Source organism: Budorcas taxicolor, chromosome 23 (assembly GCF_023091745.1).
Source record: "Budorcas taxicolor isolate Tak-1 chromosome 23, Takin1.1, whole genome shotgun sequence".
In the NCBI taxonomy this organism is placed as follows: domain Eukaryota; kingdom Metazoa; phylum Chordata; class Mammalia; order Artiodactyla; family Bovidae; genus Budorcas; species Budorcas taxicolor.
The window spans coordinates 34,627,575-34,699,663 of record NC_068932.1 but is presented as its reverse complement, the minus strand read 5'-3'; the positions used below and the strand labels follow the sequence as shown (position 1 = coordinate 34,699,663).

Below are 72,089 nucleotides of genomic sequence, written 5' to 3'. Positions count from 1 at the left end.
TAATTGGAACAATATCAGGCACATAGTAAGCATCATAAAATTGTAAGGTGCCTATTATTAATGGAATTATAATGTAAAAATGAAAAATATTGCAATTATTGGTCTTGTTATCTATGGTTGCAGCTGTGCTCCATCTTGGAAAGGAGCTGCTTTTTGAGTATTGTGGTGCCTGTGGATGTTTTGGTCAATATTCGTACAATATGACAATCATGGCAAGTGTGCACACATATAAAAGTATCTACTTCATCTGGTAAATACACCTCAAAAGAACAGAAAATGACTCTGTGGTTTCCATCTGTGGTAGAAAGCTGGCAGCTATAGGAAATGCATGGAATTATGGCCTTCAGGTCAAACAGATTTACGAAGATTCAAATCCCCTCTTTCCACTTACTAACCGTACAGTCTTAAGACAATTCTTTACTTCTCTCATCCTTGGAGTCCCCATGTGTAAAAACAGAGAAAACAGCATCTGCTTCATAGGGTTATTTGAAAAGTAAATGAGGTAAAGCATATGCTAACACCTAATGCTTTGTTTGGACTACTGTAGACAATTCAATAAATATTTCTTTTCTTTCTTTTTTTTTTTTTTAAAGAGAACACTTAAAAGGACACTTTAGAAATAAAAACAAAATTAAAAAGCAGCTAGTAAGTGTTTGCTGAGCGTTTACTATCACCAACTCTGAAGCATCTGGCTGATCTTGGCGAATCAGGACCACCCCAGTAATAGTTGGCTGACCATCAGCAAGTTACTTAAACTCTTGGTGTTCAGTTTCCTTGTCTGTAAAATGAGACCAATAATGGTAACCATCCCTTGGAGTAGTTTTGAAAATTATATAACTGAGAACAAAATTAATTAATTAATTAATAATTAATTAAAATTAAATACTTGAGACATTATTCTACACATCTGCTTAGAATAATGTCTTGTACCTGCAAGCACTTACTAAGTGTTGGCTGTTCCTCCTATTATGGTTGTTATTAATATTTGATCACTGGAAGAGATGCTATGATGCTTTATACAATGCCACTGCCATCAAGAAGACTGTCATCTTCAATCCAAGAAGCCTCTTTTATGGAACCACATCCATGCTGTCCTTTTATGTTGCTGGGAAGGTTTTCTTCAAAACCCATAAGGATAGATGAAGCCCCAGGGTGCCTAATGTAGCAGGATAGTAAAACCTGGTGCTTCCGCTATACTCTTTGCTGCAGGTTGTATTCGGTTCCCAGCTGAGGGAGAGACTGGTCTTGCTGGGGCTTCCCAGGTGGCGTGAGTGGTAAAGAACCCACCTGCCAATGCAGGAGACACAAGAGACGTGGTTCGATCTCTGGGTCAGGACGATCCCCTGAAGGAGGGCATGGCAACCCACTCCAGTACTCTTGCCTTTAGAATGCTATGGACAGAGGTAGGCTACAGTCCCAGGAATTGGGAAGAGTCAGACATGACTGAAGCAACTTAGTATGCACGCAAGCTGGTCTTGTTACTACAAGACACAGATACAGAAGAAAAAAAAGGCAGGGGAAGGTTTATCCCTGAAGGGACTTGAGGCTACATCAATGTAATCAGTAAAGGCAACGAAACTGGCCTAACTGAGTGGCTTAAACAGCGTGGGGAGTATGAACAAAGCAAATGGTGATTACATCTGAGAAAAGCTTACAGCACAGCTGCTTAATTCTACCTTGCTTTGTTGGCACAAAAATTCTTCGTGTCAAAGAGCTGGCACACCAAACACCAACATCATGAATTAATATGGACTAAGTGTCCAAAGTCTGTTGGGTACGGCAGAGCAAGAACAATTCCCATCATTAAGATAAAAAGAACATAGAGAAACAAGTCACCATCTTTTCATGCTTGTTTCCCCAGGAAAGTAGGCAGGATGGGAAACCATTCATTTAAGGATATTCTTACAGTGAAATGGAAACCATCATCCAAATGATGATAATTGCAGCTACATTTACTGAGTTCTTGCTATGCATCAGGTACTGTCCTTGTACTTTACAGATGCTGAGTCATTTAATGCAGGTGTTTAATCCTTTTTCCCTAATGAATGAAGAGAGAATAGGCTAACATCTAAGGGCTTAATAAGTGTTTGGCACTGTACTGTTCTTTTATACACATTCTCATTAAATGCTTAAATGGTCATTTTTTCAGCTGAAGAAAAACAGGTTCAGAGTTATGCTCTTTGCTAAGGTCTTAGCACTAATCAGTTGCAGATTAGTGGTTTAAATTAGTTTTTCCTGACCCTCAAAAGCCATAGTCTTCTTCTTTTTTTTTTTTTATCATAATAACTGTATTCTTATGACATTATTGAACAAGTTTCAGAGTTTAAACAGTAGGTGTCTACCATTAACATTTTGTCCAGGGGATATCTCCTTTCTCTTGGGACGGGACCATCCTAACCGAGCGGAAGGCACCATCTTTACTCAAGTTCTACTCCCTGGCCCCCCTCATCATTTCATGAACCTTCGCATCAATCAGTCATTTTCTTAAGCTAATTCAAGTTGAGTTTCTGACAGTTGCAACCTCATGTATCCAATTCAATCCCCACTGCAACCTCAAGGATGTGGCAGGACATTAATTCATTTTTCGAAGATCACATTGTGAGATAGATGTATTACGCTGTACATAATGGAACCAAAACCAAATGGATCTTTGTGTGTGAAGGATGGAGAACTGGACTCTTGCTGTCTAATCATACGTTTTCTGAGGGAAGTATGATTTAATCTGTGATATAAGAAAATCTATTGTGTATCATTTTAAACTGGAATGGAATATTGCATTTCTATTCCTTCAGTATAAACCAATCGGATGCCCTATCTTTTTTACTCTCAAATAAAGGCATAAGCAAAAGTTGTTTCTTCTAATAGCAAATAATTAGGGCCATAAAGGTATGTGTTGGGGAGAGTGTTCTAAAATGCATGATATCTTTGAAATCAGGAATTTATGATGTAGATGAGAAGATACAAAGCTATAAAAAAAATGAGGCTTAAAACAATGGGTCAGTCAGTCAGTCAGTTCAGTCGCTCAGTCGTGTCCAACTCTTTGTGACCCCATGAATCACAGCACGCCAGGCCTCCCTGTCCATCACCATCTCCCGGAATTCACTCAAACTCATGTCCATTGAGTCAGTGATGCCATCCAGCCATCTCATCCTCTGTCGTCCCCTTCTTCTCCTGCCCCCAATCCCTCCCAGCTTCAGAGTCTTTTCCAATGAGTCAGCTCTTCGCATGAGGTGGCCAAAGTATTGGAGTTTCAGCTTTAGCATCATTCCTTCCAAAGAACACCCGGGACTGATCTCCTTCAGAATGGACTGGTTGGATCTCCTTACAGTCCATGGGACTCCCAGGAGTCTTCTCCAACAATTGGTAAAGCCCCACATATCTTATCAGTTAGTTGGTTGTATTCCAGAAGTCCCTTAGAAAATTGATTTGTGCAACTTGGAATATTTCCCATAGGAAGAATGTGATAGAATGTCCTGCAGTTCTAGGTGTCATCTATAGAAATGATCGAACTCTGTCATGTCCCAAAATGACCCCAAATCCTTAGCCTCCAAGCCCTTCCCCAGTCTGGCTCCTGCTTTCCCTCCCAATCTCTCAACCCTCCTCCTTACTTTGTCCCCAGTCATGTGTCCCTGACCTTTTTAAGTGACTCCAATGCTCCACTCTGTTGAAATACTTTCACACTTCCTGGTCCTTCTCTTGGACCGCACTTTTCTCCCCATCCCTGACTTTCACCTTCACTATCCCTGTGTCTCTGTATCTTTCTGGCTCTGGCTTCAACATGACTTACTCAGGAAGTGTCTCCTGACCTGCAGACCAAATATTCCTTCTAAACACTAACACCACCACAGCTCCTTCTGCCATGTCTTCTGTGATCCTCACTTGCTCCTTAGAAGAAGCTATGACACACCTAGATAGCATATTAAAAAGCAGACACATCCCTTTGCCAACAAGGTCCATCTAGTCAAAACTATGGTTTTTCCGGCAGTCATGTTCAGATGTGAGAGTTGGACCATTAGTTCTGAGTGCCGAAAAATTGTTGCTTTCGAACTGTGGTGCTGGGGAAGACTCTTAAGAGTCCCTCGGACTGCAAGATCAAACCAGTCAATCTTAAAGAAAATCAACCCTGAATATTCATTACAAGGACTGGATGGAAGATGAAGCTTCAATACTTTGGCTACCGGATGCAAAGAGCTGACTCACTGGAAAAGATCCAGATGCTGGGAAAGAGTGAGGGCAAGAGGAGAAGGGGGTGACAGAGGATGAGATGGTTGGATGGCATCACTGACTCAACGGACATGAATTATTTGAGCAAGCTCCAGGAGACGGTGAAAGACAGGGAAGCTTGGTGTGGTGCAGTTCATGGGTCACAGAGTCAGATACAGACTTGTGACTGAACAACCACAACTGTTTTGTAAGAGTTCATTTAGTATCTGTCTCCTCTGAGCCTGTGTCCCCATCTGCATGATGGAATGTGCACCGTGTGGGGTTGTAGGAGGATGGAGGTAATGCCAGCAAACCCTGTGGCGCAGACTAGATTCGTCAACCAGGAGACCTCCTCTTGTCCTGTGAAAGGACCTAAAATGCCTGCTCCTTCACTAAAAGGTGCCTCCCTGAGGTTCCTGCTGGAGGTTTTCAGACTCCTGGGAGGTGGTGAGTAGAGACCGCCCGGCCAAGGCTGCTCAGAGAAAGCCTGTGAGCATCTGTTCAGCTCCCTGGTGAGCTGACGTGTGCACATGGCCACACACGGTGCTGATTCGGGTCAGCAAGCCTGAGCTCTCTGCTCATGTCAGGCCAAACAGGAAGGACCGCATGTGGCCTCATTAAAGCAAAGAGATGACAAGCAAGCAAATTACATACACACACACACACACACACACACATGCCCAAGCACATGCTCACAAGTATGATTTAATAACTAGGTCTTGACTGTCTTTGAAATAGATTGGCCACCTGGGCTAAGTAAACCTACAAATAAACCAGGTCGTGTTTGGCATCCCCAGGAGGGAGGGAGAGGAAGAGAGAACTCTGTGTGTGTGTGTGTGTGTGTGTGTGTGTGTGTGTGTGTGTCTAGCAGAGCTCTGAGATGCCCTAGAATGGGCATTTAGGGAGAACCACCAGGCTAGCCATCCTTGAAACGTGTAGCTCTTCCTCATTTTTGAGGCTCGGCAGACAATGAGGACCTACCTGTCAGGCTGAATTAGTGGCTCTGTAAACTCAGCCTCTGTGGCTAAACAGTAGGGACAAAAGTCTCTGAATTCTCTTACATCCTGGCAGGCGTCTCTAAAATATTTATTGAGGGAGGCAACGTGGTAAGCCCAGGAGCTTGGAGATCTAGGGCAAAGGCCCAGAACAAAGCCTGCAGGGTAATCTTGGGCAAATCTCTCAACTTCTGTGAATCTCCTCTCTTTACCTGCAAAAAGAAACTTAAAAATCCCTGTGTACCTTACAGGGTGATGGTGAGGAGACGCATACTAAACAGCATCTCAGCTCGTGGGCAAACGGTAGACAAGCAACAAAGATTCTTTTTGTTTTCCAAATTTTTTTTTATGTGGACCATTTTTACTCTTTATTGAAGTTGTTATAATATTGCTTCTGTATTATGTTTTGTTGTTGTTGGTTTTTTTTGGCTTCTTAGTTGGGAAACATGGAATCTTAGTTCCCTGACCAAGGATTAAACTTGCATCCCCTGCATTTGAAGGGGAGATCTTAACCACTAGACCACCAAGGAAGTCCCAACAGAAATTTCTTTCCTAATTGTTGTTCCAGTTTCTCTGCCTTACCTTGGAAGGCTTTTGGAAAGCTCTCCAGAGGCTGTGACCTTGTAATCAACCTGTATTTATTTGCAGGCAAGCTTCTGTAAATCAAGGTTTTAAAAAGGGACTGGGCTACGGAAGTATTTCTGCTCACTGGGAAAATGAGCTTCAGGCCCAGAAAGGAGAGCTGGGAGGCTGAGGAGAGCTTGCAGGCGTGTTTGCCTCACTAAACACCCACATCAGTTAGGGCACCGTGATTGTCTGAAGTCCCTGAGCCATTCTCCTCCAGATCAGCGATGTCCGGCCTCTCAGCAGTTTGAAATTGTTTCCGGGCATTTCTGTTATTTTTACACTTGAAAGTTTCTCCCTGTCTCTGGAAGAATGGAATTTCCCTATAATAATGGAGCTGGCCTTGTGCAGAAGCCAAGCCCCTGTTGCAGCTTTGGCAAAGAATGGAAGAAGAGGAGGCTTTTATCTTGTCTCTGAAGCAGAGCCTTATTCTAGCGCTGCCTGAATGCTTGTCTCGCTCTTCACTCAGAATCACCAGAGTGCTTTCTTAAATTACAGATACCTGGTGTGCGTGCACGCTAAATCATTTCAGCCATGTCCAACTTTTTGCGACTCTATGGACCGTAGCCTGCCAGGCTCCTCAGTCCATGGGATTCTCCAGGCAAGAAAACTGGAGTGGGTCGCCATGCCCTATTCCAAGGGATCTTCCCAACCCAGGGATCAAACCTGTGTCTCTTATGTCTCCTGCATCGGCAGACGGGTTCTTTACCACTAGTGCCACCTGGATAGCCCCTACAGATACCTGAATCCCAGAGAAAGGACCTGGGATTCTGTGTTTTAAACAAACCCTTCAGGTATTCAGTTTCCCAGCTGGGCCCAGGAAAGTGGGCGGGAGCTTTCCCTCCATGTTCAGTGCATAGAGGGCCCTGGTGACTACTTGTGATCCAGGGCTGCACCTACAGGGGTCCTGGGAAGACTGACATTTGACTTCGTTCAAGCAAATGTTCCTTAAATACATACTCAACACCTATTGATGCTTTTGAACTATGGTGCTGGAGAAGACTCTTGCGAGTCCCTTGGACTGCAAGGAGATCCAACCAGTCCATCTTAAAGGAGACCAATCCTGGGTGTTCATTGGAAGGACTGATGTTGAAGCTGAAACTCCAATACTTTGGCCACCTCATGCAAAGAGTTGGCTCATTGGAAAAGACCTTGATGCTGGGAGGGATTGTGGGCAGGAGGAGAAGGGGATGACAGAGGATGAGATGGCTGGATGGCATCACCGACTCGATGCACGTGAGTCTGGGTGAACTCCAGGAGTTGGTGATGGACAGGGAGGCCTGGCGTGCTGCGATTCATGGGGTCGCAAAGGGTCAGACTTGACTGAGCGACTGAACTGAACTGAACTGAACTGATGGCTCAGCAGTAAACAATCCACCTGCAATGCAGGAGACACGTGTTCAGCCACTGAGCCAGGAAGATCCCTTGGAGTGGGAAATGGCAACCCGCTCCAGTATTCTTGCTTGGATAACCCCATGGACAGAGGAGCCTGGTGGACTACAGTCCAGATGGGTTGCAAAGAGTCAGACATGACCGAACGACTGCGCACAAGCACAGCACCTATTCAGAGGAGAGACACACGTATTGAGTGGGGAAGACTCCTCTGCTGCCCGCAGCAAACCTGCTCTGGCCCCAAACCTGCCAGTGTTATCCAGTTACCACGTGCTGTGTGATTCCACTTACACCAAACGTCCAGAGTAGACAAATCCATAGAGCCAGAAAGCAGATTTGTGGTTGTCTAAGGCTGGGAGTAGGGGTGGGGCAGTTGGGATGCTGGCTATGGGAAGGAGGGTTTCTTTGAGAGTTAACAAAAATGTTCTAACACTGATTAGGGAGATGAAAGCACAGCTCAGATGAAAGCCACTGAACTGTACACTTTAAATGGGTAAATTGTATGGTATGTGAATTGCATCTTAAGAAAATTGTTTTCAGTAAACAGACTAAAGTTTACTAGGAAAAACCAAAATCTTGCAGTGAACCATGCCCACTTCTCCTTGTAAGGTAGCTGAGTAGCCATCTGTTGCTACTGGGGGAAGGGGAAAGGTCCATTTTCAGAGATTCAGTAAATCTTGTGCAGGGCTCAAATACTTGTATTTTAAACAAGTACTTCTGGTGATTCTGATATAGTGAGAATACACACAGGTCTTTGGGAACTGCTATAGAATGCTCTGTTCCAGAGATCATTTTTCTTGTATCACTGCCTTTTTTGAGAAAAAAAAAGTGCCCAGTGTGTGTATGTCTGTCTGTCTGTTAGCATTCCATATGGATTTACTCATACATGCTTTAGTCTGGCTGGTATAACCAGACTAACTCTACATTTTATATATGAGATCAGTTCCTTTCTCTATTCCAGTTTTGGGGCTTGCCAAGGAAAGGAGGTAAAATGGGGATTAAGGGGTTTGCTGGAGAGCTTTTTGAGACTTCTTAAGACAATATCCAACTTTATAAGAGTTCTACAGTAGTCTGATCCTACATTAAGGTCAGGTCACTACATAATTATGGGCTGCCCAAGATTGCTTGGCATTTTAGCAATAGTGAGGGCTTTGGCTGCCTGAGTTCAAATTCTGGTCTGCCTTTAATAACCAGTATCTTATCCCTTCCAGCCTGTTCCCCCCGCCCCCCCCCACCCCACTCAGTCTTGCTATCCCGTGGATTGTAGCCCGTCAGCCAGCTCTGTCCATGGGACGGGCAAGAATACTGGACTGGATCACCATTTCCTTCTCCAGGGGATCTTTCTGACCCAGGGATCAAACCCTCATCTCTGCATCTCCTGTGTTGTGGATTCTTTACCCCTGAGCCACCGGGGACGCCTTATCTCTTTTAGCCTATAGATGTGAATGATTCTGAAGTGTATATGATGTAATAATTGATGTACACAAGATGGCACCAAGTGTCTGTTCAATAAAAAGAAGCAGGTATTACTGTTTTTTCACTCCTTGTTTCATGCATACTGTTTCTTCATTTGGATTCTAAGCTCCTTTGAGTACAGTTCTTTGACTCCCACACAGCTCCTCTCATAGAGAAACTTAAGGAAGGACAGATTGTGGAAAACACCCACGGGCCGCCAGCCCAGCCTCCGCTCTCCTAGGCTGATCCTGATCCCACCGCCTGCAAGGTTACAGCTGGGAACTCCCAGCTGCGTCTCTCACAGTGTGAACTCATCCTATGCCATAGTTGATTGAATTTGCTGAGGACTCCCAATCCAAGCTTGGTTAATGAGTCCCTTTCCAGGAAATGTTATTGGGCCCAAGATTCCAGCTGGTGTCCCCAGGCCTCTTAGAAAAAGACTATGTAAATTACCTCTAACAACATGCAGCTACTTTCTACTAGAAGCATAATACCAAGGCCTTCAGTGAGGGATAGAGCTTCCCAGGTGGCTCTGCAGTAAAGACTCTGCCTGTCTAGCAGGAGACATAGATTCAGTGTCTGGGTCAGGAAAATCCTCTGGAGAAGGAAATGGTAACTTGCTCCACTATCCTTGCCTGGGAAATCTCATGGACAGAGGAGTCTGGAGGGCTACTGTCCACAGGGTCATAAAGAGTCGGACCTGACTCAGCGGCTAGACAACAGCAACAACATTGGGGCGTGAACATAAAACACTTGTTCTCCTATTTCTCTGTCACTTCATAATGTGAAGGGTATTCATATGGTATGATTTTAGCTATTCATAAGACTTCTGAAGAATTTTTTTTAAAGCATGGAAAATGTACATACCATAATATTAGGGTAAAAAGGATGAAACAAAATTATGTAGATCTCACAGATTAAAAATATACATACAATCATAAAATACTGGAAATACATTAAAGTGTCAATAGCAAAAGAGGGATTGTAGATGATTTTTATAACTTTCTGGCTTTTCAAGAAAAATCTATATACAGGGGTAAGAAAAGTCAATTTAAGTTTTCTTCTCCCTTTTCTTTTAAAAAATTAAAGCTCCTTTGACCTCAGTTTTGTCAGAATTCTAGATATTTTGATCTTGGAGAAAATAATTTGCACTCTGGAAAGGCATTATTGAAAATGGGCTTCCATAGGTAAGGTGATTTTATGCAGAAATTCTCAACCATTGATCCCTTCTAGAGGAGCCCTTCTGTGAGAGGTAAGCAATTCTACCTCTAAAATCAAATATCAATAGTGATTTTCCAATTTGCTGGAGAAAACATGATAGAATTTTCCAAAATTAAAATTTTCTCTCTAAAATTTTCTCTTGATGCCTGCCACCAAGGTCCCAATTAGAACCGCTCAGAGTGAACATTAGACTCACTGGGGAGCTTTAAAAATATGCAAATACCATGGCTCCATTTTCCAGAAACCCTGATTTAATCAGTTTCTTCTGGAGCCCAGATGGTTACAGTTTTTAAATCTCTTTAAGTGATTCTGATCTTCAAGCAGGATTGAGGACCACTGACCTAGTATATCTAGTTGCATCAAAATTCTACTTTTATTTACTTTGTTGTCTGAGTTTAATATATACGTATTTATTAGGATTCCAGGAGGAGCATCACAACTTTCAAATGCCCTACTAACTGAAGGAATTAGAAACTCCAGCCAGAATTCATTCCCTGGGCACTGCCATTCCTGGTGGCCAGGGAGACTGTTTGGCGACATCGCCCTCCTGTGGCAACACTTGGTAACTGTTTAGCAGGGCCTGGCTTCACTCTTCCTTCCCATTGTTTCTCTCTGTCTCTTTTTTCTTTGTTTCTTTAATAAAGTTCCAAAGTCGGCTCTGAACCTTGCCTAGCAGAGCCTCCGGTGGAGTTGACCTCCCTTTCAGCCACTGACTGGCTGGGTGTCTGGCTGCCCTTTGAAAGCTCCCTTGAATTAGTAACAATGTGTGCCCCTTCCTGACATGTCAGCAGCTGGGCTTGGAACTGTAAACCTGGGACAAAGTTTCCAGTCTAATTCTTTGCTGTCAGGAGTGACAACAGTTGCTGATAAAAGCTACAGAGTTGCTTATTGACACTGGGAATGCTGAACCGACTCAGAATGTTCCGTAAATTTACAGGGGTGGAAAATGCCATCAACATAGTCAGGGAAAGAGGGAAAGGGTAAATATTGAGCAAAACAAACTCTTCAGAATATTCGGTTTAACTCTTTCCCTTGTGTAGGGGCAGAAGTCTGAGGAGGGACGGGGGAGAGGACAGCTGAGGAGAGGAAGTGTCACCAGGGTGACAATGGGCGGTTCTGCAGACCTGGGTCCTGGAGCTGGCAGGTGGGGAAAGACTAACCTCGGTGAAGAGAACTTCATTGCACATCAAAGCCACCCGGAAACTTGTCCAGAAAGTTCCTATGTAAGCTTCCACCAGTTTGATTCAATCAGTCCAGGTATCTGAGGAGACTGAGAAGCAGAGAAGGACCTACTGCTCACCTGGTGTCCATTTGGTCCCAGGCACAGTGCTATCTCATCATTCCCTCCTCCAGTCCTTACATCAACCCTCTGAGGTAAATGGTGCTGTTCCCATTTTACAGATGAGGAAGCTGAGGCTCAGGGAGGTAGTGTTGGGTGCCCGATGCCCCACAGCCAGGCAATGATGGCGCATGGATGGCAATGCCAGGTAGGAAGGAGTTGGCAGGGAGCTGCTCACAGGAACAAGTAGTGAGAGAAGTCAAATTCTGCATTACTAGGCACAAAGCCAAATGTCAGAGCCGGACCCGAGATACGCTGGGGCTTCCGAGGGGGCGCTGGTGGTAAAGAAGCCACCTGCCAATGCCAGTGACATAAGATATGTGGGTTCGATCCCTGGGTTGGGAAGATTCTCTGGGGGAGGGCCTGACAATCCACCCTAGTATCCTTGCCTGGAGAATGCCAAGGACCGGGAGAGGAGCCTGGTAGGCTACAGTACATGCGGTCGCACAGAGTCGACACGGCTGAGCACACAGAAATATGCCAGACTGCAAGCTCCGTGGGGACCTTCTGCTTTCCTTGAGGACAGCTGTGGTCCCAGAGCTGGGATGGTGCCAAATCCATGCCAGGTGGTGAAGGGAAGCTTGGGGTGAGGTAGGGATGCAGGAAGGGAGGAAGGAAAGGTAGAAAGAGGAAGAGGAGGCAGGACCCAGAGACCAGCCAGACCAGAGGACTGCAGAAGCCACGAGGCGGTGACGTGAGGAGCCAAGCACTGACCAGCTGTAAGCTGGGGCTGGGGTCTCCCCTGTGCCCTCGCCCTCCTGCAGCCCTTTCTCCCTGAGCTTCTTTCTTCCTTCTGGATCTTCTCATGTTCCTCTCTTCTCCTTTCTTTCTGTTTCTTTTCCACATTAAAGGAAGGTTTTTATCTTCCCTTAGAAATCCTCGGCGTGTCCTCCCAGTGTGTCACACACTGCTCACAGGATATCAAGGGGGAACAATCAATCGCTTGAGTAAAGAAAAACATCAAAATCCAATCCCTCTGTAATCAAAACGCACACCAGCCTTCTTCCCACAGCATGCACGTCCTCGCCAGCCCTGAGCCCTCCTCCCCGGCGCCTTCCCACTGTGGTGAGATCAGCCCGGGCTGGGAAGAGCTGCCTGCATTTCCTTGTGGCAACAGCACTTATCAAGCAAGCTTCAGAGACAGGAAAGCTTTCAAGATACAGGTTAAGATACACAAATACTGCCCTTTCCAGAGCGCACAGATGTATATGCAACCCATGTGGGTTGGTTGGAATACTGCGTTCTCACCTGTACAGATTTAAGCAAACCAGTTCTGTCAGAGGAAAACGTATCTACCCAACAGCCTCTGTGGCCCAGAGAAGTCTAGGTCCCCTCCACCCTTTGAGTCTTCCAAGTATTTTTAGAATGTTGTTGTTGTAGAGTCTCTAAGTTGTATCCAACTCTTTGCGACTGCAGCACGCCAGGCTTCCCTGGTCTTTCACCATCTCCTGGAGCTTGTTCAAACTCAAGTCCATCGAGTCGGTGATGCCATCCAACCGTCTCATCCTCTGCTGCCAGCTTCTCCTCCTGCCCTCAGTCTTCCCCAGCATCAGTGTCTTCTCTACTGAGTCGGCTCTTCACATCAGGTGACCAAAGTATTGGAGCTTCAGCATCAGTCCTTCCAATAAGTGTTTGATCTCCTTGCAGTCCAAGGGACTCTCAAGAGTCTTCTCCAGCACCACAGTTCAAAAGCATCAGTTCTTCAGTGCTCAGCCTTCTTTAGAATGAAGAAATGCCAAAATCAGGCTTTAAAAATTCTAGTGGATTGTCAGTGCTTGTCATTAGCAAGTTAATGTTTCTAACAGAAAATATATAATGAGTTACCAGCTAATTATCAGATTTGCATAAAGTAATATAATTCATGGACACAGTGTAAAGCTGTGTTTTGAAAAACTTCTTTCAATCCTGTCAGTATATGATTCCTTTGGAAATAACATGAAAGTCTAAAGTTGAATACTTTTGTGGGGCCATGTTCGAGCTAACAATGTTGGTGACTGTGGAGGTTTCCCTTCTGTTAACACGGACCCTCTTGTCTATAAGCCCTACTGTTCTTCTCACTCTGTCATCCATTCTGAATCAGATAGTATATCAGTGTCCTCTGGTCTATTTCAAGAATGCTGAGGTCAGAAGGGCTTTAAAAATAACACACGTTTAGTCCAATAGCCTTTCTTAGGCTATTTGGACTCAAAGCTTCATGTCAAGTCAATGCACCGCTGCAGAATTCTCTCTCTCTCTATTTTTAATGGTCCTGGTGCTGCTTGAAGAAACTGCTGATTCTAGGATTAGGGCAGAAAACACAGGAGATGAGCCTGGAGCATCTTGCAATGCCAAAAAGTAAGGAAATGTTAAAAAAGAAACCCCTACATTGATGGCGGTGTCAGTGGGGCAACTGGGGCGATTTGAGCAGACAAGTCAAGGAAGCAGCACTGGCTTATAACGCGAAGTAGAAAATAAATATTCATGAGTATATATCTATATAAAGTATTGAATTAATAAATACATGGGGGAGGGGACATAGATTTTCCTTGAAGAACTGCAAATAATTTATGTAGACACTCGACCTTCAACAAGATAGCATGTGACTCCCCAGTTCTTAAGTGTAGACTGTGCGTTGCAACTCACCTCCAAAGACAGCCGTGTGGAAAGAGGGCGGGAGTAACTTTATTGTGGGAATGGAGTCAAGAGAAGATAAAAATGTATCATTAAATCAGGCCAAATGTATGGGTGTATTTATCGGAGTCTAGATTTAATGTCAGCTCACCCAGCTGGACATGGCTGTAGCAGTGTTCTTGGTTGATTTAATGATGTGTGTACTCATTGGTGGGGCTTCTCTGATAGCTCAGATGGTATAGAATCTGCCTTCAGTGCAGAAGACCCTGGCTCAATCCCTGGGTTAGGAAGACCCTCTGGAGAAGGGAATGGCAACCCACTCCAGTATCCTTGGACTTACCTGGTGGCTCAATGGTGGCCTAAATCCACTGAGCTGAGATGCCAGAATTTCCTAGTGTAATGTAGAAAAGGCATGCAAAAGCTTAGGGAGACAGGAATGTAGATTTATGAGGGCCCTGAGTACCCAAGCATATCTCCAGGTGGGGGCCAGATGGCCATGTTCCCACTAAGGTATGAAGAAATATGAGGAGAGCATCCCCATCATCAGAAATGTCTGTGGGGCTGTCCTCTTGAGGCTGAGGCTCAGACAGGAAGATACTGCCATCGAGATGGGTCCTATCAGGACAATAGAAACCAAGGAATCCTCCGGCAGTAATACTGGAATGGGTAGCCATTCCTTTCTCCAAGGGATCTTCCCAACTCAGAGGTTGAACTGGGGTCTCCTGCATTTCAGGTGGATTCCTTACTATCTGAACCAATAGGGAAGCCCTAATAGAAACCATACCATAGAGATGTCAGCAGAGGGAATTTAATATGGGAATTCATTACACTAAAGTTGGAGGGCTGAGTGAGGAAGAAGGGTGATTCTCTGTGGTGCTCCAGAAGTAATAACCCAGGTTGGGCCCTGGGAAGCCAGGGCTCAGGCCTCTGAGAGAAGGCATTGCTACGCTGCTGTTGCTGCCTCTGGGAAGCCTGAAGAAATTGTTTCTGGGAGAGCTTAGGTAACTCATGCATACTAAGTCGCTTTAGTCTGTCCAACTTCGTGACCCCAGGGACTGTCGCCCCCCCCCCCCCCCCCCCCCCCGGGCTCGTATGTCCACGGGACTCTCCAGGCAACAATACTGGAGTGGGTTGCCATGCCCTCCTCTAGGGCCGACATAATATAGAGGCCAAAACCAACTGCTGAGAACCCAATTCTGAACAGGTATGTCTGGAACAGCAAGTAAACTCCAAGAAGTTCCTTCTCCCCTCGGGTTTCGCCGTCTCCTTCTTGAACTCTTGATTGACAAAACCTAGTAGAAAGCCAGCTAGTAAAGGAAAAATATAATTTGTGGAACTCCAGCTTAGGACCCTAAAGAATAGAGAAGAGTGGATCTGGAAAATGAAGGAGCAAGTCTTCATCGTCTGCACAGAACTCACCTCATCCCCTCTTCTTTAAAAAGCAAATCTCTCAAAGACACACACTTTCCTGGACTCCCCTCCCTTTACCAAAACCAGATAAAAGTGAAAGCAAAAGTGAAGTCACTCAGTCAGGTCTGACTCTTTGATACCCCTTGGACTGTAGCCTGCCAGGCTCCTCCGTCCATGGGATTTTCCAGGCAAGAGTACTGGAGTGGGTTGCCATTTCCTTCTCCAGGGAAAGCTAGACAGGGTATCAGTAAATACTGGCTGAGCATCACCACTGATGTTACTATAATCCTGCGACACAGCACAATCCATTTTAGACCTCAGATCCTCATATTTACAAACACAGAGCTCAGTTATAGTGTTTTATGTATTTAGCTAGAAGATTCTTTCCACTCCAAGCAGGATCATTTTGGAAAGTCACATCAGGAGAGCAGAGCCCTGCCTTTGATATAAGGGTTATAGACTCTTGATGTCAGTGGTCTTGATGAACAGAAATGCTGAAGGCAGCTTAACTATTTCTGTAAAATACCTTTTTCTTTTCAAAAATCCTTGTAAGAGACAGGGATCAGCTCAGCTTCCATGGTGATGTGGGGATTTCTGAAGAGTTCGCAGATTTTTTATGAGAAAGTTGCAAGATCTTTCTAAAAATAACCTCAGAAACAGCAGAAAACTCAGCATTTATATCTACTCAATGCCTGGCATGATGCAGTCCATGGGGTCGCAGAGAGTCGGACATGACTGACTGACTGGACTGAACTGAATGTCTTTCTTATCCAAAAAAGGCTGATAGTGAGGATTTCAGTTTTAAGGCCTTATGGCACAGTTGAGAGACTGGTCACACAGCTCCCTGGAGGAAGGGCCAGAATACAATAGTTTTGTATCAGAAAGTATAGAAATGGCACGCTGTATCATGAGGACGAAGAACTTTTCATAATGGCCTTAAAACGGTGTTGATATTGAAATGCTCAGCCCAGAATTATCTATGTCAAACTAATTACACTTCCCTGGTCTTTTTCTTCCTACTGAAGGAAAAATGAAAATAAATGAGCAAAACACTACTTGGTAAGATATATATCAGCTTTTTCTTTGAAATACTCAGAACTCAATGAATATCAATTATATTAGAAGCTGTGCATGAGAAGACTCCAACTGCTAAGAATGGTGCAAATTTTATTTCAATGTCAAATTCTAAAGAAAAACACCCAGAAATTGCTATGTGCATTCACATTTACAGCTTTTATTATTTTGGGGATGTGGTTTGGAACCCAAATTCCAATGAGTCGTGTGCTCTTGCCAACAGTATTTTAAGGGAAAGTCTTCCTTGAAACTGCATCACATTGGATCTTGTTAAGGAAAATGCAAGTCTTTGTAAAATAGAACCTGTTTATTGTCAAGGAGTCCAAGGTACATGGACTATTGGGGTAGTGTTTATATCCTAAAAGGAGACGTTTTCTTCTCAACTTCCATTTCTGTTGGAATCCAACACCAATTCGACTCAAGAAAAAGATGTTCTATTTGCTAATCATCTCTAAAATGGAATTGATATGATGATTGCAGGACACTCTAATAATTGAAAGTGAAAGTGAAGTCGCTCAGTCGTGCCCGACTCTTTGCAACACCATGGACAGTAGCCTGCACCAAGCTCCTCCGACCATGGGATTTTCAAGCCAAGAGTACTGGAGTGGGTTGCCATTTCCTTCTCCAGGGAATCTTCCCAACCCAGGGATAGAACCCAGGTCTCTCACATTGTAGACAGACACTTTACCGTCTGAGCCACCAGTAGCCAACAAAGATCACAGAACAATGAAATGCTCTGCGACTTGCTACACTGTTGCTAAGAGCAACAGGATAAAGAGATTTAAGAACGAAAGTGAGTTTTAAACACAGAAGAATAATGTTTGAGGAATGACTAGTTTGTTTCCCTCTAGAAATCTCCTATACATGGGTCTCTTGGGAAGTCAAATCAATTAAAACCCTACATGCTATTCTATTTGTGAGTGGAATGAAGCATACATTTCTCATGTTATTACATAAATGAATCTCATCTTCAGGGCTTTAAAATATAACATTATCCAGACTGTAGCGAATGTGCATGCCACCTCATCTTTCCGCATTATGATGAAATTGATTTTATGATTCTCATAAATTACAGGCCTGAGGCAGTAACAGACGTGAAGATGGTTTTGCTTTGTCTCCTCTAATCTCGCAGGCTGCATGTATCACTTGCTCTTTTTCCTTTTTTATGTTTCCTGAGCTGCAGATAGCTTTTCAAGTTTGCAATTCTTGTTATAGTTCTCAACCCAAAAATGTGCTTTGAAAAAGATTCATCTGTTAGACCCAGGATGTATTCTTGGCTTATTTAGATCCTCTAACCTGAATATTGGGTTTCCCTGGTGGCTCAATGGTAAAGAATCCACCTGCCAATGCAGGAGATGCAAGAGACACGAGTTTGATCCCTGGTTCGGGAAGATCGCCTGGAGAACGAAATGGCAACCCACTCCCGTATTCTTGCCTGGAAAATCCCTTGGATAGAGGAACCTAGCAGGCTACAGTCCGTGGGGTCGCCAAGAGTCGGACATGACTGAGTATACACACGCACCTTAAGACTGAGAATGGGAAGGGAGATACAAGTCAGGCCTCCTCATCTTGTCCTGGCAGGGGTGATCCCTTACCTGTCCATCTGCCTGCTAGACTGACCCTGGCTTTCAATGTCAGGAACAGATGGAGTTATGAGAACCTAGTGAAGGTTTACAGATTCCATCTCCACACATATCCAGCATGAGGTTTCTGAATTCTCCTGTTCTGTTTACATCAGCCCACTTAGTTCTCTCTTAATTGGATATGCTTCGACCTGTGTCCCAGCCCGGCAGAGAATAAAGATATGTGGCAAAGGGAACACTGAATTCAAGCCAGGAGAAAGGTTTCGTTCTACAAATTTATTCAACCAAATCTCACCCCTAATCTTCAGATTATCTTTTAGCCTTAAATCTTTTGGTTTTAGTATTTCAGTTGACTTTTGGCCCTCTTTCTATGTAAACAACAGTTCTATAAAGAGATAAGTCAGATCAGAACTGCTAATTACTATTCAACAATTGAGAAAATAGGGGCCCCCCCAGTACAACTGGGGCTTTTCTCATAACTCAGTTGGTTAAAAAATCCACCTGCGATGCAGGAGATCCCGGTTCAATTTCTGGGTCCAGAGGATCCTTGGAGAAGGAAATGGCAACCCATTCCAGTATTGTTGCCTGGAAAGTCCCATGGACAGAGGAGCCGGGTGCGCTACAGTCCATGGGGTTGAGAGTTGGACACAATTAGTGACTAAAGCACAAAGAACAATCACTTGGGCTGGTGCCTTACACCAATCTCAGAATGAAGAAGGTGAAGGAAACCACCATGGTAAGTCTGACAGGATACACAAGAGCTGACTCTTCAATGCTGAGTGAACTTTATCATTATGACTTCTCAGAATATCTGGCCTATCTGTACTTACAAGTATGAATGTAATTCAGTCAACACTTGAGGTTGAGGTTTTCCCCTTTTGCTGATCTGCAACACCACGTGCTCTCACAATGCTCGGGTGCTGTGTCTCTATCAGTGTTCCGGTGTGTACTTTATTTCTGTAAAAACACTGAACCAGGACTGTGACATTTTGAGGGCAGAAAAGCTTCTTCCTATTTGTTTTCCTACCATCTTAAAACTTGGTTCGTAAGAAGCTCCCAGTATTTGTTGAATAAACCAAATTATTGTTTTGGTTTGAAATTACATGTAGGTATCCTATTTCTGATACATTTTTAGAAATGCTATTATAACACAAATAAAAACTCCTAATGCACACAACAGTCAAACTGGAAGAGTATATGAAACAGGCTTAATCTCTCTAAGGTGGGTAGTGGGGTCTAGTTCCAGTGAATTTAAAAAGCAGTCTCCTATGAGGTGAGGTGTACAGGGAACAACTTTCCTAATTGGCTTTAGACCAACCAAAACCTATTCTATTTCTTCCATGGAAACTTCAGTACCGAACTGTCAGGCAGTGTTTTTGCTTTTTTTTTAGATGAAGAGATAACAGCTTTTACTGGAAAGATTTTACTCTAACAAAAATTTCAACCCTAACAATTTTATTTCTTTAAATTCCCTTGAGATAACTAGTATTCTAGATGGAACACTGCAAAATTCGGAACCAGGATTTTGGATTGGGAATCTGCTGATCCTAAAATGCAGGTGTCTTTTGAAGAAGCTCATAATTAGGAGGTAACTTCGATTCTGCAATGCCTAAATCTTACCCCCCCCCCCCCCCGGAATCCTTAAACCTGTTACCTTCTTTATTTCCTTATAAAACTATTTTGAGAAACACTGGCTGAAAAGAACCATGGGTAGATGGGATTAATAACTAGATTTTTTTCCTCACTGGGCCATGTAGTACGTGTTTCTTTCAGTTTCCAATTAAGGGACTTGGCACATACTTAAGTGAATGGAATAAGCTTAGAGTCAAATTGTTTTAAATGTCAATTAAAGAGAAGAGTTTTTATCTATTAAGAAATAATGCTTACAATGAATTACATTTCTTAAATTGCATAAACAATCCTTTCTTTAGGGAAGTGATTATGAAGGAGGTGGGGTGGAAAATATAAAGCTCACCCAGGGGGATTTGTTTTTAAGCTATACATTCTCCCTCCACAAATATTCTGATATATTCCTTTTTGTTCTCTCTCTGGAATCAATACTATAGTGAACCACTGACTGTTACGTGTCGTATCCTCTTGTATATTATGAATTATTGTTTTATATTTATCAGTGAATGAAATGTTTCCAATTAGAATTCTACAAAAATATAAGACAATATTTTGTTTAAATTACATTATTTATTTTTAATTATCCCTCTTAGTCCTGCATGCATTGTTAGCACAAAAATTTGATTACAACCTCCACTGAAGAGATAGTAGGTACACAATCATCATCTGAAGAGTTTCTTCAGAGATGACCGACCTAGAATTCCAGGCCATTATAACACTGTCAGTAACCTATACAATGTTCAATAGAAAAATTTACCAAATATCCTTTGTTTAATGTAAACAAGGCAGGAGGCAAAACAGGTATTATAGTAACACTATTTTACAGGGCCCAGAAATATGATTACCTACCATGTTTTAACACATGAAGTGTCACAATGACATGCATATTTTGATTAATTGTACAATCCAAAATATAATTACCATATAAATTGTGGTTTTAGCAATTCACTGTAACTTCTGTACGTATAAACTTCATAATTAAATGGTAACTGTATATTAATGCAATAATTTATGGAAATATGTTACCATGAATTATGAAGTAATTCCATAATTTGTGCCCCATAAAATTAAGTGTAATAATCTTTACACTAGCAACAGTGTAAGCAAGCTAAGGATTTTGGTCCTCATAGATATATACACAGATATATATACAGATATACACATATAATAATGTACAATTAAACCAAAAAGCTATGAACTCACTCACAGCTTATATATTGCACAGACAGATACATTATGAGAACATTGCAGAGTTAGAATGTGAATACTACAATGATAATTGGCTGGCTAAGGACAAATCTTGAGTTCTATCAAGTAAAGAATGTGGCTCATTACTAAAAAACAAAACAAAACAAAACAAAAGCCAAAGACTATACTGTTAAGAGAGAAAGTTTAAAAAAGAATGTTATACCCACACACCAATGTGAAGCAAGACTAAAATTCAGTTTGGAACTTGTTATGGCAAGCGATCCCTAGGGTGGTACTGTCCACCCAACACAATGTGCAACAGTCACTGTTTTGCACATGCTAAGGAATAGAAACAGTCAACTTCTGAAAGTATGAATATGGCTAGTCATGTAGGACAATGTTTCACTAACAAATCAAACTCACTCTGAGAACTTGTGCTGGCTCTAGGTCTGAACTAAATAAGAAAAAGAAAAGAAAGACAGAAACCAACTTAAAAGATAAGCAAACTATACCTTAAGCTTTAGCTGATTACAAATCAAAGTCATTATAATAATTTAGGAAAATAATTATCTTTTAAGAAGCAGCATACACACACACACAAATAGGAGTTAAAGCTTTTCTGAGCTTGGTTTCATGGATTAGCCAAAAGGTCCCATTGTGAAATCAAGGATAAAATAGTATTTGGCTTTTGAGGTAACATTGCCATTACACTTACTGAACTCTATGCAAACATTAAGAAATATCTAATACCTCTTAATGTTCTATTTTAAATACACCTACATCAAAGTAGACTACAACTACATCTAAACATAAAGATGTTGCAGTGTTCCTTGCATCAATAAATACAGCAAAAAGAATAATATGCCTTCCCACGGTTAAAAGTCATTTAAAGAAAAACATGCACAAAGTAACTATCTCCCACTTATTTCTTCATTGTTTTGCTTAATAAATCTCCTAGAGTGAGCTAACAAAGATTTGCATTGAATTTAGAAATTTAGCTTTTTTGTCATTTTTAACAGTGGTAAGCATTCTAGAGCCAAGAATAGTCATAATTTTTTTTGACATTTTGTTCTTAATAAATAGCAAAAACTAACTACAAAATAAATCAGAAAAACAAATACAACAAAATTAGCAGTAGGTGTAAAATATGCTTCTACACACATGCTGTAGGATGCAGAGATGCAAATAGGCTAAACAAGTTCTCTCAAGAAGCAGTTCAGTCCCTTTCAGGCTGGAAGGCTCGCTGCTCCTACAAACGTCAGTAAATGGGAAGGCAAGGAGCAAAGTGCTGCTGCTTAACACATCAACCGAAAAAAACAAAACAAAAACCCAAGAAAGCTCAAAAGCATATTTGAGTGATAAGCATCACTTCAAGGAAGCATAGAAAGTGGATCAGCAAACCCCACTGTGTAAACCAAGGACAAGCGTGCTGTGCACAGCGCAGCCAACTCCCCACACCACTCCTTCCTGCACCCATGCCCACACAGATACCACTTTACCCAAGTTCTTTCATATGTAAACAGGAAAGATTGGTTGGTTTGCTTTGAAATCTCTTTAGAATGATTTAAAACAAAAGACTGAGAAAAGAAAATTGTAAACATTCAGGAGGCCATTGGCATTTTGATTGCTGCCACCTACACTACAATGCGTTTCAATACGAAAATCAAATTATAAAGCAAGTTTCAGAGAGGGACGGAGAGATAGAAAAAAAGAAAAGGGTCTCAACCCAATACATGTTAATCACCTTAAAAAATACTATCTTAGTAAACAATACCAATGGTGAGCACAAATTCAATGTTGTTGCAAAAATGACAAAGTTTAAATTAACTGGGACCCATACATGAAAATCAATCACTAACCTGGCTATGTGCACAAAAGAGTAAAAGAACGTTTCTTTAAAAAATATATATATATATTAATCAAGAATTTATCATATTAAACTGTTATTCTTAGAAAAGCTGAAGAAAGTTAATGGTGTTCTACACATTTTTATCTTCTATTATTAATTCATTTGATAGTTGCTAAATTGTATTTTTTCTCATTTACAGTTTTTTAAATATTTTGTTTGATAAGAATTCTGACCTTAAAAAGTTATAAAATTAGGGTTTTGGTTTTTTTTTGCTACTTGTTAATCCAAAAGAATGTAAGCACTTGAGTCCCAAAGAATGCCAAAAGGCCTTGCTACCTAAAAGGATATTAGATTAACAGAAATATCATCAAAGTCATGACATCAGAAACTTTGCAGCTTTCACACAGGCATTCAGAAATGCTTATTTCCTGAAGTTCCTCTGATTGTATCCTGGATTCAAGGACGTGCAACTTTATATACAGAACCATTATGATAAAGCCAGTGAAAACAACATCACACAACACTGTACTGAGAGCATCCACTTAGTGGGTTCTGAACGGTTCTGTCCAGTTTACAGCAATGCTTCGTTTAAAAAGGCTTTTTATTGTCACGTGGCTGGGTGGAACTGAGGCTTTTTTGATGAAATGTACATGATCATACTGTTCCCCTGGTTACTTGAAAGATGCTGTTTAGGGTGTGGAGGCTGCGTGGTATTTCACAAAGGCGATAGCCGCCAGCTCCTTACAGAACTCTTCCAGCACAATCACACCCTCCAACAAGGTGATGTGGTCAATCCTAGGAAGGGAAAGCAGGCAATTAATCAATTCAGGATATTAGCAGATCATCAAACAAAGGCAAAAGCTTTAGACAAACAGCGTGAGAAACACTGACTTACACAGGTCCTTCAGGTTCCAGACCAAGTAATCGCTTTCTGACTAGTAGAAGCTTGGGAGTAAAGTCTTGAATACGCTGGATTCGAACCATGAGGTCTCCAACAACCTGCATCACAGGGACGAATGGGGCTCAGTTGCTGAGCAACTCCATGGGGGATTTTCAGGATAAAGAAAAAAATTCCATTTCCTATTACTAAATGAAGACTGTCACTTTTCACTATTCACGTAACAATCTTGGACAAAGGACCCACAGCTATCCCTTAAAATACAAGAGCTACACATATCATTTAAGAGAATGAATCTTCCTTTTTTCTCCACATTCTGCAGTGAAATAATTCCAAACAGAAAATACATTATATTTTTCATTGTTGTTGTTGTTTAGTGGCTCAGCTGTGTCCGACTCTTTGCGACGCCATGGACTGCGGCACACCAGGCTTCCCTGTCCTTCACCATCTCCCGGAACTTGCTCAAACTCATGTCCATTGAGTCGGTGATGCCATCCACCCATCTCGTCCTCTGTCGTCCCCTTTTCCTCCTGCCTTCAATCTTTCCCACCATCAGAGTCTTTTCTAATGAGTCGGCTCTTTAGATATTTTTCATTATATGACACTAATTACACACAATATCATTAAGATGTTAATTGGTCAGGCTGATCAATCCTGGAGAATATAACAAAACTGAGAACTCACCCTGACGATTACAGAGAATAGAGACCTACAGCCAGAAGCAAGGTTCACATAAGGGTCCAAGAGGTACTCATGTATGTGCGGATGAGGGAAGAGAGAAAGTCTGGATAACACCGACGTTACTTGTAAGTTGACATCATATGGCTACAGAAAGGGAGAAAGGAAAAAGATATCTGACATTATCTCCATGTATATACCTGAGCACTGAATTTACCATTTCAATTTGTCTTTTCAAGAAAGGACAATCTATCATCTTAATTCTTCTCTATATGCTCTTCTACAATGATAGTATCTGTAACTAAATTAGCTCTAGCTCTTACCATCTCAAAGTGCATACATCACAGTCCTGAAACTTTAAAACCAGAAAAGCATGCATGTAAACATATAGGAAAAATAAACATGTAACACTGACAGAATGTCTCTGCTTTTTGCAGGCTTTTTAAGTTGGTAAGATAGTTCAAGAGGTCATCAAAACCCAAAAAGACTTATATACTACAAACACTAGAAGACACATTAAATATTAGACAAAAGACAAAAGGGAAGGTATTAAAATCTTTTAAGTAATCTAATTTTAGAAATGATAATCCTTGTTTTAAATTATTCAACTGCTGCCAATTATCAAAAGCATATATACAATAAAGTCATATATATCACAGAACCTTGTCAACAGAGTAAAAGTACTTGAGCGGTAGAAATAACTACCACAAGCCTTAATAGTGAACTAGAAGATAAAAAAATCACTATTACAGAAAGGATCACCACCTTTACTGGGCAAGAGCATTAACTCTTCCAAAACAATGACTATATAGCTGTATAAAGTTCCTCATACACGTTTTGTATTACAGTATTACAATTTTACTAGTTTTTTATACTTAATCTGTTTATTCCTCATTGAAAGCAGCTTGGAGGTGCTTTACAGAGTATGTGTCAAAATCAAAGCAAGATGCATGATATGCAGAGTTGCTATTATGGTGCCTAGAACTTTCAACAGAAACCTCTCGTCCCTTTCAGTTTTCTTCTTCTAAGCAGTCAGAGGCAACTGAGTGGCTGAGACAAAACTGACTTCAGTGAGAAGGCTGGAAAGAACCACAGTGACTGGATGAATGAGAAACAGATGCTGCAGCAGGAGGAAGGGAAAAGTGATTCAGGACCAAGATAATATTAACCAGAAATGGTTAATCAGAATGGTTTACCCTCACTCACTGAGTAGCTTTTAGGCCCTTGATCATAATGAGCACCAATTAAGAAGTGAGTATTCGGCATTCAAAGGATGACCAACGCTTGACCATGTGCCAGAAGGTATCAAAGATGCTGTTATACGAATAGAAATTCAAGTTCTGGGGTAAAGTCTAGTTTCAGTCTTTTTTGCTTACTACTAGGTTCATGAACACAGATTTTCTGAAAGAAGTAAAACTTCCCCTAAGTCACTCTTATTTAAAATCTAGCCTTACGCAAGATAAATGAAAGCAGATACAACACCCACTAAAGGATAGATTGAAGGGCATCTTTTCCTACTCGATAATATTGGTGACAGAATAGCCTTCTCCAAGATTCAATTCAAAACAATGAATTCACATTAAATTGCATTTTAGGCACAAAGGAAACACTTTAAAAAATCTTTAAGAAGAATACATTTGATAAAAAATGTGGACAAAATCATTTAAAACACAACTTTAGTACAGTATTGTATATGACTTCATTTCAGGTAGTTCAGATTTTTAGGTCACTAAATTCCGCCATTTATAGGTGCTTTAAGTAAACAGACTGACAAAATTTGGCTTTTAACAATGATATATTACTACTTAATTTTCTCTATATGGTGTTACTTTGGTTTTAAGCTTTTTGAAACAAGAAGCTGTATCTTTGGTTGCTTAAGAAACTTTAGGCTGACTCAGATTATATTTTAATGTTGTGAAAATGAAAATAAAATTCAGCTAGATAGAAACTGTTCCATCATACTCTGAAATGGTTTCTACTTCATATTGGTAATAACTTTAAAACAAGCTGGCTTTTTAGGGGATTCTTAATAGTAACTGCTTGCATCTATTATTTTGATTATGTTGTACTTTATAGAGTATTCACCTGAAATCAAAGTTAACTAGATTTTTCTGACATGTTAAATGGACTTGGCCCATTTTTTAATGAGCTCACCCTAAATACAAGGTGTGAATTTTAGGACAATGAACTTTGACTTAGATGTCACCTGCTAACTCAATCTCAACTCTTTTAGTAAAGGCCAAATATGTGGATGGCCAAAATTATAAGAATTTATAAATCCCAACAACTTGGTAGTCTCTGTAATTTCTTATAACACCTGCATTTAACAAGATTTTATATTTTTAAAAGCAATTTAAATTACTTTTATCCCCCCATAGTCCACTTAAGCAAATCAAGTAATGTCAACTTCACTTTAACAATAAGAAAATGTGAGAAACAGCTAACTTGAGTTGCCCAAATTAAAATTTTTCCCTTTGAACTTGGGTTTCCCCACATTTTTCCTGGTATTCTTTATATTCTGTTGTGGACCTTAGCATTTTACTATCTTTTTAAAATCACTACAGTTAAAAACAATACTAAACACACTATATTTTTCAAAAATTAAGGCTGTGACAACACAACAGTTTCAGGAATACCTGATGTCATAACTTCTCAATTATACACACAGAAATTAGCTACTTTATTACTAATTATCCATAATAAATTAATCCCAACCTGGTTAGCCTGATACTATTGGGGTATCTATGTACTATGAACATACAAGCAAACATCATCTTTAGCAAAAGCAGTTAGAAAAGAGAGAAAATGAAATTAAACCAAGTACATTAGACCCACCAAAACTTATGATTATCTTTGCGATCTGATTATAAAGTCCTTATTCAAAAAGGCTTGGGAAGTCAAGGTTTTTAAAGACAGAAGGCTTGAGGCTAGGCTCCACAGTTCACTCACTGAGTCACATTAACTAAAACTACGGACAGTCCCTCCTGTCGCTCAGGGTTCCAGAAAGACTGAGTGGGACATTGTCTGAATTGTCTTTGCACTGTGAAGAGCTATCTGGTGAAAGAAAAGAAGTGCACACATTTCAGGATATGGTCTCCTGTGTATCCTTTGTGTCAGCGTTCTACAGATGGAAGGGAAAAATGCTCAGTGTGATGGGGATTCCAGGGGGGTCTTTCCACTCAATTCAGAAACTACTTTTTAATATTTAGATTCCTTTTGAGTGCTTTTGGTCAAAATTTCTAAAGATTACTGACTTGAAACTGATTGTTGATGTCTCCTGGGTGTTTCATTTCAGTTCAGTTCAGTTCAGTCGCTCAGTCGTGTCCGACTCTTTGCAACCCCATGAATCGCAGCACGCCAGGCCTCCCTGTCCATCACCAACTCCCGGAGTTCACTCAGACTCACGTCCATCGAGTCCATGATGCCATCCAGCCATCTCATCCTCGGTTGTCCCCTTCTCCTTCTGCCCCCAATCCCTCCCAGCATCAGAGTCTTTTCCAATGAGTCAACTCTTCACATGAGGTGGCCAAAGTACTGGAGCTTCAGCTTTAGCATCAGTCCTTCCAAAGAAATCCCAGGGTTGATCTCCTTCAGAATGGACTGGTTGGATCTCCTTGCAGTCCAAGGGACTCTCAAGAGTCTTCTCCAACACCACAGTTTAAAAGCATCAATTCTTTGGCGCTCAGCCTTCTTCACAGTCCAACTCTCACATCCATACATGACCACAGGAAAAACCATAGCCTTGACTAGACGGACCTTAGTCAGCAAAGTAACGTCTCTGCTTTTGAATATACTATCTAGGGGGTTGGTCATAACTTTTCTTACAAGGAGTAAGCATCTTTTAATTTCAGTCACCATCTGCAGTGATTTTGGAGCCCAAAAAAATAAAGTCTAACACTGTTTCTACTGTTTCCCCATCTATTTCCCATGGAGTGATGGGACCGGATGCCATGATCATTTTCTGAATGTTGAGCTTTAAGCCAACTTTTTCACTCTCCTCTTTCACTTTCATCAAGAGGCTTTTTAGTTCCTCTTCACTTTCTGCCATAAGAGTGGTGTCATCTGCATATCTGAGGTTATGGATATTTCTCCCAGCAATCTTGATTCCAGCTTGTGTTTCTTCCAGTCCAGTGTTTCTCATGATGTACTCTGTATATAAGTTAAATAAGCAGGGTGACAATATACAGCCTTGACGTACTCCTTTTCCTATTTGGAACCAGTCTATTGTTCCATGTCCAGTTCTAACTGTTGCTTCCTGACCTGCATACAGATTTCTCAAGAGGCAGGTTAGGTGGTCTGGTATTCCCATCTCTTTCAGAACTTTCCACAGTTTCTTGTGATCCACACAGTCAAAGGCTTTGGCATAGTCAATAAAGCAGAAATAGCTGTTTTTCTGGAACTCTCTTGCTTTTTCCATGATCCAGCGGATGTTGGCAATTTGATCTCTGGTTCCTCTGCCTTTTCGAAAATCAGCTTGAACATCTAGAAGTTCACGGTTCACGTATTGCTGAAGCCTGGCTTGGAGAATTTTGAGCATTACTTTACTAGCACGTGAGATGAGTGCAATTGTGTGGTAGTTTGAGCATTCTTTGGCATTGCCTTTCTTTGGAAGTGGAATGAAAACTGACCTTTTCCAGTCCTGTGGTCACTGCTGAGTTTTCCAAATTTGCTGGCATATTGAGTGCAGCACTTTCACAGCATCATCTTTCAGGATTTGAAACAGCTCAACTGGAATTCCATCACCTCCACTAGCTTTGTTCATAGTGATGCTTTCTAAGGCCCACTTGACTTCACATTCCAAGATGTCTGGCTCTAGATTAGTGATCACATCATCATGATTATCTGGGTCGTGAAGATCTTTTTTGTTCAGTTCTTCCGTGTATTCTTGCCACCTCTTCTTAATATCTTCTGCTTCTGTTAGGTCCATACCATTTCTGTCCTTTATCGAGCCCATCTTTGCATGAAATGTTCCCTTGGTATCTCTAATTTTCTTGAAGAGATCTCTAGTCTTTCCCATTCTGTTCTTTTCCTCTATTTCTTTGCATTGATCGCTGAAGAAGGCTTTCTTATCTCTTCTTGTTACTCTTTGGAACTCTGCATTCGGATGCTTATATCTTTCCTTTTCTCCTTTGCTTTTCACCTCTCTTCTTTTCGCGGCTATTTGTAAGGCCTCCCCAGACAGCCATTTTGCTTTTTTGCATTTCTTTTCCATGGGGATGGTCTTGATCCCTGTCTCCTGTACAATGTCATGAACCTCAGTCCATAGTTCATCAGGCACTCTATCTATCAGATCTAGGCCCGTAAATCTATTTCTCACTTCCACTATATAATGGTGTTTCATTTAATCAGATTCAAACTAAGCCTAGAGAACCAGCACAAAGACACAATACACTGGGAGGTTTATTGTAAACCTCCCCACTAGCTGGCGGGGTGGGGATGGGGGAGGGGTAGGGGTGGGGAGGAGGGGTTGGGGGGCGGTTTACATAGCCATGATGTACACAGCATAATACCTACAGTGAAAGTCAAAGTCCCTTCAGTCCTATCTGACTCTGTGACCCCATGGGCTGTAGCCTACCAGGCTCCTCTGTCCATGGGATTTTCCAGGCAAGAACATTGGAATGGGTTGTCATTCCCTTCTCTAGGGGATCTTCCCAAATCAGGGATTGGACCCGAATACTTTGGCTCTTAAGTATTAAATATCAATCAACAAAAAATGGAACAGCAGAAATGCAGTACATGTTGTTAGGATGTTAAATCCTTAGTTTTAGGTGATGTGACTTTGTGAGTGAACTGTGGAGCCTAGCCTCAAGCCTTCTGTCTTTAAACACCTTGACTTCTCAAGCCTTTTCAGATAAGAACATTATAATCAGATTGCAAAGATAATCATAAGTTCTGGGGGGTCTAACGTGCTTGGTTTAATTTCATTTTCTCTCTTTTCTGCTTTTGCTGAAGATGATGTTTGCTTGTATGTTCACAGTATATAGATACCCCTAATAGTATCAGGCTAACCAGGCTGGGATTAAACATTATTATGGATAATTAGTAATAAAGTAGCTAATTTCTGTGTGTATAACTGAGAAGTTATGACATCAGGTATTCATGACACTGTTGTGTTGTCAGTCTTAATTTTTGAAAAATATAGTGTGTTTTGTATTGTTTTTAAAAGAAAAAAAGGCCTTGACTCTATGTCTTTATTGATTATCATCAGAAGTCAACCCAGTGATATACTTCTTAATTATCGTTTCTTTATTTGGCTTTCTGGTTATTGAAGACAGCCTGATGGTACAATTAATTTCTTTTGTAACTCCCTAGGCTCATATAAATATTCAACTAAAATGCTAAAAAAAAAAAAGAAGCACTTTAATATAGGATTTCAAATTAATTCTAATTGGCTAACTCAGTTTTCATGCTGAGGCAAGTTTAATGCCACACAGTTTCATTTCAAGTGTCCATATCAACATATAAAACATTTCAAAGCTCTATTGTTACTCTATGTCAGGGAGAGAGGGAGGGAGGGATCTCTAACCTCAAGTTCAGTTATCCTGACAGTCGGTGAGAGAGACACAGCAGCATACCAGCTGCCGGTGATTTTTACTTCCCTTGAAATAAATAAATTGACTTTTATATTTCATTTCCCCTTATGAAAATGAATATCATTCACAAATTCTTTGTCTGAAGAAGCAGGTTCATCTAATACTGTTCTGTAATTTTAGCGAGACCAGAGCACTCAAGATTTGGTTTGAAATGACATTTAAGGTCTTCTGTATTCAACCTAACAAGTTTCACTCTATCTGTACCTGTACTAACCACAAGGCTTTCTAGGAAAGCCCTCTAGTCACTGCCAAAATGTGTTAAGACTACTGTTAATAAGACAATGGCCTACAATGAGAAGTAAACACAGAAATCCTTAACACCTGTCAGGCCAGATCAAAGTTTTAACATAATGAATGCATCAGAAACCCACCAATTGCTGGCAATCAAGCTTTATGAAAAAGTCATCTGGTGGAAAAAAGAAAACAATAAAACTACTGAAGATGCAAACAGAACCCATGGTGAATGGTAACAAAATAATACGAAGTTAATACTTTAAAACTTATTACCTGATCGAGAATTCTTCCCATCCTGTCAAATAAGACTTTCAAAAAATGACCTTCAAAGAAAGCTGCTTCTAAATTGCACCTTTCCAATGCTTTTGGAGAGCCAGGCCACTCCCATCTTAAGCAGATAGCACAGTAGTCCCGGAACTGCGGAGAAAGCATTTGACTCATTAAAGAAGAACTGAGCAAAAACAGTTTGAGATTAAATAGAAACAATTTCCCCCCATAAGCATAACAATCCACTCGAATGCTGAGTGTCTGCTGAGTGTCAGGTACCACGGGAGACGGGAGAAGACGGCACAGATGACACCTTGACTGCAGAGAGGCACAGGTAAGGTTAACAGCCACCGGTACCAACACGCTGGTGAGACAGCAGGCAGCTTCTAACTTCACCCTAGTGCCCCTCGCACTGCTGGGGCGAGCATGAGCATATACTGCTCCCTCTGGAGGACTTCAACCCTTTCCTTATTCTCGTCACAGATTCAGAGTACTTAGAAAGCAAAGTAAGTCTTAGCCACATTTCCCAGTCTATTCTTAAATGTCACATGTAATGTACAAAGTAGATGAAATATAATAGGTGAACAGATGCATGTCATCTGAGAAGGCAAACTTGACCTTGCTGCCATTTGTTTACCCAGGCATGTTGCTGTGACTGTTATGAGGGGAATAAACAGGGCTGCTGCAAGTACAGTCTGGAAACTGTTCACTACCATCGCAATAAGATGAGTACAAACTTGGAGAGCCAGTTTAGAAACTTCTCTTTCAATTTCACTGAGTAAATTTTACGTCTGTTCAATCTAATAAAATAACTGGGGCCTGTATTTAGTGTTTTTTCATTTTTGTGGTATTTCATTTTTATATTTTACAAAAGCATTGGTCCGTGACAGGTTAAAAGTAAGTGGAAACTGGCCTTTACTATACATTTTATCAGTAAGGAACACCACAATATGGATTTTTGTAAGCACAAGAAAATCTGTCATAATAAAAAGAAAATTTAAAAGTCTTCTCTGACATGTAATCTACTGGAATTTAAAAAAAGAAATTTGGAGCATAGTTTTCTTCCATATTCTTTTCCTTTTCACATTCTCCTCATTAAATAAGCAAAATTACTTTAACATCTGTAGTTTACAAATTAGCTGAGATTAAAACATATTCTTACTACAAAGCACTAGCTTCAACTTTTAAAAGAAAAACATATTTAAAATGATTAAAAACCCAACTTCTTCAATATCTTGCGAGTTTTAAACTATTTCTTTCAATAGACAATTTTCTTTATAAAACCACATCCCAATATTTAATAAAGCATTTTTATATTAAAATTTTTGAATTTCTGAGCTAGAAAATAAGTCTAAATTTTTTCTATTCTTTTTGTCTCATTTAAAATATTCCTAAAACAATTCTAACTGTTATCAGATTATGGAAATAAAACTTTTCAGAGAGAATCACAGTAGTTTAAAAATCCAATCGGTACTACTGAGGTTGGGGCTGCTTTCATTGTCTCTATATTATTGTTACATGAATGTATTTGGTACCCTGGTACTCTAGTTATTCACATAGTGATGGGGACTTGAATTTAGGCTTAAAGCACCATGAATTAACTGTAAGGGCATGCAAGTTAATTATCGATAAAAGCACACTTCCACCCAAAAGATTTAAATGAAAATTAAATGCATATTTTTCTGATGTGAGGCATTTCAAAACTTTGGAATTTGGTAAAATGTAAAATGCTACAGGGGGCTTCCCTGGTGACTCAGCAGTAAAGAATCTGCCTGCCGTGCAGGAGATCTGGGTTCAATCCGTGGATCGGGAAGATCCCCTGGAGAAGGAAATGGCTACCCACTCCAGGATTCTTGCCTGGGAAACCCCATGGACAGAGAAGCCTGGTGGACGATAGTCCATGGGGCTAGAGAGACTGAGTGTGCGCGCACACACACACACACGCGCATGCACGCACAATGCTGCAGAGGGAAAAGATGATTGACAGAAGTCCATTTAATAACTAAGAGGAGATGTTTGAGAAAGTGATTTCAGGGAAGTGGAAAGCTGGGAAGCAGAGGATGAAGGCAGTCCTTCGGAATTACAGATGAGTGAGAACAGTGGGGAAGAGGGAAGGAAGCAGCCTGTGGGTTGGGAGTAATGCTAGAATCACTTAAAAGTCATGGTTTAGATCAGCAGGGAGAAGGATCTAGGGGAGAAATAACTTCAAGGACAGAAAGAAAAGGAAGAAAAGGGGCGGGGGGTGGGGAGGAAGCACAGAGAAATCTTGCAACAGAGACACACACTCAGTGAAAGGCAGTCAGGTCACTGACAGAAAGTTCAAGTGGTTGAGAGTGGAATTCAGGTCTTGCAGAGAAAGGGGAACGTCTGGAGAAGTAACTGCGGCCCGTGTGCCGAGGGCTGTGTTTGTGCATCTTATTAGATCTCACGTCAGATCACTTCACCTACCTGCCTGTGAGCGTCTCGGAGGTAGGTGTCATATCCAGTGCCCTCCACGTGGTAGGACGATTTTGCTTCGTCTGGGACCAGACAGAGAAAACTTAAACGAAAAACAGGCATAATCAGTAACACAAATACTCTCACAATTCAATATCTCTATGTGTATTAAAATATCTAGCAGGATCTTCAGTTTAGCCAAGTATTAATGCAGATGGAAACTTGAAAAGCATTTATCTTGAATCAGTCCTACAATTTACTGATTAAATACTGTCATTATTTTAAAGGTTTTCTTTAAAAATCACTCATTCCACTTAAAGTAGAAATCAAGCAGAAGATGACTTGACTTTTTCTACATTACAGGGCAATGACAGAGAGCCCTGATGTTTGTTAGTCTCAGGGAACTGGCTTTTAAGTAACAGAACCTTAGATCCTCACGCACCCTAACTATGCATCTTGCACTATGTGCAGTTTTCTCTAAAGCCACCTCGCAGCACCTGGCATGTCACTGATAGGATTGCAAAGGAAGAGAAAGAAGAAAATTACTGGGGAAAAGGCACTTAAAGAAAACCCTTTATAAAGGACTTCTCTGGTGGTGCAGGGGATAAGAATCCACCTGCCAATGCAGGGGGCAGGGGTTTGATCCCTCGTCCTGAAGATTCCACAAGCCGCGGAGTAAATAAATAAGTCCCTGCACCACAACTAGTGAGCCCATGCGCTGCAACTGCTGAAGTTCGCACACCTAGAGCCCGTGCTCCGCAACAGGAGAAACCCACACACCGCAGAGAACAGACCCTCTCTCCGCAGCTAGAGAAAGCCTGAGCCTGAGCAAGGCAACAATGACCCAGCACAGCCAAAAATAAATAAATATAAATTAATTAATTTAGTTTAAGAATATACATAAACACACAAACTAATGAGAAGAAATAGCCCTCTGCTTAGCACATGTGGGTACATGGCTAGTAAATTCAATCCGTTAAACTGGAAATTCTCAATGTTGTTCCAACTGGGAACTACTTAAAATTGTTTACATTTAAAAAAACAAAAGGAGAGTACCCTGAAGATTAGTTTCCTCACTATCACTCTAGAGGTTTCTTTTTTTCCTTTTTTGTATCGATTGTTGCCTCTAGGCTGTTCGCTAGCTACATCAGCATTTCAAAAAGATGACATAATCTTTAAAAAAGGGAAGACTGAGTTCATGGCATATCTCTATAATGATCAAAGAGCAGAGCTGTTATACGTTGTAAAAACAAGTGAAAGGGATGTAAGTCGAATACATACAGCAACTCACCTATTTACAATTTTGTGGACTTCAGTTTTCCCATCGGTTTTGGGGTGGTCTGGAGTAGCAGGAGGTGAGGAACTAAGCCACTCTTGATTTGACAAAGTGTTATCTGGTGAAATGTCAGTAAATAAGGGATCTTCTTCCAGATCTCTAAGTTTAATTTAATGGTGCATAAAAAAAATTTATTATATTTTCTAAACCAAAAGATTCTCTGCTATGTTCTCAGAAACCTTTACATAATTTTGCTAATAAAGGAATTAAGGAATAATGAATGTATTTATATTGTACAGAGAAATTAACATTTTTTACTTACATCAAACTCAAGGTTATATTGACTTTGTTGGGTTTAGTGACTAGATACTGCCGCTTGTGATTTGAAGGGACAATAATATCAGGACATCTAAATTTTATTTTTAAAATCTTTTAGACTGTTAAAGTATTTTTTAAAATAAAGAGAAGAAGGAAGAGAAGAGAAATTAAGAGGGGAGAAAATCATGACTTAATATGAAATGCTAAATTCAGAGCTGGATAGAAACTTACACTGCTCCTGCTATTAATCCATTCTCCACTACATCTTTATCTTCTGGGCACACAGGTTTATATTCTGTATAGTTTCTTTCTTCAAGATTTCTTAGGACCAAATTGTAAAGAATGTGCTCATTGGGTTTTTGTAAAAGATGTTCAAACATTCTTAATGTCATTATGCTGATCTGAAACCCAAAATGATAAAAGGTAACTGAAAAATGCTTAAACTATTTTTCATGATTTCAATTTTCAAAATAAAAAGCCACATAAAATAAGGCTGTATTCAAAACATGACAAGTACATCAAAGTCAGTATGTCAAAGAACCTAAGTCCAATTTTAAATTCTTGTATAGCTCACCTCATCAGATATGTGATCACAGTGTTCAATTAACCTATGTCTTAAAGGATGTCTGCTAATTTCTGCCAGAGTTTCTGGTTCCCTCTGTTCTCCAAGGATGAAAAACACCATTTCTTGAAGCAAAATGTCGGAGGTTACTTGCCGAACAATGCGATGGAGCAGAGCAGTTGATGTCAGAATACCCATCTCAGAACTGCATAACAAACAGGTAATTAGGGGGCGAGAATAACAAGAATGCAGTGATTTTTTAAAAAAAGTAAAGAGGCCACTCATGGGCATCCCTGGTGGCTCAGAGGTAAAGCATCTGCCTGCAATGCAGGAGACACGGGTTTGATCCCTGGGTCGGGAAGATCCCCTGGAGAAGGAAATAGCAACCCACTGTAGTATTCTTGCCTGGGAAATCCCATGGACAGAGGAGCCTGGCAGGCTACAGCCCATCGAGTCACAAAGAGTCAGACATGACCTAGCTACTAAACAGCAACAAAGAGGCCACTCACGTTTGCATTAGCTGAGGTTCCATAACACCAATAAAAAATCTTTCATGAACAGCTTTGGCAAGAGCAACAGCAGCAGTCTAGAACATAGTATTAAGTATCATATTTTTTTTTAATGAGAAAGATTAATTTGTAACACCAACAAATCAATTTGCACTCTCCATCTAATTTACTGTAGAAAAACAAACTTGCCTATTGCTTATCTTGTTGATGGCATATAAACCTAGATGAGATGTTAGCTACTGGTTCCTTTACATGTCATTTAAATTTCCAAGAATAAAGACAAACAGGATAAAAATATTATCCCAACCACTTATTGTATTAACATCTCCCCAAAGAGGAGAAATGCAGGGAAGCCGATGTTACCTTGTAAAGGGTTGTGCTATAATACTTACATATATATATACTTTTGGAGGGTTGGTTATTTCATTTTATTTATTTCACTAACTGTGCTATCTATCCTAAGACAATTAAGACATATTTATGAAAATAGATTGAGTATTCAAATTCACTCAGTAGTTGTTTACATTTTTAAGTTATCAATAAACAACAAAAGTATTCAAACCTTTTGTGCTTCCTTTATGAGTTGATCACAATAATCAAACCAGGAGAGAAATGAAATTAAGGCTCTTTTTCCGGGAAATGCTGAAGCATCTTCTTTATGACTATATGAGTCCAAGCTATAGGACACAGAAGAACACAGAGTTATTCAAAAGCATTAATCCAGTTCTGTGCCTACAGGGAGGTGAAGGCCTGTGAATGAACACATGGGATGATAATATTCAGGTGGGTGAGACTGGAGGACAATCAGAAGAGGGTTTTATACATGAAAGCCAAAGATAAAAGTTTTTGGATAAAAGTTGTGAATAATTTTCACTCATTAAGTGGGGAATGGAGCTACAGCAGAAAAGACACGGAGACAGCGCCTCATATTTCCACCATAAATTTGACCAAGTAACAGGAATGGAAAAGTTGGAAGTTCTCAGCCTCTAGGACGAAAGGAAAGGAGTATAAAGGAGGGACAGCAAAAGGAAACGACTGGCCTGCTTCTCTTCCTGCCTTAAAATACTACTCAGTAGTGAAGTTAAGAAGTGGGTCTGGCCTACAGATGTTGACAGAATACAGGGTGTATAAACTAAAGAAGGGTTAAAAACGCACAGAGAAACAGTAACAGGTTCTGATGTCCAAAATGTTAGGCTGCCTACAAGTGGTGGGATTACAAGTAATTTTATTTATGCTGCTTTACACTTTTAATGAGCTTCCCTTGTGGCTCGGCTGGTAAAGAATTGTCTGCAATGCAGGAGACCAAGGTTCAATTCCTGGGTTGGGAAGATCCACTGGGGGACGGATAGGCTATGCACTCCAGTATTCTGGCCTGGAGAATTCCATGGACTGTATAGTCGATGGGGTTGCAAAGACTCAGGACACGACTGAGCTACTTTCACTTTCACACTTTTAATAACTTATAAATGTTCTGCAGTAATCCTAATTTCATATGAGAATCAAGTGGGTAGCCCTAACACTGGGGGAAACAGGTGAGAGAGGTGGGAGGTGAGGTTCCACACAAGTTTTTTGGTTTTTTAAAAAATACAGTCAGATAAAGTTATCGGTCTTAAGGTATTAACTGATCACTGCAAGAGACAAGGGGAAATAGCTTAACTGTGTAACACCTAGACTGTCACGACGCCAATTCGTTCCTGATAACAAGGTTTAAAGCAAGCCTCAAAACAACAATCTGGTTTAATGATGACTAGCAATGTTACATATTTCAAACCTAAAGAGGTCTATCACTGCAAAACGCAAATGGATTTAAAAGTGTATGTTTAAGAGGTCACCTTCATAGGAAAACACAAACAGCGGCTCTTACCCCCAGTTAATTGCTTCCACTGTTTCAATATCTAAGGGGTCCACTGACTGAGGTAGGGCCTTGTACAGGGAGGCGAGCCTGTCGGTGAGCAGTTCGCACAAGCACGTGCTCTGCGTGAGGCACTTGGCAGCAGCTGGCTCTGGCAAGCTCACTAAGAGCATCAAGCCCTCGCAGGCTTTCACGGCTATTCGGCCATCCTGAGGGGAAAAACACACACCTTTACAGTGCTTGAATCAGACACACCTCAGGTTGTTTGGAAAAATTCCCCTTAAACAGATTAACGTTTTATGCCAAAATAAACATAGAAATTTTTTTTTCTATGCATTTAATGGTGATTATGTTGGCGGGGGGGAAGAAAAGAAGATGACTCACAGGACTTCTAGTAAGATTTAACAAAGAATTCACTAGGTTGTAATCCTGGTTTGGACGAACAACTGTGGCCTCTGGCAATTCAGTGACACTGAGGTTTTCCAAGCTCGTGGACAGGTCACCCATCTGACGAGAAGGCTCATCTTCTAAGTCTGTGTGCTCCGTTCCAGAAGCACCCGACGGTTCCTCTGGCTGACAGGACTGGCCTGTATCTGTTGACAAGGAATCTTGACCTTTTAATACATCTTCTGAAATTGCATTTGGGCCTCCTTGGGAAGCCAGTGATTTAAACTTGTTCTGAAAAGGAATACATGTTTTATAAGATTCATGTCAAAAACCTTATAGAACAGAAATCATATTTTAATGAGTTTTCCTGTAATTAACACTCAATATCTGGCCACTGTCATAATGGATAAAACTGTTATGACAAATGAAAGTACCCAGACTTAAACAAACTGTGCTTTAGATGTCTTAAAATTACATAGGCGTTTATAATAGTCTTCAGAACAGGCTCTACAAAATGTTTTACACTGACTGTAAACAATGAGCAATATTAGTAATAATTATTTGACTGCTACTGCAAACAACTGATGTTAGTGAGGAAAAAATAAGATTCAGGAAGTTTCAGTTGCCGTTAATTGTTTTCTCATCACTGGCCTACTAAAAATAAATAGCCCTAATGCTGATTCTTCTAAGATTAGTTTCTAAGATGATTTTTCTAAGGCTTTTCCTAATACCTCTGCTCTGTAAATATAACTCAATACCCTGAGGACATTCTTGTTAGTATTTTTGAGGGTAAAAACAAAGATCTGCTTGAATTGTACATAGCCAAACACAAAAAGAACCTAAATTGAAGCAAATCATTAGTTTCCAGGCAAAGGTTTCTTGCTTTCCATTTAAACCTAAGAGCAAAAAAATCTAATCACACATTTCATATCATAGTTTTTATGAATGTAAAATTTAGACATTCACACAATTTAGAATTCATCATAAATCAGCTTCTCTGCAGGACCTATCAGAGTGCTTCATCAGAGAAGTGCATTAAATGCTGAATAAAGTCAAAGTTCCACTTCCAAAATTATATGATAGATATTATAAATCACTTTCATTGTTATTAAAAGTATAGTTTTAGTCAGTTCAGTCGCTCAGTCGTGTCCGACTCTTTGCAACCCCATGAATTGCAGCACGACCAATCTTGTTGAGAAATTGGGCTCATAGCACATACATTAAAAGAAAACAATCCTATGGAACTAAATGAATATTCCAACCGACTTCCCAATTTCCTAAGAAGTCAACCGTATATCATAGTTTTTATGAACGTCAAATATTTTATTCCATCTGAAATGTTAATACTGTTATTGGGAGCAGCATCTCGGATAAGAATGGCAAGAGGAAGGACAATCCTGGGGTCACAAAGAGTCAGACGTGACTAAGCAGCTAACACTTTCGCTTTCAGCACTCACTCCCTGAACTACTGTTTCTCAACTCAGGACTGCTGGTTTTCTGTGGGGCTTGATAAAAACGCAGAATGAAAATATCTGGAGGTGGAACCAAGGGATCTGCATTTTAAAAACAGCTCTGCAAGCAAGTACGAATTCAAAGCCTTTGACAGTTCCAATCTATCTGTCTGGGCCCCTTTTCTTACCACATAGCCTGATTAAACTGTGCGAGTCACACCACAGACTTCCCTATCTTCACTCCTTTCCTTGTGCTCGCCCATTCTTATTTAAACATCTGTCAAGGCTCATTTCAAGGACAGCCTCTTCCATGCTCCCTCCTAATGACCAAGGCAGATGTAATCTCTTCATCCTGTGAAGTTTTAGGGGCATTTACTCTGTATCTTTGATACTCGCCTTACTCTACCTTAGATTACAGTATCTGAACGTTAGTCTTCGCTCATCACCAGACTACCAAACTCCTTTACAGCAAAGAGTGTTTCTAACTTATCTACCATCTGCATTTAACTCACAGCAAACGCCATCTACTGGCTGATGTGAATGAAGCGAGAGATCAGATTTCAAGGGATATATACTTGAGAAATGCAAAGTACTTCCATTACTAGTGAAAGTGAAAGCCGCTCAATTGCACCTGACTCTTTGCAACCCCGTGACTACACAGTCCATGGAATTCTCTAGGCCAGAATACTGGAGTGTGTAGCCTTTCTCTTCTCCAGATCTTCCCAATCCAGGGAGTGAACCCAGGTCTCCAGCAATGCAGGTGGATTCTTTACCAGCTGAGCCACAAGGGAAGCTCTATTACTATCATACTAGTAATAAAGCTGCATGTCTCAAAAGATTCATTCATTCAATGTGTTAATTAAACAGTTATTGTGCATTGTGCTAGATACCAGAGAAGCTATCGGGACTCAAAGATTAATAAAATAGAATCCTTGTCCTCAAGGAGCTTCCTGACCAGGAAGAGAAAATAAAATGCACATAAATGACTCTAATGCCAGGGAGACTGTAATAACTGCCATTAAAAGCATTAAAATTAATATTAAAAGCATAGGAATAGTCCAGTCAGTTTAGAAAATGGGGTCACCTATCACCTCAGGCTTTGGAGAAGTAGGTGTTATAAAAATGCAGGATCACAGCAGGCAAGACACTAATTCAGAAGGGTGGTTTTTATACTGAGGTCTACATGTAAATGTTTCTCTGAAGACAGGCAGCCATACATATGCCTGCAAATTTTCAGTTTCTGATCTATGGCTGTGTACTTCTGAAACAAGTATCGGAGATTCTGAGAAAATCTCCTTAAAGCTTAAGCTTGGAAAAAAAATCTATGCATCTAAAGTAATTTGGTTACCTAAGAAAACCTAAGTAAAAATGAACTTTGAGAAGAAAAATCTCACAGCTAGCCAAATGAAGATATTTGGTATGTTTATATCACAAGGCTATTACAGTCATTTTGAAGCAAATTTTCAAAATACATGTCATGAAAAACAGATATTCATAGTCCTTAACACTAACTTAGAAATTTAAATCCATGCAATTTTGCAGCTTGGTCAGGTAGGTGCTTACCTATCTGCAGTAACAGTTCAGAATAATATCCTGAATTACTTACTCAATAAAATGAAATAAAAAATGAACCCATCTATTACAATGGCTAAAAGTTTTAAAAACAAAACAACAACAACAAAAAACTTGACAACACCCACTCTGACAAGGACATGGAACAACAGCTCTCATACGTTGCCCCTGGGCTGCAAAATGATAAACCCACTTGGAAAGAGTTTTGCAAATACACACTTACTACTACATGACCCAGAAATCCTACTCTTAGGTACTTCCCAAAGTGAAATGAAAATCTAAGTCCACACAAAAATCTGTGAATGTTTATGATGGCCTCATTCGTAATTATCTCAAACTGGTCTACAAATCCCTCGACTGGTGAATGGATAAACAATTGTGATACATCCATACAACAGAATACTACACAGTAGTATAAAGTAGTATCTGTTTGTGACCAGACTCACAGAAGACTCTCAAATGCATGGAAGGGAAATAAAGAAAAACCAGATTCAAAAGGCTGACTATATTTTTATGACTTTCTGAAAAAGAGAAAACTTGGACTGAAAACAGATTAATGATTGCTGAGGGCAGAGGTAGACACAGGATGACCAGGAAGGGACATGGGGTAAGGTGATGGGGCTGCTGTGTACCTTGACTGCAGTGGTGGTTATGAAACTGTATGTGTCTGTCAAGCTCACAGAACCAGAGAGACTGAGTTGTACTGTGTATAACACATCTCAATTAAAAAAAAAAGATTAAAAAAACCTTTTTTAAAAACTAAAAAACACCAACATTTTCCTTAATATATTTCTAAATGACTACTGCTAGAAAAAAGTAAATGAAAGCAGGAAAAACAGAAGAGTTATTTTCTAATTTAAAACTGGAAATAAAAATCCAAATATTAACTGATTTAAGTAAATCACAATTTGGTGACTATGGCTAGGAAAAGATAGTACCAATTAGCAGAGCAATCCCAATGCTACACCAGGGTGGGGAGGTGACTCGTGATGTTTCACATCTTGTCCAAATCCGCTCACACCATTCTTACCCTAGGTCAGGTTACCCACACACCACGCTTGAGCAAGCCTGGCTGAAAATATGATAGCTTAAAAATTCCCATGACTTCCCTCTTCCACATTTGCCCTTCGAGCTGTGCTCCTAAGCTGTAGCTTTGTATTTGTCCAGCCCCTGTTCTGCTCCCTACATGTGGTTCAGTCACATTCTTTGAGAGTAGTTTTTCTCAGGAGATTTCAGGTTAAAATAAAACAGTGCTCTTAAATGAAAATAATTCTGGGGAAGTAAAACAGGCTATCTGTTATTCACAAAATGTAATTCCTTCTAATATTATTTAGAGAATTCAATTCTCATGATAATTTTAATACACACATACTTTGAAGGTTGACAAGAAGTAAACTATACCTCCAGAAAAAAATTAACCAAATAGGGATCTTGTTTCAGCTTTGCACACACAATGCAGAGAAACTGAATTTCTTCATTTTCTGTTGGTGTTGCAAGGACTTCACCACATAGTCGAATTAACTTCTGTCAAAAAAATTTAAAACAAAATTTTAAACTTAGGCTATTTTTTAAAATAAACATCTAAACAGCCATTCATTCACCATCAGGATATTTAAAATTTTCAAATAATGCAAATACACTGCATTTTTCAGAAAGAACATTATTTGCAATCACCTATATCAAATAGGTGCTAGTATTAAGTTTTTCAAATATGTTATTCTAAAAAATTAGTGAGGTATTTAATAAATTTCTTGACATGTCAGGGAAGAAAGTAAATGGTAAAATTAATGTATAAGATTTTAAGAGAGAAATATAGAGACATGAAGTGCATTTAATACCATGTCACGCATCAAGAAAGCTCAAGTATCAACATTTGCTACTTTGCATGTTATTTTTACTTTTAGAAAAATCTATGCAAAAAAGCAGCAAACCAAATAGTTTTATGTAAAGGGAACAAACTACCTGCACTGGCCTGTGCACATTAATGTGTGGAAGTAGTGGCTGCCGGATTTTCCCCAAAAGTTTGGTATAGAACACCAGGACTTGTTGTTTCATTCCTGGAGGACACTGGCAAAAACAAAAACAAACAAGAAAAAAAATAGACAATGCAAACTTATTACTCAAAAGCTTGAAAAAAATCAGAGGCAATGTATGTGAATATATTCCACCTTCAAAAATCAATGCAATTAGACAGTTAATGACTTTGTCTAAATAAAATTCTCAATCAAATTATTACTGACTGGTATTCCATAAATAAAATTTATAAGAGTGTGTGAGACCACAGACTGATGTAATCACAAGCAGCAATGTGATAATGTGCCATGGAGATTGGAGTTTGGTTCAGGTGATGCCAAGCTGTTAATATTCTAAATGCTAGGGTAAAAGGAAACTCCCTGGCCCAGGCAAAGGCAGCATCTTATCACTTACATTTCTGACAGGTAATCAATAACCTTTCATCATATATATGGAGGAGTAAATAAAGTCTAACACATATATGTAAATAAAGGAATCCTATGTATAAATGGCTGTGATTTATTCTAACAATGCTATTTTAAATTAGTTGCAAAATTATTTACATTATGATTATTACAGGCAATGAATATTTAATAAATAAGTTTTGATAACATGCCAATTGTTTTAAATATTTGCTGAAAGGCAGATAAACCTGACGATTATGCATGCTGTAAATTAAGAGTATGAGTTAGCAAGGTTATACGTTCTAAAATTAACCTGCTTATGTTGACTCAGATTTAAAATAGTCACAAAATATTTCCAAAACATCACCATAGACACATTATATGGAAATAGCGTAAGCTATAATCTTAAGCACAATAGTATGTGAAGATAGTAAATACCTTAAGTTATTCAGATAAACACAATATTTATAATCACCAATATCAAAATAAATTTTCCAGTAGTATAATTACTAACATTTGCTCAGAAATTGATTAATATTTGTTCAATATAATGTTGCATAATCTCTCTCTCTACAAAGGACAGGAAAAAGGAGGGAGGAAGGGAACAAATTGGAAGATACTAGGGAGTAGATATTTAGCTAGAAAATGTAAACTGAACGAATCTAACCTAAAAATGAATTAGAGAATTACAGACTTAATTAAAAGGAAATCGTCTTCAATACGACTTCATAATTCTATTTGGTGTTTAAACATCTGTTTGAGGTTTCTTTAGTTTGATTTTCACATATATTACAGAAATTCACAGAACAGCAGCACCAATTTTTAGAGCTGGGGGAGGCCCCTTGCTGATCACCTCTTTGTTTCTAAAGAGGAAGATTCATCAAAGAGACTTACTTGAACTGGTTCTACTCATCAGAAGTGTTAATGTCAGAATGATCAATGACATTTTCTTTCAGGATTATGAAAAATAATTTTTGTAACCCAATATTCAATAGGATCCGTCTCATTTCCTTTGATTCTGAGCATTTGCACTTTAGTAGATTTTTATAAATGTTTACACTGTAATTCTAAGCAGCCTAAGTACCAGTTGTCTAGAGGATTTGGGAGCTCTGCTGTCTCTATGGAAAGTCATACTCATGCAGGCCATACAACTTTCTTTTTTTTTCATGTACTGACTTGAATCCTTCCATGCTTAATATATACCTCTACAGTTAAATTTAGTGCTTGGCAGCTTCTTTATCTCTAAGACATGAAAACATATATCACATGTACTTGCCTAAGAACATCATGTGGATTAGGAACTTACATCAGCTTTCCCTAAGGTATATAATGTTTCCAAGATCTTGTGATGAAGTAAATATTCCATACATGGCCCCGTCTCTCCAAATTCCCGTTCATTTTCTTCTTGTACTAAGATAACTAACATCTGTTCCAGATGAGATGGAATATTTGTATCTGTCACCGGGGCTTTATCATCTAAACAATAAAGACATCCATCAAATATTCAAACATTTTTAAACTGTACATTTGCACCTAAAATACTCTTTGTATTTCCCTGTTTCTATTCAGAGAAAAATCTGAATTGTTCACATGGGTGAGGTTTATATCGTATTCAAACACAATCTATATTCTGAAAGATATTCTAAAGCTAATACTCATGCATAATAATTCAGAAAAGGAACCATTTATGGGGTATGGAAATGAAAACATGATCAGAAAAAAATACAAATAACATCAGAACTTTGTATGCATTTATAACTTTAAAAATGTTATTTCAATTAGCCAGTTCAGAAGATCTAAACTTTCAGTTCATTTCAGTCACTCAGTTGTGTCCAACTCTGCGACCCCATGGGCTGCAGCACACCAGGCCTCCCTTTCCATCACCAACTCCTGGACTTTACTCAAACTCATGCCCATTGAGTCAGTGATGCCATCCAACCATCTCATCCTCTGTCGTCCCCTTCTCCTCCCACCTTCAATCTTTCCCAGCATCAGGGTCTTTTCCAATCAGTCAGTTCTTTGCATCAGGTGGCCAAAGTATTGGACTTTGAGCTTCAACATCAGTCCTTCCAATGAACACTCAGGACTTATCTCCTTTAGGATGGACTGGTTGGATCTCTTTGCAGTCCGAGGGACTCTCAAAAGTCTTCTCTAACACCACAGTTCAAAAGCATCAATTCTTCGGCGCTCAGCTTTCTTTATAGTCCAACTCTCACATCCATACATGACTACAGGAAAAACTATAGCCTTGACTAGACGGACCTGTGTTAGCAAAGTAATGTCTCTGCTTTTTAATATGCTGTCTAGCTTAGTCATAACTTTTCTTCCAAGGAGTAGGCATCTTTTAATTTCATGGCTGCAGTCACCATCTGCAGGGATTTTGGAGCCAAGAAAAATAAAGTCTGCCACTGTTTCCTCATCTATTTGCCATGAAGTGATGGGACGGGATGCCATGATCTTAGTTATCTGAATGTTGAGCTTTAAACAAACTTTTTCACTTTTCTTCTTTCACTTTCATCAAGAAGCTCTTTAGTTCTTCTTCGCTTTCTGCCATAAGGGTGGTGTCATCTGCATATCTGAGGTTACTGATATTTCTCCCACCTATCTTGATTCCAGCTTGTGCTTCATCCAGCCCAGCATTTCTTGTGATGTACTCTGCATAGAAGTTAAATAAGCAGGGTGACAATATACAGCCTTGACGTACTCCTTTTCCTATTTGGAACCAGTCTGTTGTTCCTTGTTCAGTTCTAACTGTTGCTTCCTGACCTGCATACAGGTTTCTCAAGAGGCAGGTCAGGTGCTCTGGTATGCCTATCTCTTTAAGAATTTTCCAGTTTGTTGTGACCCACAAAGTCAAAGGCTTTGACATAGTCAATAAAGCAGAAATAAATGTTTTTCTGAAACTCTCTTGCTTTTTGATGATCCAGAGGATGCTGGCAATTTGATCTCTGGTTCCTCTGCCTTTTCTAAAACCAGCTTGAATATCAGGGAGTTCACGGTTCACATATTGCTGAAGCCTGGCTTGGAGAATTTTGAGCATTACTTTCCTAGCACGTGAGATGAGTGCAATTGTGCAGTAGTTTGAGCATTCTTTAGCATTGCCTTTCTTTGGGATTGGAATGAAAACTGACCTTTTCCAGTCCTGTGGCCACTGCTGAGTTTTCCAAATATGCTGGCATATTGAGTGCAGCACTTTCACAGCAGCATCTTTCAGGATTTGAAACAGCTCAACTGGAATTCCATCACCTCCACTAGCTTTGTTCGTAGTGATGCTTCCTAGGGCCCATTTGACTTCGCATTCCAGAATGTCTGGCTCTAGCTGAGTGATCACACCATCGTGATCATCTGGGTGGTGAAGATCTTTTTTGTACAGTTCTGTGTATTCTTGCCATCTCTAAACTTTAGGTCTCTTTATATAAAAATAGCCTTGAATGTTAAGCTGAATAAGGTAGGATATGCAGAGAGGACAGGCTTGGTTTTGATCACTACTGCATTGCTTTGTGGGGTTCCCAGGTGGCACTAGTGGTAAAGAACCTGCCTGCCAATGCAGGAGACTTAAGAGACATGAGGGTTTGATCTCTGGGTCAGGAAGAGCCCCTGGAGAACGGCATGGCAACCCACTCCAATAGTCTTGCCTGGAGAATCCCATGGACAGAGGAGCCTGGTGGGCTACAGTCCACAGAGTTGCAAAGAGTCAGACACGACTGAAGTGACTTAGCACGAACATTGCTTTGTAACACTGGGAAGTCAAGACTTGAACGGCCCCAATTCATCTCCAGATTTGCAAACATGAAGAGCCCAAAGGAAAATCCTCTACGGAGAATTTCTGACATCTCCTCTCACCAGCAGACATCTATTCCCAAAGTAAAAGCTGCTTCTCAGGAATATCCTTACAAAATACTGATTTTTTTTTTTAAGTAAAAATTCATGAATACTTTTAACATAGTAAAAACATATGATTTTACCAACCTAAATTTATTATATAAGGGTTAAATTATTCTTATAAAATGTGTTATAAAATGTTTAAATATAAAGTGTATTAGGGAATGACAGGTTTTTTTATGTCTCTATTGTTCTTTACTTAGTCCTGCTATATTTTGTGCAATACAATCCTGGTGTGCTATGTATCTGATGATATAAAGCTTTGTCTGTACACTGACACATGTATGTGTATATATACACACACAGACTAAACCATAATACTAACGCCTTATGGAGCACACAAGGGAAAGAGAAGAGTCACTTGTGTTCCCAGGAGGACATATCAAATATGATTGAGTATGGGATAGTTATTAAGAGCATGAGTCCTGGACTTGGACAACCTGGATTCAAGTCTTGGCTCTGTCGCTTTTAGCTGGGTGACCTGGGCAAACTACTTAAGCCTCAGTACCAACATCTGTAAAATGGAGCTGATCAACGCCAGTAACTGCTACTGTATGATTTCAGTGAAATAATGTGAAGCCCAGTGCCTTAGCACACAGTATGAATTCAATAACGTTAATTTATGATGTCTCACTTCATTTTCTTCTAAAATGAGTAGCCTAGAGCTAATAAAAAAGATGGTGTGTAATTTTATTTGAAATTTACTTTTTAAAAGTATTTTTCACCTGTTTTATATAAACATTCCAGGAAGGAATGAATATTTAAGCATGGTTTGATTACACATATTTATGGAGAAAAATAGTAAAAAAAAGGCCTTTTATTTTTTTGAGAAATAAATGAACTATAAGCTCAACTTGACAGGATTAAAATCCGAGCTCCCTAGAAGATCTAGTTTCTGCCAATCACTCTCACCACCCCAAACCATGTTTAGACCCCAGTGCCTTTGCATAAGCTATTCCTTTTACTGAAATGCCTTTGCCCTCCTTCTCGACCTCAAAACTTACTGCTCACCCTCAAGCCCAGGGTCAGACACCGCCTCCTAGTTTTCCCCCTGCTTCCTTCTCTCTCTGTGCCTGGCCCACTTTTTTGTCCCATACTTTGTTGTAACATATACACTTGCTTTTGCTATGAGATTGCAAAAAAAAAAAAAAAAATCATTTAAAGCAAGAACTTACAGGCCTTCCTTTAAAGTATTTCCTTAAGACTATGGAGGGGTGAAAAACTCACAAGGGTTAAGAATAGTCATTTTTTGAAAAGACTGCTCCTGTCAAAAAACTTTTCTATAGATCTGCTGTCTAAACATCCAAATTAAGGTCAAAATTACATTTTATATTTAAAGGTATATATATAGATAGTTTGACTATCACTTATTACATAAAAATGAGGAATTTCTTACTTTTAAAGAATTATCTATGACTCCACCAGCTTGCCAAATCAACTTTTTTTTTCTTCATGTATTCTTTCAATCTGCACACCCACTAGCGTTTACCTCTATATTCCTAAAGGGAGCCCACAGGGCTATGGAGCAAGGTTACTACTCTATTTCCTATTTCAGAGGTTGCCAAACTTCAGCTCATGGAACAAACCCAGCCTTGCCATCTGCTTTAATAAAGTTGTACTGGAACAAAGAATGCTCTTCTTTTAATGTATTGTGGAAGGTTGCTTTTGCACTGTAACAACAAAATTGAATAGTTGCAACAGAGACTGTATGGCCTACAAAGCCTAAGATATTTACTATCTGACCCTTTACAGAAAAATTTTGCCAAACTTTGACCTAATTTAGTCACATTTCCCATATTCGCTCTTCAGCCTATTCACTAAGATTGAAGCACAAAGAAGATAACTTCCAAAGACGTCCACACTATGTCCACTCTGTTCCTGCATTGACACCCGTATGTTTTCCTTTCTGCCTTAAATTTATGGATGAGCTGTCCACAAGCCTATGAAGCCTTCACTAATGCACCGGGAGCCTATAACCCACTTGCCAACTTAAGGATGTGGCTCAGAAATTATCTCCTATGACTCTTGTGCCCACCTTTCCTTCTCTACTAGCTCATTCTCACCAAAGTACAAATGGCAGTACCTTCCATCTTAAAAAAAAAAATTACCCTCCTGCCCCACCCCACCCCCGCCCCTGCCACCAAGGCCACTTCTCCCTGTGGCTGTTGATCTGTCTCAGCTCTCCTTTCCACTAACACTCCTCAAGAGAGCAGTCTTCACACACTATCCAAATATGTTCTCTGTCCACTGTCTCTTACACTTCGTCCAATCAGGTCTCCTCTCTCTTTCTCGCTATTAAAAGGGCTCTTATCAAGACCACCAATGAGCTCCTCATGGCTGAATCCAATGATCCATTCCTAGCCTTCATCAACTTGACATCATTAGACACTTTGATCCTTCTCTCCGCTTCCAGCTTCAAGGACACCATTCTCTCTTGGCAGTCCGGCGCATCACTGGCAAAAGCAAAATCTCCTTTGCTTGCTATCATTCTCATTTTCCTAATCGCTGAACACTGAGTATGAGGGCTCAGTTCCTGAATACTCTTTTTCTTCCATCTGTCTGTAGCTACCCTGGGTAATCTCAGCCAGGCTTAAAATCCCACTTACATGCTGATGACTCTCAATTTCATGTCTAGTTTATGGCTCCACCCTAAATCCCAGATCCCTCTTTCTTACTGTCTGCTTGACAATATCCAGCTGCACATATAATGGGTGTCTCAAACCAAAAAAGTCCAAAATGCTCTCACAAACCTGCTCCTCCTGGAGTCTCCTCATCCCATTCTCAATGAGTGCTCCTTCTATTATTCCAACTGCCTAAGCCCCAACATTTGGAGTTATCCTTGATTCTTATTCTTTCATACCCAATATTCAATCCATCAACAACTTTCTTCAAAATATACCCAGAGTACAATCATTCTCAACACATCCACCCTGGTCTGAGCCACCGACATTGCTCAGACCATTGCAACAGTCCCCTAACTGTTCTACCAACTTCACCTCTACACACTTGCAATCTAAGTTTCTTGCAGAAGCCAAAGTGATCTCTTTAAAGCCAATAATGTTACACCTCTGCTCAAAACCCTTTAAAGGCTCCCCATCTGAGAGTAAAAGCCAAAGCCCTCGCAATGGCTTACAAGGCCTTGGGTGAACCTGCACCCCTGCCCCGTTGATGTTATCTCCTCCCATTTCTCTCTTTGTTCGCGTTGCTCCAGCCACACCTCCTGCGGTCTGAGCACCCTCCAAGTGCTGTGCCCTGCAGCCTCAGGGCTTGTGCACTAAGCGCTCTCCTGGATCTTTTCCCTAGACACCTCCAGGCTTGCTTCCTCCTTCCTGCAGATTCGGCTCAGAAGTCACCTGGGGTAATGAGGATTTCTCTAATCTTAGAGAGCCGTCTGTCTCCGATGGCTCTGTCCCCACTCCCCAAACACTCCCATCCCTTTCAGCCTGCTTCATTTTCTCCTCAGCACTTATCATCTGACACACTATGTGAACTTGTCTATTGTTTGCTTCCTCCTAATCAGTATCTCTCGGAGAAGGGAATAGCAACCCACCCCAGTATTCTTGTCTGGAGAATCCCATGGACAGAGGAGTCTGGCAAGCTCCAGTCCATGGTGTTGCAACAGTCGGACATGACAGAGTGATTAATACAATCAATATATCTGGGCTTCCCAAGTGGCTCACTGGTGAAGAGTCAGCCTGTCAATGCAGGAGACACAGGGTTCCATCCACGGGTCGGGAAGATCCCCGGGAGAAGCAAATGGCAACCCACTTCAGTATCCTTGCTGGAAAATTCCATGGACAGTGGAGCCTGGCAGGCTACAGTCCATGGAATTGCAGAGAGTCAAACACAATTTAGCAACTAAACAACAACCATCAATATACAAGCTCTGTTAGGACAGATATTTTTGTCTATTTGAGTGGCATACCGCCCAGTGGCCAGAACAACACTTACACATAGTAGGTGTTCAACAGCTGTATTTTTGAATGAGAGGAATTAAAATAAATTGCTTATAAGTTTCATGCAAAATAACTTTGAAGAGTAGTTTGTATGTATTTTAATATTTCATAAATTTTCTGTTTAATTAATATCAGCATGATTTCTTACCTGAAGTTTCTATATAGTAATGGGTAATTGCTTTCCAGTGGTAAACAAAATCTTCTTGTAAAGGAAGAGAAGGTGCAAGCTACACAAACACAAACAAAAAGACCACAACAATTAAGAAAATGGCATTAAAATCTTCATATTAAATGTAACTGTATTTTTCTACTAATGATGCAAAAGCAGCATATTAATAAGGAATGAGCTTTAATTTGATTCTGTATGTCAAATATCAAGGAGAAATAAAAACAATGGCAAATCCAAGAAAGTAAAATAATTTATTAAGAAAGAGGAAAAACACATTTATCAGTGTTATTAATAATTATAGTATTGGGTTTTTTTCTCCTTCCCTGCAAGTAGTTACTATACATGACTTCAAAAGTAACAGAGTTAAAGGAAAACACATAATATTCTATTACTAAAGTATCAGGAAAATGAAATTATTGATAACCAGGGATCTTTGTACCTAGGACTTTGAAATGCAAAACAGTAAAAAGCTGCTATGTAACTAGTTACACATCACCACTACTAAAATATATACCAAAGTCAACCCTGTAATCAGATTAAAACTGTTCTCTATTTTCAGTGACATACAGAAGTAAATCTTTTCTTTTTAAGCCTAGAATAGGCAGTGCATATTTTTAGCAAAATGACCACATGAACAAGACACTACCAATTTAAATTCCACAAAGTCAAAAATGTCTCACATTTTGATTTTGAAATTTACTTCAGAAGTTTTAGGGCCAAAATTATATCCTTTCAACCATCTCATTGCAAACTTACAAGTATTTTAAATGGGTATTAAACGGATAGAAAAAGATTTGGATGCACCTTTACAATATTTTCTTTTCTTTAAAATGAGTGACAGAGAGAGAAAGCTCTCCCAGTCCTAGCACTGTCAATAAATTCTCATCAGAAAGTACAGCTGACCCAGTTTTCCTAACAGCAAATAGGTTTCCATTTTGGGAACCTCAACTATGGCAGCGTAATCTTCCATTTTCACAGATTCATCTAAACAGATGATCTCAGAGGTCATGTTACTTCTGACCTTCTACTTGTTCCATTTTGATTGGTTCTCCCATAAAGACCTCAAAGTTCAAAACCTTTCAAAACAATTTCCAAACTACTGAGTAAATTATAAACATTGGTCATGATACCCTAAGTGTTTCAATCCAGAAGATGAAACGCAATCAGGAAACAAATGGACCTGAAAATTTTTCTGCAATCATCAACATCTTTCTGCCAGCTTTTTCATACGAACCTATTCACACCACTCTGAATAGTACTGCATTAAGAGAATGTAAATAATCATCTCATTTCCCAATAGAAGGCTATGAAAAAACTTTAAAGACTTTAAGACCCTTAACAATGAAGTTAAAAATCTTTGGGGTTACTATACATCAGGAACATGGAGAGAGAAAACTCGTGGGAGACTGAGAAAAAAATCAGAGAAATAAGAAAGAAAGAATTAATTTGGGAAAATAATCTTCCTGAAACTTTTAGATTAAAAAGTCAGTTTTAATCAGCTACTTATTTGTAGAATCTTCCTAAAAATATATAGAATTTCTCTTGTGTTAGAGACCTTTTAACACACTAGCTTTATGCAGTGTTATTATTAATCAATTAATTCTGTACTAGAAATTGGGACAAACCCAAATGAAATTTGGTGTTTCAAAAACTGTACTGAGTTTCTTAAGTATAAATATTATGCTTTGTTTAATTTTTCCAAAGGAATTTCCAGAGTATATCACTTTCCCAGAGAAATCTGGCCAGACTTCCTGCCAAGGGCACAGTCCTTTCCACACATGCTTGTGGCATCCTCTCCCTGACTGATGGCTCCCTCTCTCCCAGCCCTGAGCCCATGCTGGTGACTGTTGAGTTATCCATCTCCTCCACTAGATTGTGAACTCAATGAGTTTACAAAGATTACATCATCTTGTTCATCCGAACCTCCGGTTTCCAAGTCAATGATGGCGCGTAGTAAGCGCTGAGTAATGTTTATTGAGTGGATACAGGGCAGCTGCTGCCATTTAGTGAGTAGTTATAGGCCAGGGCTTCCCTGGTGGCTCAGATGGTAAAGCATCTGCCTGCAATGCGGGAGACCTGGGTTCGATTCCTGGGTCGGGAAGATCCTCTGGAGAAGGATATGGCAACCCACTCCAGTACTCTTGCCAGGAAAATTCCATGGATGGAGGAGCCTGGTAGGCTACAGTCCATGGGGTCGCAAAGAGTCGGACATGACTAAGCGATTTCACTTTTATGTGCCAGGCACAGTGCCAAAGTTTACACTTACGTGTGGTCTTAAATTCTCACAATAAACTTCGACTTTTCCCAAACAAACTCTTGTCATTCACTGACTGCGGAAGGCAACACTACTGGTAATTAAAAACCTGGAGGTCTTTTCCCAAAATACCTACCACACAAAAGGACCTACCTAGCTGATAACTCCAGAGAAGGCACTGGCACCCCACTCCAGCACTCTTGCCTGGAAAATCCCATGGACGGAGGAGCCTGATAGGCTACAGTCCATGGGGTCGCTAAGAGTCAGACACGACTGAAGGGACTTAGCAGCAGCAGCTGATAACTCAGATGAGAAGTCGTGTTCTCAGAGCCACGCCTGCAGCCTCACAGGCATCATCAACATTCCATGCCCAACTCTGTTAAATTGCTTCTTCCTCCAGGCAATTTTCTGACACCCACCCCCTCCTATATCCTCTGCCTTTGTAAGTCCAGCTCAAGTCTCACTTCCTCCAGGGAGCCTTCCAGTCCTAGGTGCTTGCTCCTCTCCTCCTACAGAACGCACTAACAGAACAATTATCCAAATAATAACAATAATGATTAACAATTTATTAAGCACTTACTATGTGCCAGGCACTGCATTAAGGACTTGTCATTCTAACTTTCACAATTCTATCAGATAGGCCTAATTGCTTCCATTTTACTCTGAGGGAAGCCCCTGTGCTGCAGCCCATGGGATCCCAAAGAGTAGGACAGGACACACTGACTGAACAGCAAAAACGAGGAACTGAAACATACAAAGACTAAGTAAGCTGTCCAGCGAAGAAGTAGGGGGCAGAGGCAAGCCTAGAACCCTGCTCTGTCTGGCTCTAGCGGCCAGGCCACAAGCTTGGGCATGGCTTATACTTCAACCTATGCGTCTGTTTTGCCTACCAATGCAGTCTCCCCATGAACTCGCACTGTGCTTCTTGATGGGCTCCTAAAACGTATGCTGCATGACTAAAGGATGGCAGTTAAAGAGCACTTGCTGGAAAAGAATACACTTAAGAAAACACTACCTATGTTTCATTTGACATTTTAATTCCTACTGCAGAGTAGATTTTTAAGGAATTGCTAGTCTCAACAATCATCATTAAATCTTAATTATAATTTTACAAGAAAATAATAATGCATCCAAATTCTGAAAGATGACTTACCTTGAATTAACTAGTTAAGACAGATAAAACATTTTTTCCTGACATTGCCCTTTTATCCTCCTGGAGTAAATCTGCCTTCAAGGATGGAACTGACTGGAATTACAAGATATTAGTCCCTGGCAGACTACCTCACACAGACCAAGGCCCTCAACAAATACGGAGTTGTACTAATGGAAGGCGTTTTATTTATCCTTTGGAGAAGCTGGGCTAAAATGATCCACCTCAGAACTAACTACATGAGAGGCCTGATTTCAGATTTGTGGCAACTAGCTAATTTCCTGACTCTTAACTAGCCAATCATTTCTATACTGAAGGAAAACTATCATTTCTGATAAAGGAGGCAAGAGTTACATTACAGTGTCTGTTTTTGCTCAAGGTGTGAATTTCTCTCCTAAACTTAAAATGTAGCCTATCAGATTAATAACACATCTTCAAGTACTGATCTTTGAAAATATCTTAGTTGTATTTCATCCTTTTAAGTAGTTAACAGGAAGTGAGAAGAAACCATTAATTAAACAATAAGGAAAACGCTACACCTAAACCCTATTTAAATGAATGTGTATCTGGTTGACCCTAAAAAACACATTTGAAGGTGGATCCAATTGAATAAAAAAACCTAGGAAATAATAATACCAAAATGGTTGAGAAAACATTATAGAGATTCATACAATGACACAACTGAAAAAAGGTCATGTCAGCATCTGTCTACAGGATTATCTCCCTTCTCTGTAGAACCCTGATAATCATAATTGCAATACTATATCAGAAAATACTAATTGGGCAAACAAATTAAAAGGCGGATAGAGAAAAGCTAATGAACTGAGGAATGGTAAGATTAGGCCATAGAAAAAAAGTCAAGCAAATAAAAAAACAGAACTAAATAAATGGAAACCAATCTTGGGCTAGGGGAAAAAAAGATATTCTTCAAATAACACAAAGATGGCTTATTCAGCATTACATATGGGTTCATTTCCAAGAGAATGGTAAAAGGGAAAAGAAAAAAAAAAAAAGCACGCCAAAAATTTTTCATTACATTTAACTGCCTATCAAGGTAAACTAGTAAGTATCACAATTGAAAACATTAATGCTAAGTAAATAAAAACGTTACTTTTCTAAATGCAGTGCATTAACTCCCAGGGGCAGGTGAATATAATCCACTCTTTTTCTCACTAACCTCAGCAAAGCAGACAACCTGGATATTACAGAGGCAGCGTCAGACAATTTACATGGATAATTTGGGAGATGCCAACATACACAATTATAAGAAGATAATGCAGACAGAAAACACAGGCCTCAGGACAAAAATGAGTCTTTACTGTGAGAGCACTGAAAGCCATCTTTCTTTTCCTAAGTACTTATTTCTGTAAATATCAGCCTGAATTAGTATAGAATATAAATGATATAATAAATTCATATTCCCAATTATCTCAGTATGAAGCTGTATTCAGTGTCAAAAAAGTAAATGATTCTTGATATTTTCAGTTAAGGAATAATATAAAATGTAAATATCACTGTTTTTTATAAATTTAAATTGAATTCTAAAAGTAAAGTGTTGTAGCTGGTGTATAAGCAAGAAAGAAAAATTAAAAATTGCCTTAGAGTCTAAGGCTATCATTTTCCTCAAGAGTAATACTGCTCTTCATTCATGAAAAACTGTCTTGCCTGATGTGATACATTCCTTTTCTCAAGAACCTGTGGCAGATCTAAAAGGACTCTTAAACATTCCCCACACAGCACTTAAGAACCGTAACAAAAGTTTTCCATTACTGAGTTTTAAAGATCCATTTAATTTTTATCTGGCCATAAAAACTGTTCTATTGCAAATTGTGTGTTTTCCCCCCTTAAAATTATGTAGATCTGAATGTGCTATGTCACCCAAAAACTGAACACAGAAAGAGAATGACATTTTTAAAACTAGCCAAGTAGTACCTCTAGCAAAACTGCACTTGTGATGAACTTCACAGGGTGCATTCTTCGATTTGGGCATTTCTGCCAGCCTAAAGTAAAACAACCGAAGTAAAGCAACGCGACCCCTTATCACTGAATCAGCAGGAAGACACGTTCTTATGAGTTACTTCTCTTTTAGTGGTGTTAGATTTGAGTGCTGTTTCCCTATGCTGGTGTCTGAAATCCTCAAGGCGGGGTACAACTGCAGGAAAGACGAAAAGCGTCCAGGAAAGGAAGAGAAGAAAGGAAACAGATGGTCCTGGGGGTGGGTGAGGGCTTGGAAAATGTCTAAAGCACACTCGACCATTTCACACCGATCAAGGAGATCCAGCTGAGCTGGGCCGCCCGGCCTGCGAGAGCAAAACCTGGCTAGATTACGAAACCGGGGCGGGTGGGCTGCCTCCCTGCCAGAGCCGCGCCCCCCGGCAAGAGCACCCCGTCCTGGGTCCCCCACCCCAAACAAAACAAAACAAATCCAAACAGTGTTAGGCCGTTTCTTTTGTCTCGGTCAACGCTGACCACTTTTTGAGGGAGAAGGTTAACGGTCAGGGAGTCCGGGGGAGGGCCCCAAGACCTTGCCAGGTGCTCCCCGACTCCCCTGGTCCCATCGGAGTAATCGGACGACCCCCGATGCGGGCCGGGAGCGGTCGGTCCTCCCGGGGACTCCCGCCTGCCCTCTTAGAGCGAGAAAAAGGGCTCCACGCTGGCCCGGAGCAGGAAGGAGAGCAGGGGGTCCGCTCAGAGCCAGGCCCGAGGAGCCCCGACGACCCCGCAGCGCCCGCCCCGGGCCTCGCTCCTTCGCGGGGCCGGGGACGCCGAGGGCCGCGGGGCCGGGGACGCCGAGGGCCGCCGGGCCGAGGCCGCCAGGCTCTCTCTGCCTGGGGCCGGCGGCGGGGAACGTAGGCCGCCGCCATCCCCGGCCTGTCGTGCGCCCGCAGCCCCGCGGCCTTACCGCCTCCACGGCGTGCTGCAGGATGGAGGTGAACTTGGAGAACATCTTGTCCCGGGACTGCAGCAGCTTCTCCCGGGACGACCTGGAGAGCTCCTCGATCCGCCGCCGCCGCCCCTGCTGCGGCTGCCGGGGCCGCTCCAGAGTGAAGGCCGGTGCGGGGCGGGGAGGACGAGCAGAGGGCCGAGGCGGGCCGGCCCGGCCGCTTCAGGTGTGTTAGGGCGGCGCGGCGGCTCCGGCGGGCGCGGCGACGTGGCGGGCGGCGAGGAGGGCGTTCCGCGCGGACTCTGGGCCCCGCGACGCTCCGGCGGCGGTGGCTCCGGCTCCGGCTCCGGCTCCGGCTGCGGCTCTGGCTCGGACACGGTGGCAGCTCGGCTCGGGTTCCTTCCGCCCGCTCTGCCCGCCGCGGCCTGCAGGGGGCGCCGCCGCGGCCTGGGGAGGCCCCCGCCAGGCCAGGCCGACCCTGTGGCTGGGCGGCCGGACGCCGCGGGGGCGGGAGAGGCACCCAGAGGTCGCGGCCCGCCTGGGGCCGGGAGTCGGGCCTGGCCGCTGCCGCCTGAGTCTCCTGCCCACACACTGTCATGCTTACGTTTAAAAAACATAGCCGTTCTCACTGCGACTTGTTTCTCCAGTGGAAGTAAATGCTGATTTTGTAGGGAAACGAAGCCATATATGTATGTGGAATTCAGAGGTTCGTCTTTTAAGGGCAGATTTGCAAGACCGGCAAGAAAAAGCACAGTATTCCTAAGGCAAACAGGAACGGTGGGTTTAGATGCGAAGAAGGAGAACAAATCAACGAAAGCAGATGAAATGGCTTTGCTAACCGTAAAACTTTATTATTATTCTTATTGTTATTATTTATTTATTCAACATTAAAACAGGAAGCCCCAGATTGACGAACGGTAAGATGATTCAGTTGTTAGTTTGGAACATTTGATGGAGAATGAATTCAGTATAGCATTTTCTATTCAGTTCATCAGTTGATTCTGGGAAACATCAGTGAGGGAAAAGAATTGAAAGGGATTCTAGGAAGTGCAAAGAACAGATAAGTGGAGCTACAATGTAAGCACTTGAATGGAGGTTTCTTTAAAATAGTATGCAACAATATATTCAGCAAACCTTGAAGAAATACGACTTGGACTAGTAAAGTTTAGGTTGGGTTGATACAGATTATGAAAATGTTCTTATCCTGGAAAACTTTGTTTTTGCTAGGATTGGCATTTTATCAAAAGGACCGTTAAATTCTTGATGAGGGTGGAGTCAGTGCTGGACAGCCCATGCTGAAAATATATATTTGTAATTGAATTAGTTGAGCAGGGGAAAGGCAGAAAAGATAGCAGCAGTGCAGAATGGTACTTAGGGCCAGTCTCTGGAACTGGGTAGCCTAGATTTATAATCTCAGTTTTGCCACTCACTGCAGCAACAGGGGAGCCTGGTGAGCTGCCGTCTATGGGGTCGCACAGAGTCGGACATGACTGAAGTGACTTAGCAGCAGCAAGCTGTTTAACCTCTTTGTGCTTTGGTTTCCTCATCTGTATAATTCCGGCTGGCGGGGCTGGGGCTTGGGGTGTAGGGGCTGGGGGGTGGTGGTAATACCTACCTTCATGAAGTCGAATGAAAATTTTTTAATATATGTAAAGTAGTTTAACATGCCCAGTCTGCAGTAAGCAGTGCACCAACATTTGTTGTTATTGTGGTTGTTATTAGTAACAGTTCAGTTCAGTCGCTCAGTCATGTCCGACTCTTTGCAACCCCGTGGACCAGAGCACAGCAGGCCTCCCTGTCCATCACCAACTCCTGGAGTTTACTCAAACTTATGTCCATTCAGTCAGTGAGGCCATCCAACCATCTCATCCTCTGTTGTCCCCTTCTCCCGCCTTCAATCTTTCCAACATCAGGGTCTTTTCAAATGAGTCAGTTCTTCACATCAGGTGGCCAAAGTATTGGAGATTCAGCTTCAACATCATTCCTTCCAATGAATATTCAGGACTGATCTCCTTTAGGATGGACTGGTTGGATCTCCTTGCAGTCTCAGGGACTCTCAAGAGTCTTCTCCAACACCACAGTTCAAAAGCATCAATTCTTCGGTGCTCAGCTTTCTTTATAGTCCAACTCTCACATCTATACACGACTACTGGGGAAAAAAAAACCATAGCTTTGACTAGTAATGCCTCTGCTTTTTAATATGCTGTCTAGGTTGGTCATAACTTTTCTTCCAAGAAGTAAGCGTCTTTTAATTTCATGGTTGCAGTCACCATCTGCAGTGATTTTGGAATCTCCCAAAAATAAAGTCTGTCAATGTTTCCACTGTTTCTCCATCTATTTGCCATGAAGTGATGGGACCAGATGCCATGATCTTAGTTTTCTGAATGCTGAGTTTTAAGCCAACTTTTTCACTCTTTTTCACTAGTAGTAATAGTAGTATTTAACAAAATAATAGGGCCAGAAATCAAGATTTAAGGAGACTTTTACTAGTCCTGTCTTCTTTTCTCCTGTTTTGTTACCTCTGTCCTTGGATATCAGGTGAATTTGACCTTAATTCCCGGTACAGTAAGTAGCCTTCAGAATGCTGGAGGCAAATTCTGTCATTCACTGAAAATCAAAACATGCTCCTTATCAAATTCTAGCTAATCATGTCTTCTTCAACCAAGAGTACATGCTGTTTATTATTACTATTATTACTCAACAGTTTAAGATGGTTAGTTATATTATTAACTATAATTATTTTCCTGACCTAATTGTCAAACATTTATATGGTATTTTGTATTTTCATAATAGCTCACAACCACTAATTGTATGAAGAGGTCTATTTAAAGCAGGCCTACTTAGAGTTGTTTGTATTTGAAGATGTCTGTCTCTGAATACTTATTGTAAGTACAATAAAATGTATATTTTGCTCTAGATTAATATCAGTATTTATGATGATGATTCATCTATTTGATATGTAGGTTCCACAACATGCAAGTGGGATAGAACTATAACTGAGCAGATACTCTTACTTATTCTTACCCTAGAATGACACTATCACAAGCCTTTATTCATGGGCAGAATTGGACCTACCTCAACAGAGTAGCTTATAATTTAAGAAAGCATAACAAAGGCTTCTCTGGGTCTCCAAAACACTTAGATATGGATGCCTGAAATTATTCAATTAGAACTTTAGGGAGTTCTCTGGTGATCCAGTGGTTAAGAATCCTGCCTTCCAATGCAGGGGACAGGGGTCCCATCTCTGGTCAAGGAGCTAAGATCCCACATGCTGCAGGGCAACTAAGCTGGCATGCCAACTGGAGAAGCCTGCACACTGCAATGAAGACCCAGAACAGCCAAAAAAAAAAAAAAAAAAAGTTAGAACTCTTATTTCTTTATTCCTTTGACTTAAGGCAAATAAGAAATTTAGCCCCTGCTCAAATTAAGACACTTTGGAAATAGATAATACATTAAACTCTAATTCATTACACTTCCTCAGGGTGAATAAATTTGTTAAGTTCTTTTATGAATGAAGTTTAATCAGCAAGGACGCACAAAAAAAATCTATAAAACTGAAACTCAATTGGAATGGAGTTGAAGAAGAAATAGAGTTGGAGGACATCTTCCAAAATCTGGCAAACTTCTGGACATTCCATTCCCAAATTTCACTAAAATTACAGTAGAGGGATTTTTTTTTTTTAGTACAAATCCAAATGGTACAAATACATTAAGAGACAGCAGTAAAAATTTGAGAACTGGAAAGTTGCTGTAAAGGCCATAACTGATATGACTGACATAAGAAAGCTGAATCCCAAGGTAAAAAAACAAGAACCAAAGTGATGTGTTAATACATTCACAGAACCTCTCAGTGGCTCAGGAAATGGTAACATTAAGTACCTCTGGAGGTAGAGGTAAAAGTGGGACTGAAAATAACAGGATGGCTTGAAAGTTTATTTAGAATTGGATAGATGCACCTCCATTCCACAAGGCTGCTTGGCTGCCTCCTTCCCACCCTGAAATAACATGAGAGACTTCTCCCTAGAAAGGGAGGGGCTCCATATCGAGAAAAGAAAAAAAGAAAAAGGAGGACAACGTGAAAATAAACCTTGTGAATGTTGAGACACATGTCCCCAACCCTCATCCTCCTCTTGGCTCAAAATAAAGTCATCAGGCTGATCCCTCCAGGTAGAAGATAGAAAGGTCCTTTCTGGAGAATCTGTTTCATCCAAGAGAACAGATCCAAAGATCCTGCAGAGGGAACCCAGACAACTTTACATTGCAGCCCCCAGTTGACAAGCTCTGTCCACATACTCAGAGCTTCAGTCAGATTCTTTGTGCACGTCTCTTAAATAGGAACACATAGTCTAGGATCATCAACAATTCTAAGAAAGCCTGCAATATTCAAGTTAGAGCCCAAAGGGAAACCAGGATCAAAAAGAAAACTTGGAAGAAACGGAGTTGCTTACATTGAACAGACAGGGAAAGATGGGAAGAAAACTTCCATAAAACAACTATTTTAATATCCTCATTAATATTGCATGTATAAGATGAGAATGGTATGCTATTTTTAAAAAGCAGCATTTAGGGAACAAAAGAGAGACACTTAGAAATCAAGTATAAGATAGAAATTTTTTTAAAAACAACATAAAAAGGGTAGAAAATAACCTTGAAAAAAGTTTAGCAAGCATAAACTAGAGCAAAAAAAGAATGGAAAATAGCAGGCAAATTTGTGTTTTGAATTAAAAGGCTAGTCCATTGGATCCAACATCTGAATAATTGGAGAGCATAGAAGTGAAATCGTAAAATCGCTCAGTCGTGTCCGACTCTTTGCGACCCCATGGACTGTAGCCTACCAGGCTCCTCTGTCCATGGGATTTTCCAGGCAATAGTACTGGAGTGGATTGCCATTTCCTTCTCCAGGGGACCTCCCCGACCCAGGGATCGAACCCGGGTCTCCCGCATTGTAGACAGTTGCTTTACCATCTGAGCCACCAGGAAAGAGAGCATAGAGGGAGGAAATAATTGACTATATTAACAATTTGATATAATTTTATAGATTTGAAAGACATTTGTCTCTGGATTGAGAGGATCCCTTAAATACCAGAACATGAATGGAAATAGACTCACTGTAGAGGACATTATTGTGAACTTTCAAAACAGTGGGTTCAAAGAAAGCTCCTATGAAACTTCCAATGAGAGAAAAAAGAAAACAAGTTTGTGCAAATAATCAAAAATCTCAATGGCATGATACTTTTCAACAACAACATGGGATGTCAGAAGGCTTTGGGGCAATGCCTTCAAAATTCCCAGGTAAACCAATTTCAATCTAGAATTCCATACCAAGAAACTGTCAATCAAGAGTGAGGGTGAAATAAGTCATTTCAGATGTGCAAGGTGTTGAAAAATTTCCTACCTTGCTGTCTTTCTCAGGAAGCTTCAGAAGATGTACTCCATCAGAACTCAGGGAGTAAACCAAAGGAACAAAAGATAAACAATCAGCTAACAAAAATCCACCATGTGAAGTCGTGATGGAAATGGCCAGGATGATGGTAAAGCGGAGTCTCAGGATGACAACCACGCATCAAGATGGGCTTACAACCAGCTTCTCCAAACTGGAGCAAGTCAGAAGCCATTTTCTGCAGAAACAGAGCTGATAAAAAAGACAAACCAAAGGGGGGAGATGGAACAGGGAAGGGGGAAATTAGAAGTGTGGGATTAAGAGGTACAAACTACTATGTCTAAAATAAATAAGCAACAAAGATATATTGTATAGCATTGGGAATTATAGCTATTATCTTATAATAACTTTTAACAAAGTATAATCTGTAAAACTACTGAATTGCTATACTATATATGAGAAACTAATAAAATGTTATAAATCAGCTATATTTCAATTAAAAAAAACAAGAGATGTCCTCAAGAAGATGAATGGACTACTTATGTGTTTGAGCAGATTTATCAGTTAGGAGGAAAGTGATAATGAATTAGTAATAAATACATTGGAGAAGGAAATGGCAACCCAATCCAGTATTTCCGCCTGGAGAATCCCAGGGACGGGGAGCCTGGTGGGCTGCCGTCTATGGGGTCGCACAGAGTCGGACACGACTGAAGCGACTTAGCAGCAGCAGCACAAAGAAAACTAAGCAAGGGGGTGGGGGAGAAGCTAGATCATTATTAACAGCAGGAAAAATGTTGTGTAGAAATGTGTAATCATAGTACACACACGGCTCAACTGTAAATAGTGCTTATATAACCATAATCGTGTAAACACTGATCTAATTAAAAATTACAGCATTGCTGCTGTATTTAGGAAAGATGAAAAGATGTATGATGGGGGTGGTGTGTGTGTGTGTGTGAGAGAGAAAGCAAGCTTAATCTCTATCAATGGTAGTCAGGAAACACTGGATATTGTTTAAAACAGAAATATCAAGAAGTAACACTATAAGCATGTCATTTAAAGAAAGGAAGTAAATAACAAAAGAGTCCGTCCAAAGTGTTGAAAGAGGTTGCCTCTGCGAAGCAGGAAATTGGGATTTTGGGAGGAAAGACTGGGACTTTCATAACAAACCTTGTAAAACATCTTGACTAAACTGTGTGCTGGTGTAACTGATATGACCAAAGTTTGTTTGGCAAAGGAAGAAACTAAAGGCAAGAACACATTTTTTGGTGTGTGTGTGTGTGTGTGTTTTAAAGTTCAAACAAGAGATTGCAAAAGTTAATAACTGTGGGAAATAGGAAGGAGATGGTAGACGTGAAAGATGAAGCAAGATCCACCACATTTTGCAAGTGATTAACTACAAAGACTGAGGAAGAAAAAGTAGTCAAAGATGTTGACATTTCTGACTTGGATGAAGTTAGGTGAAGATGCCATTCATTGAGATACAGACTATGGAAATGTAGAAAGATAATGAGATTCTTTTTGGAACATGTTAGATTTGATCACATCTGTGTGAGGATGCTGAGTGTAGGATGATAAATTTGGAGTAGGAGGTCAAGAGAGAAATTTGGGCTGGAAACAAAGATCTAAGCGTCATTTCTTAGAGATGGTAATTGAGATACTAGAATAAGTTAGTTAGAATAAGGTAGTTTAGTGAGATAGCATATATATTTTTAAAATTTTATTTTTATGTATATTTTTAACACCAAAAACATTTTGTACTGGGGTATAGCCGATTAACAATGCTTTGGTAGTTTCAGATGAACCGTAAAGGGACTCAGCGATACATATACATGCATCCATTCGCCCCCAAACCCTGCTTCTATCCAGGCTGGCACATAACGTTGAGCAGAGTTTCATGTGCTATACAGTAGGTTTTTTTGGTCGTCCACTTTAAATATAGCAGTGTGAAACTGACCTTCCCAAAGTCCCTAACTATCCCTTCACCCCATGAGATAGTGCATTAAGCATGCTAAGTAACTTCAGTTGTGTCCAACTCTGTGCAACCCTATGGACTGTAGCCCACCAGGCCCCTCTGTCCATCGGATTCTCCAGGCAAGAGTACTGGAGTGGGTTGCCATGCCCTCCTCCAGGGGATCTTCCTGACCCAGGGATCAAACCCCTGTCTCTTACAACTACCTGCGTCGGCAGGCAGGTTCTTTACCACTAGCACCACCTGGGACTATGTTAAACAAACAAACAAAGCCAGAATGGATGTAAACTTGAGAACTCCCTGGATTTAAGGATTAGGAGATAGAAGAGGAACTCACTGAAAAGAGCAGGAAAATACATTGTGAAGGAGTTCAGGATGAAATGAGTTTCAAACTTAGGCGGCTGGTTCAAGATAAACGTAGCATAGGCTACACTGACTTCATCTCCTGAACTCTGCCCTCCAGCTGCCACAGAAACAAGAGAGAAGCTGATAGACCCTAGACCCCTTAGACCCTTACTTAAAAGCTGTGAAAACTCCGTGGCAAGTATAGCAGATGCTGCTGGTGTCCAGGGTCACGACCCTTTGGTCCTCCTCTGACTCCAGCTGCAGCTGATTGCAGATCTGTGCGTGCTCAGACTCACCTCGTGGGGACAGCATCTCACCCCAGTGCCATGCAGCCCTCTTCAGAACTGCTGCCGAGGAAATCTCTGTGTGGGAGAGCCTGTGGTAGAGTTAGAACCCACTGGGACAACTGTCAACCAGTGGGGAAGGGAGTCTGGTGGATAAACACTCCAGTGTCCTATCTCTCGGGTAGGAAGCGATTCTCAGGAGGTCCTGGTGGGGTCAAGTACCTACTGACCACAGTGGCGACTTCAATAGCTCCCATACTTTTCCTTCTTCTTTCTTATTTTTCCCCACCTTCTCACTTCCTGGGATCTGAACTATTGATAAATTACTTACAGTCAAGTCTTTGTCTTGGGGTCTACTTTTGAGGAAAACCTCAAAAACTGTGCCTGGGAGTTGGAGTAGAGGAAGTCTGGAAGGGAGGCCAAGTGCCACAAATTGGGTCTAGACTGTAGGCTAGAGAATTATAATAAAGGAAGCCAGTTTTGGAAATGAGCAGTGCCCATTAGGCCCAGCTGCATGTGACCAAAAAAAAAAAATTAAAAAATATTTTTTTAATAATAGTGACTTTTAAAGAAGTTTTTTTCTTTTTCAAGTAAAAAAGCACTCTTAACTTTCTGTACTCCATCCAGTTCTGCCATACTCAAGATCACTTCATGGTCTCATAGTTACTCATTTTAGGGCAGTTACAGGAAGAAACAAAGAGAAAAAGGATTACCTCCTTCTTTAGGACAATTTTTTTTCCTGAAAGTTCCACACTTCTTACATTCTATTGGCTTACATAATCATACTTAGTTGTTGGGAACAAAAGTTGGGAAATAAAAATCAGAGTATAACTTTCAAATTCAGCACAAAAGTTTTCTGAATCCAGTGAAATGCAGGAAAAAAGAAAAATATGTAAAAAAGAAGTATGAAAAATAGAAAACATAAAGTAGGTCTATTAACTATAATTAATGTCAGTGGGCTAAACCCACCAATTGAAAGCTAGAAAATCACACGTGGGATTTTTAAACGTATCTACAATTTGACTCTTGCTTAGGTTTAAATTTCAATATGGCTTTGAATTTCAAGGATCCAATTATATGTGGATTTTTAAAAATATATATGCATTACAGTACTACATGGGGCTTCCTAGGTGACTCAGAGGTAAAGAATCTGCCTGCAATGCAGAAGCAGGAGATGTGAGTTCAATCCCTGGAGGAGGAAGTGGCAACCCAAACCCACTCCAATATTCCTGCCTGGGACATCTCATGGAAAGAGGAACCTGGCAGCGTACAGTCCATGGGGTTGCAAAGAGTCTGACATGACTGAGCAACTAACACTATTTTAAATAAAATGGCCCAAGAAGTCTTCCCTGTGGAGGCGCCATAAGGTCAAAGCTAGGGAGTTAGCTATGGAAATAGAGTGGTTCTGGAAGAGATAACGTCAAGTGCAAATATCTTCTTATATGAGAAAGAGTTTGGCATATCTGAGGAAGGCTGGGGTAGCTGGATTAGTAAGTGTTTGAGGAGGGAAAAAAAAATAGTTGAATATGTAATTAGGGAAGTAGCCAGAGGTTAGATAACCTAGAGCAGTAATTCTCAATGCTGTCAAGTTCTAAGGGCCCCTTTCCTTAATGTGAAAATGGTAATGCAATTATTATAAACACAGAGAAGTCATATGTGCATATCTTAATGAATTTTCACTTAGTGAACCACCTGGGCAGTCAGTACTCAGATCAAGAAAGAGAGACGAGGGCTTCCCTGGTGGTCCAGGGGTAAAGAATCTGCCTTGTCATGCAGGAGACACCAGTTTGATCCCCGGTCTGGTAGGATCCCACTTGGGACAGGGCACCTAAGCCCATGCACCACAGGTATTGAGCCTGTGCCCTAGAGCCCAGAAGCGCAACTACTGAGCCTGTGCTCAGCAACAGGAGGAGCCGCCACAATGAGACGCCTGCACACCACAACTAGAGAGCAGCCTCCACTCACTGCAACTAGAAAAAGCCTGCACGCAGCAACGAAGACCCTGTGCAGCCAAAAAGTAAATAAGCAAATAAATGAAAAAAAAATTTTTAATATTTAAAAAAAACAAAAAACAAACCACTTCTTCAGAAGCTTCTCAATGCCCATCTGGTCACTAACCCTTGCATGAGCCATCACTATTCTGACTCTTAACACCATGGACCGGTTCTACCTCATTCTGAACTTCCATAGGTTTGGCTGAGAAGGAAGTGAGTCCAGTTGGATTTAGAACGCTTATTCCTCACTTCCCATGAGAAACATAAAATTCATGCTTTACAAGAGCTCCCCTTGCCTCCTGAGTCCCCAGAGAGGCGATGGAGAGCAAGCCCAGGGAGATACCACACATGCAAGTTCGTGTCACAGCTGAGAAATGCTAAGTGTAGGAATCCGTCAGTCTTATAAGGGGACTGCTAACCAACCTGCCCATCCTCTTTTCTGGAAAGAGATTCTATCTTTATTATCCTGGAATATAAGCAAATCTTTCTTGGGAGAGGGAACTTCTCTATCTTGGAATGCCTCTGGGGTTTTTCTATCTAGGTCTCCTGGTCAATAAACAAATCTGCCCTCTGACTTAGAGAAACACCATGTGATGCACAAACATCCTTGAAAAGATAGTGCTGGGAATGTTGAAACTCCATGGAGAACTGCCTACCATAAGAAATACCCAGTGAAGAATACCTTGGAGAAGAGACTGGTCTCCACAAGACTGGATTTCTAGTCTTCTACCATCTGCCTCAAGAGTCGTTTTTTTAAGAGGGCTTGAATGAAATTTTGCTTCATCCAGAATTAGAGGCACACACTGGAAGGCAGACGCCAACATTTGACTTATGACTCTTTATTATTCATGCTCTGAATTCCCGTATCTTTCAGAATCTGTGTCACCTCCAGGGCACCTTGAGATTTTCTTGGGAGTTGCCAGCCTGCTAGCCTCCGTGATCTGTCCAGTGCTCTAGAAGTTTCTTTTTTAATTTTAACAATGAAAAAATTTTGAAACAATCTCGAAAGTACAATAAAGGTTCAAGTACAGTTCCAGAAAAAAATGAGGGTTTTTAAGTATGAGGTTAGGTTGCTGATACAATGCCCATCACTGCCAAATACTTTAGAGTATATTTCCTACACACAGAACATTCTTCAACAGAACTGCAATACAATGTATCCATTTCCTAGGGCTGTCATAACAGAGTACCACAAACTGGAAGGCTTAAAGCAACAGAAATTATTTTCTCACGGTCTGGAGGCTGGAAGTCTGAAATCAAGGTTTCAGCAGAGCTGTGCTTCCTCTGGAGGCTCCAAGGAATCATCTCTTTGGCTTTTTACAGTTCCTCGTGGCTCCAGGAGTTCCTTGGCTTTATGGCTCAGTTCAGTGGCTCAGTTATGTCCGACTCTTTGTGACCCCATGGGCTGCAGCACGCCAGGCCTCCCTGTCCATCACCAGCTCCCGGAGTTAAGGCTACATCACTCCAATTCCCGCATCCATCTTCACATGGAGTTCTTCTCTGTGTGTCTTCTCTTCTCTGTGTGTCTTCTCTGAGGACACATGATTTAGGACCCATCCAGGTAATCTGGATGATCTTATCTCGAGATCCTTAACTTAATTATATTTGCTTTAAATAAGTCACATGCACAGGATTCAGGAATTAGGACCTGGGTATACCTTTTGGGGAATCACCTTTCAACCCTCTACAATAACCAGAAATCTAGATATTGAAATTAACACATTACTGTCATCTAATCCACAGACCCCACTCCAAAGTTGACCAGCTGTCTCAATCACGTCCTTCTTTAAAACAAAAAAAATTAAAAATTTTTTAAATTTTATATGGGAGTATAGTTGATCAACATTTTTTTTTAATTTCAGATGTACAGCAAAGTGATTCAGTTATGCATATACATGGATCCATTCTTTTTCAAATTCTTTTCCCATTTAGGTTATTACAGAATATTGGGCAGAGTTCTCTGTGCTATACAATAGGTTGTGTGTGTATGTGCCCAGTCACTCGGTCATGTCTGACTCTTTGCAATCCCATGGACTATCTAACCCACTAGACTCCTCTGTCTGCAGAATTTTCCAGGCAAGAATACTGGAGAGGGTTACCATTTCCTACTCCAGGAGTATCTTCCTAACCCAGGGATCGAACTCACGTCTCTTGCGTCTTCTGCACTGACAGGCAGATTCTTTACCACTGCGCCACCTGGGAACCAACTAACCAACAAATCAGCCTTGTTGATTATCTAGCAGTGTGTACATATCAGTTCCACAGTCTATCCCTTCCCCCCTCCATGAGTTTGTTTTCTAAGTCTGTGAAACTATTTCTGTTTTGTAAATTAAGTTCATTTGTATCTTTTTTTTTTTTTTTTAATTCCACATATCAGTTCAGTTCAGTTCAGTCTCTCAGTCTTGTCTGACTCCTTGTGACCCCACGGACTGCAGCACGCCAGGCTTCTCTGTCCATCACCAACTTCTGGAGCTTGCTCAGACTCATGTCAATTGAGTCAGTGATGCCATCCAACCATCTTATTCTCTCTTGTCCCCTTCTCCTCCCACCTTCAATCTTTCCCAGCATCAGGGTCTTTTCAAACGAGTCAGTTCTTCACATCAGGTGGCCAAAGTATTGGAGTTTCAGCTTCAGCATCAGTCCTTCCAATGAATATTCAGGACTTATTTCCTTTATTTTAGGATTGACTGGTTTGCTCTACTCGCAGTCCAAGGGACTCTCAAGAGTCTTCTCCAACACCACAGTTGAAAAGCATCAATTCTTTGGCACTCAGCTTTCTTTATAGTCCAACTCTCACATCCACACATGACCACAGGAAAAACCATAGCTTTGACCAGACAGACCTTTGTTGGTACAGTAATGTCTCTGTTTTTTAGTATGCTATCTACGTTGGTCATAGTTTTACTTCCAAGGAGCAAGCATCTTTTAATTTCATGGTTGCAATCACCATCTGCAGTGATTTTGGAGCCCAAGAAAATAGTCTCTCACTGTTTCCATTGTTTCTCCATCTATTTGCCATGGAGTGATGGGATTGAATGTCATGATCTTAGTTTTTTGAATGTTGAATTTTAAGCCAGCTTTTTTCACTTTCGTCTTTTACTTTCATCAAGAGGCTTTTTAGTTCTTCTTCACTTTCTGCCATAAGGGTGGTGTCATCTGCGAATCTGAGGTTATTGATATTTCTCCTGGCAATCTTTTTTCCAGCCTGTGCTTCATCCAGCCCAGCATTTCGCGTAATGTACTCTGCATATGAGTTAAATAAGAAGGATGACAATATACAGCCTTGACATATCTTTTCCCAATTTGGAACCAAATTAATTCCACATATAAGGGACATCATATGATATTTGTCTTCCTCTATCTGACTGTCCTTCATAGTAAAAGAATCCTATTCAGAATCATGTGCATATTGAGTTGCCGCTTTATCCTCCTTCAGTCTGGAAGAGTTCCTTCGTCTTTCACTGTCTTTCTGACCTGACAGTTTTGAAGATTCAGGCCCTTAACTTGAGTTTCTGATGTTTCTTCATGATTATGTTCAGGTATGCTTTTCTGGAAGGAATGTCACAGAGAGACATTTTCTTCCCATACTTCCCATTAGGTGACACGTATTTTCAATTCGTTCCATTACCGAACAGTGTCACTTTGATATTTTGGTTAAGGTGGTGATGCCAAACTTAACTGTTAAATTAGTCTTCTCATCTTTGTAAAGATCTTGTTTGTCATCAAACTTTTTATTTAATTGTATCATTATGAACTCACCTCCTTTGCATGAAATTTTCCCTTGGTATCTCTAATTT

At 40.6% G+C, this 72,089-nt stretch overlaps 1 protein-coding gene across 1 annotated transcript; it reads right to left on the bottom strand.

Moving 5' to 3' along the window:
- Positions 1–22,849: 22,849 nt before the first annotated feature.
- FHIP2A (FHF complex subunit HOOK interacting protein 2A) lies at positions 22,850–58,400 on the bottom strand. The gene is made up of 17 exons (XM_052660915.1): positions 58,336–58,400; positions 52,009–52,087; positions 45,329–45,498; positions 43,568–43,672; positions 43,007–43,129; positions 38,580–38,873; positions 38,208–38,404; positions 36,906–37,020; positions 36,344–36,420; positions 35,847–36,039; positions 35,504–35,673; positions 34,970–35,113; positions 33,691–33,781; positions 31,249–31,392; positions 24,155–24,295; positions 23,468–23,571; positions 22,850–23,367 (listed from the first exon to the last, which is right to left on the bottom strand). The coding sequence occupies exons 1-17, from the start codon at positions 58,378–58,380 to the stop codon at positions 23,262–23,264; spliced, it is 2,298 nt and encodes a 765-aa protein (XP_052516875.1). The 5' UTR covers positions 58,381–58,400; the 3' UTR covers positions 22,850–23,261.
- Between the last annotated feature and the right edge of the window lie 13,689 nt (positions 58,401–72,089).

Bases quoted from the DNA above. Each gene is read 5' to 3' on its own strand.
- FHIP2A (XM_052660915.1), bottom strand. From the start codon at position 58,380: ATGTTCTCCAAGTTCACCTCCATCCTGCAGCACGCCGTGGAGGCG. The intron at 38,405-38,579 runs GTGAGTCATCTT...TTTTCCCCTCAG, and splicing joins TAAATCTTACTAGAAGTCCT to GATGGCCGAATAGCCGTGAA. The intron at 33,782-34,969 runs GTGAGTTGCTGT...TTTTCGTTTAAG, and splicing joins GTCCACAAAATTGTAAATAG to TTTTCTCTGTCTGGTCCCAG.